This window comes from Gobius niger, assembly GCF_951799975.1.
Source record: "Gobius niger genome assembly, chromosome: 14".
NCBI classification, from domain to species: domain Eukaryota; kingdom Metazoa; phylum Chordata; class Actinopteri; order Gobiiformes; family Gobiidae; genus Gobius; species Gobius niger.
The window spans coordinates 11554164-11626252 of NC_136865.1; the positions used below are offsets into that span (position 1 = coordinate 11554164).

Consider the following 72089-nt stretch of genomic DNA (forward strand, 5'->3'; position numbering starts at 1 on the left):
ACTGCCAACCAGGTACAGGCAATAGGGTGGTCACTCAGCCCATCCCTATTTGATGGAATCGGATTCCAGAAGCTCCCCTGAAACTTTTACCAACACCATTGATGTTGAAACCTTTTTTTGTATGACCAGTTACAGCAGCTTTGTGCCCCTGCCAGATGCTACACAGCAATATAAGACAGAAAGTACACCTTAACTTTACTTTGACATTAACTTAGGGTTGGCATAATAAGTCGCAGCTTCAGCCTTCACCTTTTTGGATGCCCTCCTTGTTTGCAATGACTATGGTGCATATACATTTCGTTCCATGTTTGTAACCGAACAATTCATTCATTCAACCTAAACAAACGAACATGGGCATTATCATGAGTTAGGCTGAAACAGTTTGAAATTCGATTCCTAATGTATGTTGTTGTTTGCTTTACACTCATCGGAAAAAATCCTGCCTCGATAGTGATCTGGAGAGAAAGTTTCAAACCTGTCCAAGTGACACGTTTATTGCTTCTGACCACGGCACGCAACCATGTTTATCTTGTTCACCCAATCAGCAAAAAAGCTGTCAGCCTGCGTTCATGCTGTGCAAACAACACCGTCGCGTCGGGGCGGCAACACACAAGGACACCCGCGCGTTTATGACTTGCATTAGGCGCCTGCTTACTCCGGCACTGACAGTTAGAGTGACCGTGTTAAGGCCCCTTCAGACTCAATAACGTCCATGTCTCTCACCGCTGAAGCGCCTGTTAGGACGATTTTCTACCCGCTCACATTATCTTGGCTCACTGCCTCACATCTCTCTCTCTATCTCCGTCACTGTTTCACTTCCTGGCTTTGGCACTTCCCGCGCAAAAGGTGTGGTCTGGAATTCAGTCATCCTTGTCTTACAATGATAATTCTATCTATCTATCTATCTATCTATCTATCTATCTATCTATCTATCTATCTATCTATCTATCTATCTATCTATCTATCTATCTATCTATCTATCTATCTATCTATCTATCTATCTATCTATCTATCTATCTATCTATGGTAAATGGTAAATGGTCTCAACTTATATAGCACTTTTCCACCTACATTAGGCACTCAAGCGCTTCACAGCAAGGATCCACTCACCCATTCATACTTTCATTCATACACCAATGTACGCAGACACTGGGATGAAGTGAATGTGGGTGAAGTGGGTGAAGTGTCTTGCCCAAGGACACAACGACAGTTGACACAACGACAGTTGAACCCCCGACCTTCCGATCATTAGACAACCCGCTCTACCAGCTGCCCCACTGTCGCCCCACTATTAGGGCTGAAACAACTAATCGATTAATCGACAACTAATCGATAATTGAAATAGTCAACTATCTTAGTAATCGATTAATCGTTTTCTAGTAAACACAGACTAAAAAAGAGCAAAAATGACATGAACATTTTTTATTTTTGATGAAAACCTACTTTGTTTTTCAAGTTAGGGTCTTTTTGTACATGGACAATTTCATAAATATCGGTCTGTGTCTCATCCAGTCATAAAGCAGAATTGGCACTAAGAGCCACCAAAAACACTCACTTTAAGTTTACTCCATCAACATGTCCTCAAGTGATGCCACTTTAGCTTTATGTCATTAAAAAGATAAAAAAATATCATTTTCATACACCATTCACAGCTAAGTGATTAATCGATTAATCATAAAATAATCAGTAGATTAATCGATTACCAAAATAATTGTTAGTAATATAATCTATTCACTCACTCACTCACTCACTCACTCACTCACTCACTCACTCACTCACTCACTCACTCACTCACTCACTCACTCACTCACTCACTCACTCACTCACTCACTCACCATCCATCCATCCATCCATCCATCCATCCACCCACCCACCCAGATGTTTTGGAGGGTCAAGCATATCAAGTACTGTATCATTTTTGTACTGCTGCACTACACTGTAAAGAGTAACATAATGCTGGACCTCAGAAAACAGTTTTAAGAATAGATGAAACGCTGCTTTTATGAATGCCCTTTACCAATAGTAATGACAACATGAAAAATAAAAGAACATTTGAAAACCCTCAAACTTCCAGATGGAGCAGATGGAGCGATTTGCGAAACACTTTAATGCAGACAGATTATGGGTTGCATGATTACGAACACAATGGACTATTCTAGTTGAGAGTTAGAGTTACAGACCTTATGTAGACTAATAAAAGTGTATGCTGCTGTAAATATCTTGTTAAAAAGTCACTTGTCTTGTATTGGACATAGTTAACTCACTGGGAGCAGGTACAGACTTGAAATGTGCCAGACAGGATGAGATGGACCACAAAGCACATTTTGTCCCGTGATTTTGTGGCATTCGTCTTTGTTGGTTGCTGCAAAGTGTTGTTCGACGTGTGATATTAGCAGGAACAGTCATGACGGGCCAAGAAACAACACTACTATATGGGAAAGGTGTGGCATTAGCAATATCTAACAGCATAAATCATAGATGGGGGATTTCAGCAAGGTGAAACTATCAGTTGATGCGCTAACTTAAAGAAACTAAACTAAACTTTAGCTTCCATCTGTCCTATGGCTTGCACATTTCATTGGGACTGTGTTTATTTTTCCGCACCTTGGAGACCTCTGTGCTGTTGCTGCTTGTTTACCTCTCGCCTGCCCTCTCACCTGTGATCACCTCTTTTCTGTGCCGGCAGATTGGATCAGAAGGTGAAGCGTCATGGGGAAACACAACAGCAAACTGGCACCAGAAGTCCTGGACGATCTGACCAAAAACACAGAGTTCAATGAAGCCGAGCTGAAGCAGTGGTACAAAGGCTTCCTCAAAGACTGTCCCTCGGGTATTCTTAACCTGGAGGAGTTTCAGCAGCTTTATGTCAAGGTGAGTCACACATGGAATTACCTCAATCAAAGCCTTAATTAAAAGGATGCTCATCATTGTTTTGTACTTGTCAATTAAGTTGACCCACAGTGAAGTTGGCTCCTTATTGTTCAACTCAGGGATCTGCAATTTGCTAAAGAATTTGAAAGATGAATGGATGTTTGTCACAGTGTTTTGCTTTGATGTTTATTGTACAAACTTCTGTCCTCACGACTAAAATCACGCTTGTTCTCTTTGTGTTCAGTTTTTCCCGTATGGTGATGCCACAAAGTTTGCTCAGCATGCGTTTCGGACATTTGATAAGAATGGTGACGGGACCATTGACTTCAGGGAGTTTATCTGCGCCCTGTCCATCACCTCTAGAGGAAGCTTTGAGCAGAAGCTCAATTGGGCCTTTGACATGTACGACCTGGATGGAGACGGCAAGATCACACGCATGGAGATGCTGGAAATTATTGAGGTATCACAATCTTTACAATGTGACATGACTTCTATTCTATAATTCCAGGCCTCTATACTATACAGAGCCAGTTGTTGCATTGTTGCTGCAAAACATCCTGTTAATGTCAAAATACATAAAATATAGCAACTTGTGTGCCTTATCTTTCAGTTGTCCAGGATATCCATCATAGTAAAGTTCTGAAAGTTTTTTTTTAATGATTTGTTCTTAAAGGGACTAGATGAAAGTTGGTCATTTTATACTCACTACTGCCACCTCAGGTCTTATGTGTAACTGCAATCTCTATATTAAGCTTGTGCATGACGGCACTTCCGACCTGAAGTAAGGAAAATACTTAGTTTTACCATTTTTAAACTCCTTTAAGGAAAACTTGATGGGCAGAGAATGAACAGATTTATGGAGCATCTGGGAAGAGGTCAAACTAAAATATAAAATATATTTTAATTTTTAACATAAACACTTTTAAAGGTTTAAAAGCATGTTCCAGCAATGTCCTAATGTGTAGAATGAGTTCAGACCTATTCATCACAACTGCCTCTAAAATCCAGCACTGTCATTCAAGGTGTTAATTCACGAACAAGTTTAATATAGAACCTGCAGTCACGCTTAAGACCTGAGGTGGCAGTAGTGAGTATGAAAATTACCAACATACATCTAGTCCCTTTAAGTCAATTATTGTATCTACTGTATTTGCGGCTCAGATGATTTGTTTTATTATGTGTAGGTGTAGCAGTGCACACACATAGGACACGCGAGTGAACGTGCTATGATGGCACACTTTTAACGCTTAATTTAATTTGTCATAAACTAAAAACAGATTACATTTTTCTCTAACCTGCTACGTAAACTTTATGTCCGTGGACTTGTTTCAGAACCGAATAACTCAGAGATGTTGCAAAGTGCTCTCTTAAGTGCAGAATCATGCTCCCACATGCTCTACCTCTCCTTTGCCCTTCACCCAAATCACTCTCTGCTCATGTATGCGTCTTGCATACATTCTGCTGACATTTACAGCACATAAACACAAAGGTCAGGATGGAAGTGCCACTCTTCTCCACCTCCCAAGACATAAGTAGGAAATTGCAGAGCTCTTAAAGCTCCAAAGTTATACTTTATTCTGACAAATCAGCATCTGCATTGTTATATAACATAAAAGATAAAAGTTCATTTCAAATTGAAACTGTATTAAGATTAAGAGAAAAAAAAGTCATTTTCGTGGTGTCAATTTCTCAAACATGCAGAAAGTTACACACAATTTCAGATAACGTTTTTCATGAGCTTTTTCATGGGATGACACTACAGTGGGAACCATACGTTTACATACACTTCATAAAAAGACCCATTTGTATTTTTTTCTCACTGTCTTGCATGAAACCAGAATCAACTTTTATTTTATTTTTTTAGGTCAATTAGAATTTCAAAATGAATTTGTCAAATGCCACAAGAGGGTGAGTACATTTTCTACACACTTTTTTAATACTTTTTACAAAACCAAACGTTTACATACATTTCAGTAATGCTTCGTAACATTGCCTTTAAACTGTGTAACTTGGGTCAAATGTTTTGGATTTCCTTCCACAAGCTTCTCACAATAGTTAGCAGGAGTTTTGGTCCATTCCTCCAAACAGAACTGGTGTAACTGAGCCAAATTTGTAGGCCATCTTGCCTGCACATGCCTTTTCAGCTCTGCCCATACATTTTCAACTGAACTGAGATCAGGACTCTGTGATGACCACTTCAAAACATTGACTTGTGGACCTGTTATCCTTAAGTCACTTTGTAACCAGTATTGGCCATATGCTTTTAGAATTGTCCATTTGGGCCCATCTGCGCCCAACCTTTAACTTCCTGACTGATGTCTTGTGATGTTGCTTCAATATTCACATAGTGTTCTTTCTTCATGATGTCATATATTTTGTGCACCAGTCCCTCCCGCAGCAAAACAATCCCACAGCATGATGCTGCCACCCCCGTATTTCACAGTTGGGATGGTGTTGTCAGGCTTGCAAGATGCCCCCTTTTTGCTCCAAATGTGATAGGTCATTATGGTCAAAAAGATATTTTTTCCCCGTCAGACCACAGGATATGTCTCCAAAAAAAACTCTTTATCCTTTTTATATTTGAAAACTCCACACTTGTGTGTTTCTTTTGGAGTAAGAGCTTCTTCCTGGCAGAGTACCCTCTCAGCCCATGTCGGTACAGGATTTGTTTCACTCCGGATGATGACAAACTCTTACCAGGTTCAGCATCTTCACCAGGTCTTTTGCATTTGTTCTTGGGTTGACATTTCAGACACAGCTCGCTCATCTCTGGGATACAGAACCCGCCTTCTTTCTGATCTGTATAATGACTGGTCATTCCACATCATTGTTTTAACCAATGACTCTTCAAGAAGTGTCTTGAAATTCCACCCAAGGATGAGCCAGACTTGTGCTTCCAAGGTCATGACATCGTCATCTGGGCTTTCCCAAATTGTTTAAAGGTATAGTAATGTTAGTGTATGTAAACTTTTCGTTTTGTAGAAAGTAATAAAAAAAATGTAGAAAATTCTATCTATCATTCTTCTGGCATTTGACAAATAATATTTTTTAAAATTCTTATTGACCTAAAAAGTTAATTCCGGTTTCATGTCAGACAGTGAGAAAAAAATGCCAATGTGTCTTTTTATGAAATGTATGTAAACATTGGGTTCCCGCTGTATGTGTCCTACTATATTATTCTTTGTTCAAAAAAACACATTTTGAGCTTTTTAGCCACGAATAACACAGCAAAGCCTGGCACTTTGGGGACATTGAATGCTTATGGATTTAAGAAAAAGTGGCCTACAGAGATGCAGATTGGGGTCTTATGAGTCTGCTCAATATATGCACACAAAAGACACAAGTACAATAACTTGCATTGTGAAATTATATCTCTTGTTGTATCTGGTATGTCGTGGCATTGCCAAAGTACTCCATGCAATCAAAGCTTAAATACTTATTAACCATTGGATGTGAGATGTTATAAAATGTGGGTCCAAAACGCCCACAAACCTGCACCCTGCTGCAGCAGTGACAAAGGGAAAACTTCATAATGGAAATTTTAATCCCAAGAACCTTCTGCAAACGCTAATCTGCAAATGGAAGAAAGTTCGACCAGCGGATCAGAATAAGTTTGGTGGAAGCGTCTTGACTCTGCAACTAACTTTATGGATTACACTGTGGTGCACGTATATAAGAGGGGTTTTGGCTGAGGATATTACAGCATGGTTAAAGCCTCGAAAAGCCAGTTTTGCATATTAAATTGTCCAAATGTAACTGTCCATGTAATGCTTTGCTGACTCTCTGTGCAGGCCATTTACAAAATGGTGGGCACGGTGATCATGATGCGCATGAACGAGGACGGCCTAACCCCGCAGCAGCGCGTGGACAAGATCTTCTCCAGGATGGACGGGGACAACGACAACGAGATCACACTGGAAGAGTTCAAAGAGGCGGCCCGGGCAGACCCCTCCATCGTCCTCCTGCTGCAGTGTGAGATGCAGAAGTAGACATGAGCAGCTGGGGCGGGAAAAGACGGGGGAAAAACTGGACTGAAATAGAAACGGAAGCAGAGAAACCTTCGGCTGGGGAGGAGATGACCACTGGTGGGGATTTGTTTTGTCCATACAGGTGGCTGTTTGTCACTGTGCCGGTAATGTCTGCAGGCCAGGGTTATACTTATGCATTGTCAAGTAAAATGATTTCTTGAAAATTCCCCTGATAATGTCAACCAACAGAAGCTGACTCTAAACTTAGACAAAAATCTGTTATGTTAATGTTTACAGGTCTGTGGGGAGCCTAATTTCCAGCACCCGCAGGCCACCAAATTTACAAACAAAGCCAATGTTTGCCTGCTGTGCTCCCTGGAAGGAAGTGAAAAAGCGTGACATGCAGCCTGGCAGGAGGCAGCTGTCTGGATCACATGCGTCTCCACTGAAAGGCGCCAGAGCATCGCTGTATGCAAATGAACTCCACCGCTCACCGCGTGCATTGTGTCAGCACTGTCAGAAAACATGAATATATATGAAGATTTTAGCAAACAAAACAAACTTTGCCTCATAGCGCATGATCACAGTGTGTATTCATTAATCCATGTGTCGCCCCATGAGTTCCTTCAGCACAATATTTCCAGGGGATTACCAGGCAGCGCAGCCAGGTGAATCTCTCTGCTCTCGGAAAGCGCCAGTGGCGTTCGCAAAATTTAGGGCTGCAAGAAAAATCTAAATTACAATTTGAAAAGTTGCAAGTAAAGCTGCAAACGTTTACTGCAATCTTGTATTCATCTACCATAATGTCCTTTGCAAACGACAAAATATCCTGTGTCTATGAAACATTCTTATGTATAAAACCTCTACAAACTATAGTTCTCAAATGCAGGTGTTGTATTACTAAACTCTGATGTGTTTAAAATGTACTGATCTCCGTCTTCATTAGTTACTTACAATCCAATTACAAGTAAAACAGTTGATAATTCCTCTGTTTGCCAAGGCTTGATTCAGTGGTGTGTTGAGGAGTGACACGAGGAAATGAAGCAGCAGGTGTTCCCTGGATGGTAATCCATGGTAACACTAGCATGCAGCAGGAAGTGCCCTGCTGGCTGGTAATCACAGTTGGTACAGCAGTTATGTGAGGAAGATAGAGTTTCTATGTAATGGTTGGCTGAAGTACAAACCATATGAGTTTTCTATTTTCTATTTTCCCATACTTCCTTTTCCATTGTAGCGTCCATCATTTCAGTCATAGCCAATGATGATCCAATCATAATCTTTTATTTGCAGCGCGTCACTCAAATGCAGAAGACATTCCCCTTCAATTAAAGTGATCGTCTGTAAGTTTGCAAAGTGAGGAGAGTGAAATTTAAAACAATCAAATTCCTCCCCTCTTTAACCAGAAAGCCCTTCTTTGTTTGCAAAGTGAGGAGAACAGGAACAGAACTTTCAAACGATCAAGCTCCCCCCCCTCCCTCCTGATTGGACCTGACAGGCTGGTTCACAGAAACAGCTCGTCTCATTGGTCGACGCGGGGGGATACTATCTAGATACTAGATCTGGAAAGGAGGGACTTAACAAAAAATAAGATACAGTAGTACACATATTATTACTTACCTTACATCAAAATGCAAGATTTGGCAAATTTGTAATACATTTAGGCTTCCAGACTATCACTTTAATCCCATATCATCCAGAGCCAACTTCCTTTACCTCTAATTGACAGCTTTAGTGCTTCGCCAGTTGATTTGGCAGAAGATGGTGCTGCTTCTCACTCCTCCTTGTTATTTTATTTTGCCTGTTTTTTTTGTGTTATAGATGGGTCGTGTATGTGGTCGTGAAAAGACATGGAGATGCAGCCTTGCCCGTTTGACATATGCGATTCCGAAAAGGAAAGGGAGGGCGGGGGGAGGGGCTAATCAGAACGGTAATTACACCGAGCAAATGTTTTTTCTTTTTTTCTTTTGTGAAAGGCCAAACCTTTGCCCGTGAATCATAGCTGCCTCACAGGAGACGCTGAAATACACACCTCTCCACCCTGACGCCGTCCTGGGCTCCGCTCTTTGTCTCAAATGTCAGAAAGGAAGCGCTTTGATTTTGGCCGGTGAGGGGGGAGAAACCTTGCCGAAAAAAATCTGCAGAAAATAAAAAAAACACGGAGGTTGAAAGGGAAAGCACACAATGGTGAACGAAGGTGACAATTCCACACATTTGGGTTCAGCAACTGCCAGTCGTTTTAGCAGCAGCTTCCCCACATCCATTATGACATGATACTTAATCTCCTCCTCCTCAGCCTCTGAAAGACTCTGTGTCGCTGTAAGTCATGTACATTTATTCAGACTGTAATTGTATTTATGAAGTGAATGATGTATAAGTGCTACTAGCTTAGATCCGGGGCCCAGTACTACAAAAAGCTACATGAACATTCTGGAGAAAAGGGAAAAAAAAAAAAAATCAAACACAGTACACTCTTGGTTTGCAATATCACAAGCGGGACTGAATTATATCTTACTGGAATATTAACTGCTGAATGGGCTGTTTTAAATCCAAAAGCATTTATATCTCAGCTACTATATCTGACAATAGTGTAGTATTTGGCCCCTGGATAACGAGGTGAAGATGTGAAAGTAAAAAGTGTGAGTGTTTACGTGTTTTGTATTTGTATCATTCGTGGAACAAGAGACCTATATGTCCTGTTTGACTTTGTAAAATCTTTGTGTTAAAAGTATTACTAACCATGCTTTTGTGCTGTGGCCGCCCGTTGCAGAGTTTCATCGTGAAAATCTGAGGATGAAATGAACTATGAGTAGCGAGACTGTGCTACGGCCGTTTCTCCTTGGTACCGATCTTTTCAAATGTGATGATTGTTATTTGTTAAATGTTAGTGCAGTGATTCTCAAATTGGGGTACGTGGGCTGCTTCAGGCGGTACTCAGGGTCATCTGCAGTTTCGGACTTTATTTATTTTAATTAAAGATTATTTCCTCAATGCTTTAGCGATGCATTAAGGTTGGATTTTTTTTTTTTTAGACATGGTTTGCATCCACTTTAAAGGGACTATGCGGAGTTTAAAAATGTTAAAACTAAGTATTGTCCTCCCCCCACATGTTCCAGCCATGTCCTAATGTGTACAATAAGCTCAGACCTCTAAAATCCTGCACTGTCACTCAAAAACGTGTTAATTCGGGTCGGAAGTGCCGTCATGCACGAGCTTAGTATAGAAGGTGCAGTTACGCGTATGACCTGAGGTGGCAGTAGTGAGCATAAAATGACTAACTTGCATCTAGCCCCTTTAAACATAATGCAGTAAATCCCGATTTGTTTTGGATCTAGGCCTGGTTGTACTTTGAAGGTCAAACATTGCTGTGAAAAGTTTGAGAACCACTGCTTTAAAGTGAACATAAGGCATTTTCTAATATTTCTATTATGCTACAGGAGTGGGTCATTTCACGTGAAATAAATACCTATATTATGACATTTAGTCAATGCTCAACAAAGAATTTTCAACATTCAAATAAACTTTCAAATAATAATAATAATAATAGCAATAACAATTGAATCCAATCGTACTTTATGATTTAAAGTTTTTTGCTTTGATTAATAAATTCTCCAATGCTTTCTGCAGGCTTAAAAAAAAGAGAATAAAAATAACCAAGAATGTTAATTGTAATGAAGTCAACAGTGCTAAACACTTCTAATGGTTTAAAGTGTAGAAATTAATGAGGGACTTACACCTAATAGCGCTTTGATTAGAATGGATTGGCGCACAAAATGGCTCGGTGGCGTGTTGATGACCACTTTTATTAGATGATTAAACCGCTGTCCATCTTCGTTTGCCGCGTGCCCGTCAGAAAAGCGTCACTATTCCGCCATATTTTTAGTCACGTCTGTGATAAGTGATTCTAAGCCACTTTGAGAGTGCCAAAGACTCCAGAAGTAATGTCACACCGTTGGTAGATCATGAGAGTATTTTATGTGAATCAGTTTAAAGCAGAAATAAGTCACTTTGGCTCCGAGAGGCCACAAGCGCCACAGCAGCTGTCGAGGCATGTTGTGTTTTTTCAACTCTTTAATCGTCAGTGAGAGTATCTACAACGCTGAGAAAAGACAAAGGGAGAGACGGATTTTGTACATTGTGCCACCACCCAATTATACAAAGGATGCTGTATTTTTTTCTGCTCATACTTGGTTGTAAATACTGCTAATATTGCGAGACCCCCCAATCATACCAATAACACTTGTATTAGACTCAGACGGACTATGAAAATGATTTATTAAGGTAAAAAAAAGTTATTTAGTTCTGCTTTAACAGCTATCTTTTGAGCTGTGTGTGCTAGTCATATTTATGGCGACACACGACAAACTCCTGAGAGAAAATACATTATTGTACAGGCTAAACTACAACTTTTGTGGGAACAGACTCTGAGGTCCATATCAGGCACCTTGATACTTTTCTGTTCACAAAAGGTGCGTGTAACTAAATGACAGTTAGCTTACACACAAAGGATGTTCTGAAAAAGTTCTCCAGGGCCTTTCAATTAAAAGGCAAAACCTAAAACTTTAAAGAAAATACATAAAACAACAACATGTGTGATTGGAACTATGATGCTCCCCTCACAGGAGGAAACTCTAGATTAAAGTGTTAAGTCTGCATAGGATTCCATATTAGTTCCGCCATGAGGACCAAAGAGAAGCGCTATTATTGCCCACTGGCCTACGCCTAAGGAAGTGTTTTAACCTCCAAGAATGTCGCATGAACACTGTACAGGATGGAAATGGTGCTGAAACGTAGTAAAACACGGAAAGGGTATCTAGAAACAGAGCTCAAAAATCATTTATTTTAAGGTATAATCCTCAACTGTCAATCACGGTTGTATTTTCTTGCTAGTAACATGGAAGCAGGGCTGCAAAGTGTATGGACCCCGATTATCCCTCATGACATTTCCATCCTATTATTACTGTGCTGTAAAATAAAGTGCTACCGTTGTTTTCACTTTTGACAATGAAAAGGTGTGTACTTGCTGGTGCAGTATAATTCTGTTGCAGCATTCCTCTGTAATTTCTGTGTGTGTGTGTTCCTTGTTTATTGTTATAGGCTCCTAGAACAAATCCATTGTACCTACTTTTGTTACATAGAATAAACCGATAACACGCTCCGGCATCATGTGTTCTCCTGCTATAAAACCTCTCCACTTGTTGAATGCGAATGAGTCATTGCCCCCCCCCCCCCAATGATGTCACACCACTGCAATGATGTCTGCTTTAGCGTTGTCATGGCAACTATGCAAAGCCCTCCGGATGGGGAGTGGAGCAATACACTTAATTTTTGCACGTAAAACAACTGCTGCTGTTGCTCCTGTTTTCTTGAAAAATAATATGTGTTGAATGTAATGATTTGGCTCATTGTTGGTGCAGTGACTGAATGCCCTCTTCACTCAAACGCGTCACTCTTTTTCACTCAATGCGTCACTCTTTAGGGATTTATTTTTCTGATAACATCCCCTTTGTCTCTTTTTTTTTAATCTAATATATATACAACACAATTTATACACAGCTCATAAACAGACCCACAATTGAATAGCCAACACAGCAGCAAAGACAATAGCTTGTTCAGAGACACACATTAGTCCAAGGCCCTTTGGGAAACCCACTGTCATCAGTCCGCCGACTTGTGCAAAGTCCAGGGCAGAAAGAAAAAAGAAAGGTAGAAATACAAGTCTATTCATTCTGCAGCAACAGAGGTCAAAGTTTGGACATGCAGTTCTCAGATCTGCCACTAGATAGAGCCATAAGCTCCCTAGAAAATTGCTAGTAGGAGGTAAGTGAAGTGTTATTTCATGTAGCTAGTTTGGAAGAAGAAGAAGAAGAAGAAGAAGAAGAAGAAGAAGAAGAAGAAGAAAAAGACTTGAAGGGATATTTCAGGATTTTTGACATAGGGCCTTATTTCCTAGTTATCCAGAGTGTTGTTAGTGTTAGTGTTAGTGTTAGTGTTGTTAGATATACATATATATTTTTTTAATTCATGCAGTCCTTATATTTGAAGAGTTTAGTCGTGCTAGGCTAGTGCTAGGCTAGCGCATGTCTATGGTAACTAGTAGCTTGCATACAAACCTTCAAAATCATCGGGTAGTCCTCCAAAGACATGCACTAGCCTAGCACTAGTCCAGCACCACTAAACTCTCCAAAAATAAGGACTGCATGAATTTAAAAAATAAAATATCTGCAGAAATCAACAACACTCTGGATAACTAGGAAATGAGGCCCTATGTCAAAAATCCTGAAATATCCCTTTAAGAGTGTGGTGAGATAAAGAAGATGAACTTATTAAAAAGCTAATGACTGAATGGTATGTTATGCCTTTGGGTAATAGAGCTCAACAGTCCCTCCCACTTCCGGTCATGTGCTGGGGTCCGGAGGTAAAAATCCTATTCTTCTTTTGTATTGACTTTTCGTAAGATTATAATATTAAGAGTTTCAAAGTACGACCCAGGCATATAAGATAAGTGCTGCTAACTACCAGTCATTGCGCTGATATTTTACAAGAAAGAAAACACTACAGGAAATATTACTATAGCTGGTTAACTATTGTTCTTTGAATGGGATTTTTATTCCTGGAAAAGGGCTGGAAGTGGGTTGGACGATTGAGCTCTATCTATGAGCTATATCTGTGCTTATACTGTGCCTACTGTGCCTATCACATCACTTTAGCTGAGCTCGCATTTTAACTAATTGGACTCCAGCGACTAATTGCTCTTCACAACATTTTGCATTAGTTATACAGAACCTAAAGATTGGGGCATGCACACACACTTTTCTCTTATTAATGGTTTACTCAAGAGGAACTGTCACTAATATGTCAACACAACACTTATAGATAATTACATGTATAAAAATAGATTTAAAGCGATTCAGTGTGTGGATTGCCCTTGGAGTCCGTGTGCTGTGTCATTACTGGGGTGACACCATTAGTGCCTTTCAGCACAGTTACATCCAACCTTGGTTTTAAGTGTGACATCCATTAGCCACTACCTTTAGGCTAATTAACCCCCTGTACTCTGCTACTAAATGTTCATTGGGAGTCATACCACTTTGATGCAAATTTCACATTAAGAATTTAAAATCATTTCAAGAACGTAGCATTATGTCCCAGACATTCGGAAGGCATGATAAAGGTTTTTATCCAGGCTCTAGCTCTATTTTTATAACAGTTATAAAATAGAGGCTATATGAAAGTGGTATGAAGTTAAACTCTATATTGTTAAGTGTCTGGGGATTTGCTTTGAAGAAAGGTTGCCTTTTCGATTAAAGCAAATATGTGGCACTGGCTGAATAGTCAGCTCTCTCACCTCTTCAAGTTCAAAAAGCATCAGATAATGTAAACATTCAATGCATGACAACATAAATAGGGCTTTATTACAAAATGTCCTATTTATGCATTGTTTAATTTTCAGTTGTGTTTGATCAGAAAATGTGTCTCGAAAGGCTTTTCTGTGGAGCTGGCATGCTCTCCCCTCGTATTGTGTTTCCAATGGGTGCTCTAATTTCCCCCAATCTATACAAAAGAAGCACAATGGGCAAAATCCTCCTGAAGATGGTTTAATGGGCATTGCACTACGGTCACACACTGCTTCCAACAGTTTGAAGGTTAGCTTAGTCGGAAACAAAATGATTGGCATCTGTAGTGCATTATAGATTCAAGTTGAAAACATTAAACTCAATCCCAATTTTTCCCAATGGCAAATCTTGAATAATAATTAAACACTCGCCAACACCAGTTTGTTTTTCTCTTTCTCAGTAACCTGATCAAACTCGCTACAGCAAGGATTAAATGTCTCCCTGTGATGTCTATTTTTACAGTGTGCTGCAGCTTGTGCCTAAATGTCCCATGAGCCTCTGCACTTGCTGTGACAGAGCAGAGGAGGGGGCGTACCCGGCTGGATGAGGAAGCAGACCTCTGATTGGCTGTGGGAGAGATTGGAGGTGTGGCTTGCCGGTCCCTGGATGTGGGCCAGAGTGTTTTTCTATGGGACACTGGGTGAAAGAGGCAGCGGCAGATGGAGCCTAAACACTAAAAGGAGGAAATCTACTGATGCTACTCTGGCCAAACCGAGAGAGCGTGGAGGATAATGACAGTACTATGCAAGAGATTTCAGAATTAACCATTCTTCAAGGTTCTACTTGAAGCCTTATAGCTTTAACTTGCACATAAGACAACTCTAGACATGGGCACGTTGTGTCTCTGTAGAATTGTAACATAAAAGGACAACGTAGAGGACTTTTTTGCTGCAGATCTCTATGGTGAAGATGAGTTTGGATGCAGTTCAGGTAGCAAGTGCACAGCTCAAGGAGCTCAAAGTGGCACCACCATCCAATGGGGACAGCAGCAGGGAATCCTGGGAAGAGAGGCAAGAGCTTAACAACCAGGACTGCAGCAACAGCAAGCCCAAATCTGTAAGTAGGAATTCCAAAACTTCCAAACAGTGATGTAAAATAGGATACAGCAGGTGCACATTTTGATGAAGAGTCATATTTTATGACAAAAAACTTGATCAACATTAAGTTTCAATTCAGTCTGAACAGAAACTTGCTGCGAATAAGCACCCTATATATGTGACAATATCTGAACATGCACAAGATATTAGGAAAAATAAGTTGTCAAGCACCCATGTTGCACTGTGTCCTCATGGGCCCATTTGCTTCAGATTGTCACAGTCTTTAAGCTTAAGTCTTAAATGATCCCATGAACTCACTAGCATATCTTTAAGGCAACGATTCATCAATGAACTTCTAAATCCTCTCCTCATGTCTCCTTAATGTCTCCAACCAAAGTGCTGCCATTTGCACAAACCGACACTTCCACACTGACCACTCCATGCAAAGTAAAGTGTATTTTCTGTGACAGGAAGATCATTTGGTGTTGAATAAAACGGTCAAATCACCCCTTTCACGCGAGTGAAAATGGAGACAGCGTCAAAATATAATCTGACATCTTTTCCAGTAAAGCTGAGTAATCTGTTTCCAGCAGAGGATTACCGCGTCCACTGTCCTGGAATATACAGTGACACTTCTCTATTCATATTACATAATAATAGTCCCCCGCTGGTGCAAATATGGAACTGTAATTATTTTAATGGAGCTGTCAAGGTTGTCCACATTAACTGTTACACATTGTCTGCATGAAACAAATGCGACAGAACCATTTCTTTGTTATGGGGCTCCATGTTTAAAGACAAAGGTGAAGTTTTCAGTTGTTTCAGAGAGTCAACAGCCAAATCTGAGACCTTTCTCGGTGAGGTAATCCACTGTGCCAGATATTTTGTTTAATCTTTGCAAATATGACTGATACTTTCAAAAATAAGTGTCTTCAATTTCTAAAATGTGAGATAGGAAGGAAGGGAAGGGAAATATCTTTAGTTATTATGCAATTCACTTATTATCAAGTAATTAACAGTTTGGTAAAGTTTGCACTTTTGTTGTTGGTTTTGGATCTGTGATCAAGCCACATTACAACTTTCAATGGGACTGATCCTAGTAAAAAATGTTACATGATATATCAGCCTCCATGTTTAAATTTAATAATGTTTAGTTTTGTCAATCCACGCTGTGTTATTTGCCCCTAGACCTGCATCATCTCTGGCCTTTCACTCTTCTATAAATATCGGCCATGGCTTCTCCCCCTCCCAAGAGGTCTGCTCACTCCAGCACCGAGTCACTTTTACTGTTTATTATTGCCCTCATGATTGCTATGTCAACACGCGTTAAGCTCCGTGCATAGACTGTAGTGGATGTACAGGATACCGACACACTGACAGTGACCGTGGCAATGATTTGGCGCCGCTCCAACAAGTTTAGGATATCAAAAAGTGTCATCATTACATTGACTGACGTCTTTCATTGGTGCAAAATGGTTGGATGACGCCTGGCCAAACACTGGAAGTTGTGAAAGTGGTTAAATGTTAAGACTTTGAGCAGACTGAAAGTTAACACCAGTAGTATCAGGACTCCTGTTCCTGACTGTGTTATGCACGCAGTAAGCTGACTCCACAGAGAAACTTCACTAAAGGTCTCTTACCGCTGAAAACTACACCACAGCAGCAACCTGTCCTGAAAAAGTCATATTAGTTCGCGTCGTTTCTTGTAATAGTAATCACTGTGTAAGTGCTTGGACATCTTTATTTATTAAGTCTTTATGTTACACTCCAAAATGTGTATGATTTAACTCTACACTCAACTTCTGTATCGCGGCCAATGAATGGAAATCACTTTTATCAGTGTGTGGTGTGATCACACTGTCGGGGTTGGTCTCACTAATAAGACTCCAAACTCACAGTCCCTGAGCCAGCAAGTGGGAGCAAAACCCTGTAGGAGTAATTGATTTGTATCTGTGGTTGACATCACAATTTAGACTGTCTTTGTTTCACATTATAGTGATCTTTTTTAAACTTAAAAAGCAAAGACAAAATACGTAGCAGTGTAGTGCAACTAGTGGAGACATTTTTCAATCAATCATCCATTTTAGAACCAGGCTACTACATAATAAAATATAAATCTCTGAAAACTTTCTGAAGCCAAGATGAGAGGTCTATAAATGCAAGATCAGAATCCAAATTACTGGACCTCCAAATGGAAATTCTTAACCTTGCGCTTCAAGATGGCCTGATCTGGATTTTCAGTCTCACATACATTATGAAAGGCTTGAGTGAGTCAGACAGTCTCGAGGCAGTACTGCATTTACTCACAACAACAAGCACTTTTATAAAGACTACAAACTTGGTGATGCAGAAAAAAACACAAGGTGTACTTAAACAGATTCACAAAACACATATGACATGTATTAAAAGTGGATATTTTGTTGCTTAGGTCCATCTTGTCTCTAAAACGAACTATTTCAGACTGATATTGCTTCACTTTGCTATTTGCAATGTAATATTGTATCAATCTGGCCTATGACAGGTTAGGAACCTCTTCTCGAAGAACCGAAGAATGTCTGAATGAAACACGTAGCTTTGCAATTCATAGTATTTAACATCTAAGGGGAATGATATGAGATGATTAAAACCACTGTTGTTCTGCTAAGGTGGCAGGCAGACGAGCGAGGAAGGTGGAGGGAGCCATGTTTTTTGTAAGTATGTCCTGTCATCATGTCAGGTCCACTGAGCTGTGTCTGTGCCCAATCACTTCCCCTGGTGGCTGCACATTCACCTGCATGATCACGGACATGCCCTCCGTACTAACAACCCCGCCTCCTTTCCATTGTGATGTGTGCTTGTCTATTGTACATACATTATACAATAAAAGGTAATACCCAATTTGAAAAAATCACTTTACCTGAGACCAAACACTGGGTCAATGAACAAATACTGATCCACTATGGACAGTCATAGTGGATCAGGTGAAGGGAAAGTGCTTTTATTAGCTGGCAATCCATGGTCATCCTTTTGACAAAATACACCAGAAAGGAAGGATAAAAAAAAAGAATTGATAAAGTGACCTTTTCGTTAAGCTTGAACTGATGAACAACAACAATGTAAGAAGCGTCCATGGCGCTGGCCTCAGCTCGCTGGTCGGGCGCTGGCTTGTTTTGGTCGGTGTCCAGACACAGCTAACTGCATAAAGAGTGGTCTGGAGGAGGGTTGCTTTGACTGTGCACCTGTAGCGTGAGGCTTGCTGTAACAGTATACAACAATGCTCCCCAGTTGGTTGAAAAAACTAGGCCAGCTGACACACTGTCCCACTTCTTATAAAACAACTGTTGGAAATGACCAGTGTTTGTTCGCTTTTGCATGACCATGAAGCCATTGTGTTTTCAACTACACTCAGAACTTGCATTTAGGTGTTATGAACCAAGAGAGGCTTTGGATTTGGAGATTGTACATCACCAGCCTCACATTAACAGATTAGTAGATTTTTTTAATTTTTTAAATCATATCCAGATAATCCCAGATGGGCCGTGTAAGTGGAATGTAGTGCAATAACTTTCATAACACTTTGCATGTGTGTGTGTGTGTGTGTGTGTGTGTGTGTGTGTGTGTAAACTCATATTGGAGTTTTCTGAGAAAGGCCTTTAAGTAGTCATCTGCTCTGGGTTGTATGCTGCTCTTTTGTCAAAAGGCAGAATTTGTCCTGCTGCTCTAGCGACGGCTTCTTTACCCTGGACTGGTATCGACTTGGCACGGTGGCGCAGCGGTTAGTGCTTGTGCCTCACAGCTCGAAGGTCCCGGGTTCGATTCCCCCCTGGACGGGGCCTTTCTGTGTGGAGTTCGCATGTTCTCCTCGTGTCTGCGTAGGTTATAAAAATGTTCTCCTCCAGCCAGGTGTTTCTGACCACCAGCCTGGCTCCGCATCATGGAGATGGGTCCCCGAGCGCCGGCCCATGCTGGCAGCTCACTGCTCCTACAGTTCGCCCCATGCGACACTGAGGATGGGTCAAATGCAGAGAACTCATTTCTCTACAGAGATTTCTCTACAGAGATTAATACAGTATAACTTAACTTGACTCGTGGAGCCGAACTCATTCCTACTGGATGGGGTTAAATGTGGAGGAGGCACCCAGAAGATCAGTTGAACAGAAGACATTTCTTCAGTTCAAATACAACCCAGTGCAGATGCCACTTCAAAATCGGTGTGTTTATGTGTTTGCATGGGTTCAATAAACAGTGGTATATATTTTTTTTAACTTATCCGGATAATATGAAATTGCAGCCTCCTATGGTAAATGTTTGTGTTTGCTAATATATACATGCAACTACAGCGAGTGAGACAAAATGCCATTGATCAGGTGGAGGGTGATCAGGTGGCGACTGTGCGCCGCCACTCTGAGTCAACTTGACCTTCATATTTTTGAGAAACTGGAGCACAAGGGGGAAGCCTATAGACGTAAGGACAAAATGCAGACTCAACACAGGCCGAAATAGAACCCAATGCCTCCTGACTGTGAGGTACTGGGTAACCACTGTTCCAAAGTGAATGACTATGAGTAATAACTGCAAGTAATACCTGTGACATCTACCACCGCTTTATGCCAGGCTGTGTGTATTCATACCTTCTTACGAGCATGGTATTGTATTTTATACCAGTCCATCCATTCCGTCTGGGGCCCTCAGAGGCACTGCCAGGGTTCAACCGCGGGCAATAACGGAGACTGCCTCTGGTGCCCCGCTTGGAATGCCCCCCTCCCCCAGGAACACCACATCAGTGTAAATGCACTCCAAAGGACACAACACGAGGCCACCGGGGCAGCACCGTGCAGTATGACACGGAGAGGAGGCTGCTAAAGTCGTCACTATGTCGGCAAGGCATTTCAGCGAGTCGCTACCTACTACCCCAGAGGAGAGGTATACTTTACTGAAAAGAGTTGATTACTTTCTAGACTTAATTAGAGCCACAACCTTTTAGCGTGAGACGTGCACTGTACAACATTAAAAGTGCTTAGATTAGATCATCGGCTCTCAATTTATTATTTATTTGATTGGGACAACACACATTAATGAACAATCATATACGAGTTGTACAAAAAGTGTAAATGTGCCGGCTGCTAACTTACTGTACATCTTTAGTCCCGGGGCAGGTCACACAAGTAAAACAATGTATGAATGCAAAACACAATATAAAAACTATAGCGCTTACCTTTTAGTTAAAGGGGCTAGATGCAAGTTGGTCATTTTATACTCACTACTGCCACCTCAGGTCTTATGAGTAACTGCAGTCTCTACATTAAAGTCGTGCATGACGGCACTTCGGACCTGAAGTAACAACTTGTAGGGGGGAGGAAAATACTTCATTTCAACATTTTTAAACTCTGTATAGTCCCTTTGAAATGAGTGCAAGACTGATTCATTGTAAGATAATGTTTAAGCTGTTTTTTAGGGACGTATAGGTTGGTAAATTCTGATTATTATTCTTTTATCACAACTTAATACGAAGCTAAAACAACTGTTGAGAATCCTTGGATTAGATTTTATAGGTTTTCCCGGGGTGCTAGTTTTTACCCCCAATAAAAACGTTGACAGTGGGGTGTGTTTGTGAGTGCGAGACACCAGATGGAAACTCGCCCAGGGCTACTGAACACATGGGTTTTTACACATGGAGTCCATCCAAATAAACAAATACATGAATGTGGTATATTTATGTTATAAAAGCTTCATTCACGGGCAAAATGGTGAGCGTTTCGCAGTGATCAGCATGATTTGGACTTAAAATCATGACATGACTACATAATCGTAGAAGCTAAACTGTTCCGTCACAGTTTGGTACCGGAAAGCACAGGAAATCCCTAAAGGTTCTATTTCCTATATCTGTCTGTGTTGATGACTTTATCCTGTAATGTGTGTCCCTGCAGCCCAGACCGGAGCACGCAGTGACCATCGCTGTTTCAACGCGAGTCTTGTTCCGCACCGAAAAGGAAGAGAAGATTTTCGAGCAGCAGGGAATAGAGGAGTATCTGAGGTACCAAATCGAACATGAGAATGAGCCGTTTGCCCCGGGGCCGGCCTTTCCTTTCGTTAAGGTTAATATAAATGGCAGATTCCCGTTTGTCCGCGGCGTGTCTTTGCCGTCGGCTGATTGTGCGTTTGTGTTGGGAGCAGGCTCTGGAGACGGTGAATGCCCGACTGAGAGAGCTCTACCCACAGAGCGAAGAACTGTTTGACATTGTTCTGGTGACGTACAACCATGCCCACGTGGGAGTGCGCTTCATCAACACCATCAACCACCACAGTGAGTATCCGAGAACAGTTGATCACAGTGTGTTCTGCTGACAACTGCAATGGAAAGGCCTTCATCTGTACCGGGTTGTTTTACTCCAGTGCAGATGCCAACTTGAAAAGCCCTACCTGTGTCACCAAACGCACGCTTTTAGGGAGAACATCCAGCTCTGGAGACAAACACGTGCATGTATGAACAGCTGAGTGAAACGATGCTCGCAGGAAAATCTCAGCCTCTGTGATGTCACCGCACCACAGACCACTTCCTCCTCTCTGCTCCCGCGGGATCTAGACGGGATCCACGGGCCCCAAACAAAACAGGTCCGTGCGGGGCCCATCAGCACAGGACTTTGCAGAAAAAAGACATTTCATTCACTGTCTAATCCAGGCATGGGATATGGGACTAGTTGTGAAAAAGAAAGATGTCAAATTCTAAGCTCTTCAATTTGGGAAACAACACAAGGCGGAAGTTCACATTTCATTTTAATGTTCTACGTCGATAAGAATCGTAATCATACATTTACAGTTTGTATAATGTGAAATCAATGTTGACACACATGACTTTATCACACGATCTCATGTGAACCGGTTTACATCTTGATATCCAGCAGTCTCTCCCCCCGTTACTTCCTGCTTTCATTAGCATCTTTCAGATCTCCAAAAAGCAAATAAATCCTCGTCACAGATTGAAAGACAACACTGATGCGCTGACAAAAACAAAACAAAAAACTTTGAAACTACAAAGACGGGAACAGTACAGCGGCTGTTCCCAAAGCAACTCCCACGCCCCATTGAGAAGAGAGTTCCTGGATGTTTAGCTGAAGTGGTGCGGTGGAGTGCAGGGATCACACTGACCAGGCCCCCACTGCAAAGTGAAATAAATTAAAACTTGCCTTGATAGATGTGGTCTCCAGGGGCTCAAGGGGACAGTTTGTCTTTCCGTCTGTCGTCAGTCAATGAGTTATGTGCTTCTGGTCAGCTACAATTGACGTCTAAACCAGTGGTTCTCAGCTGGTACAGCATCAAAATACATCAAATACGAATTCAATGTGTTACATATATTGTAAAATACTGTATTATCCACACACACTATTGATGAATACGCATTAGAAAAGCCTATAAAAATGAGATCATGATAAAACAACCCGATAACAGCCATTTTAGTGTTTCTATACTGATGGAGAATTATAGAGTTTATTCGGCCTTTACATATGGTTCACAAATATTTTCTGACATTTATGTGATGTCAAATAGGAACATTAGGCCACGACTTGTGGCCTAGTCATAACATTGTCTGTGCGTAGACTGCGCTTATGTGTGACCGAGGTTATTTAACTGAAGGGGAAGTATCGCTAGACTCTGAATGATCAATGCTCTGAATACGGTATTGACTGTTCAAATGTCTCCAGGCCTGTATTAACGGTAATAAACGTCTTCCACTTAAGACATCCAGACTGTCCCCCACCTCTCCATTCACATTTCCCCAGACTACTTTAGTATTTCCCTAACATATACTTTTTTTCAGTTAGCCTAATAAATATTGAATGAAAGGCTTGTGTCGCTCACGACCAACAAAAATGCTTCCATGACCCACCAGTTGATTGTAGAAGCAAGATGTGAATTTACTTCAAAAATACAGTACTGCACATTGGATACAGAATAACTGCTGAACTCGCAACATTTTGTTCATGTTATCCTCATATAACATCACACTGATGTGTCTTCATGTTGCATGGTGCAACTCTTCTTGGATCCGTCAGAGTAGCAATAAAATCCTCTTGGACATATCAGCTTGCAAAGGTCGTCACAGTAAGTGAGAGTTACATGAAATATGATGATGGAAAAGACACAAGTAATAATTTATTGAATTGTCTCTGAAGTCGCATACTGCATACATATTCATCATCTGTTTTAGCTTCTCATAATATCTCGTGATATTAAAAATGTTGTTTGTAAATTATCACCCTCTTTTCACCTTAGGGGAAATTATCCTATAGCTACAGTTATAGGACAAGTAGGACAATCGAGAGCCAAAGCGTAAACAGACACTTTCCCATCTTTGCCCTCTCCTGTGTGCACAGCTTGTTCTCACACACTATTTCTGTCACTTCACTAATTGAATATACTTTACTTATCCTCTTGCTTTCCAAACGTTCATCATCATACAGTACATCATACATCATATGATGCACTTTTAACATATTACGTCAAGCAACAGCCCCAAAAAAAACATCAATTTAAAATCATTAAACTATTTTGGCATTTAGTTTTGATGTACAGTATCTGATGTCAAAATGTAATCTTATTTTTTCCAAATAAATCTGTCGATTGAAGCTTCTGACTATCAAGAAGTCACATTAAAACATGTAATCTAAAAAATGTCCCATGACCCACTCAACTGTAAAAAATGTCAATGTCTGGTTGTTTGCAAACATTGGAATTAGAGACCATGGCAACACAATATGGAGCATGTTTGGGATAGTTTAATTTTATTTAGTATTCAAATACATATTTTTAAAGATTTAAATGACTGTTGCTGTTTCCTCAGATCTGTTCATTGAGAGGTTTTGCATGACGGGAGGAGGCAGTCCCATTGGATACCTGAAGGCCTGGCAAACAAATCTCTACCTGTCCGCTGATGCCGACAAGGTCAGGGAAGCTCTGGCTGAAGGTGAGTGCAGACAATTCTCACTGGGAAGGCTACATCATAAGAACACTGTGTATACACGGTGTTCTTATTGTGCAACAAAATGTATTGTTATTGAAGGCAAGGTTAAACCCTGGGGCAAATTCCATCAATGAGAATGTGAAGAAAGTTATCATCTGTCAGCACATAGCCTCTCTTCAAAATATCATAGCTTTCAGTGTGTCTGTATTTTTATGGAAACTGTAAGGATTGTAGTGTATCAGTCTTGTTAGAGATAACCTCAGCGATATGTTTGCTTTCAAAAATATGCACCGCCTATCTAAACATACTGCGGATCTGCTCGATAACGGGGGGAAATGGCAGCATTACGTATTTGAAATCACATTTTACAAACACACAGACTCTCGAGTTCTCTGATGCCTAAGGAGAGGCTCACATTATAAAAGTAAGATCTCACTTTTTTCTTCTTTTTTGCTGGTCCATAGTGTACAGAAAGGAAATCGATGGGGAAAAAAATATCTTGCAGTATGCTGCCCTCTGCTGGGCCCAGTCGAGTGTGTTTCTCTGTTATTTGCATGCCTCTATGATTGTTCTTATCGCAATAGCATATCAGCCACACAAGAAAACTTCCTTTTTACTTTTCTAATTTCTGATATATTTCTCTACCGCCTATGTGAAGCAATAACATGCTAGACCAGATCCCAAATGTCACACTTTGCATAACGTTACATATAAGCGCCCTTATGCCTCATGATTGAAAATGCACTCCATGAGCTTTAGTGCTTTCTGTGTGGCGTATTTACAGTAGGCCACCAAGCTGCCAACCTAATTTCCAAAACACTTCCATCCGGTGCATAATGGAGTGCCAGGACTGACAGGTTCTTCATCTGCACGTGGCATTAGCATAAATCAGCATATTGATTATTTCACTGTCTTTGTGTTTGCTCGATGGATCTAACACTTGCAGGTCTATCAAAGGCATTTGAATGGGATGCCAGTCAGCTGTGACATCCAATTTGTTTTGGGCGGATTCTCACCATGTGTAATAATAGACCCATTTGGAGGAAATCTGAGAAGGCTTTTTTTTTTGTGTGTGGAAGGAAATTACCATTTGTAGGCTACCTGTTGTGTGTGGGCACAAACAAAAAAATTGGGGGAAAAGAAAAACACAAACATTTTTTGGTGACAAAAATGATTCACAAAGCAATTTGATCTGAAGTGGCTGTTGAAAAATGTAATTTCAGAGTTTGAGAAGTATTTTGACGACATTTGGAAGTGGAGTTTTCAAAGCCTGCATCTGTATATGTACACCGGGGGTATCGAGCTTGTTTGGGTCGTGGGCCGAAATTCAGCCCCCAAGGCGGGTCGCGGGCCGCATTTATTGTAAAGGACAGTGGCCTCATAAATAACACTTATTGTGCTTCATCAGCCTGTGTCACATATTTCTCAAAGTCCTACATAAAGTCATTATTCATTCACTCCACTGTTTATATCTTGATCTCTTATTATGTTTGTGCCCTCTGCTGGACACATGTGGAATTCTTTCCATTTTTTATTTAAGCTGCCCCCTAGTGGCTGCAGTGAGCATTCTGGCTATTTCTTTTAAAAATCCATAACTCTGCACTGGAATGGGAGAGAGAGACTCACTTTTCTTTCATGACATGCTCAGAAATTCATGCTCTACAAAGGACCACATTAAATCCACGGGCCTGGTGTTTGACACATGTGATGTACACTGTTAACTTAGGTTTATGTGTGGAGCTCAACAGCAAACCGCAAAACCCACTCTGGATCCAAAAGTAAATTTGCCAATGATTTTTCTTCTTATTATTACTATTCTTTTTTATGTGAGAAATATAATGGATTTGGTCAAAGCCATGTGTGCCAGATAATAAAATAAAAAAAACACTATCAGTTTTTTATGAATCATTTTCATACTTACCACGTGCACCAAATTGACTAGAGGCGAGTGTATCGCTGAGAATCTAGATACGCCAAACTATAGACCCCTAAACAAGGTGCATAGGTTTATTCACTACAGGATTACTGCACCTGCTGCTTTGGCCTCATTTATATCTAAATATCACTCTCCCCTGTCCGTGCTGTTACATGCATCAACATATCAGTTAACATCATCGTGTGATTTACTGCAGCTTTACTGTTTTGAGGACGGCTAAATTTAGACACACCAAATAAATTCTGTATCATTTGGTGCCACCGCATTGCCCTTCACGCTGACCCCACTCACAGACACATTAGAGCGAGTTGCGAGCTTAACATAGTGACGCAGTGGGAAACACAAAGCCCACACAAAACCACAGGCTCTCTTTAGACAAGGCAGCCAGAGGAAGTGCCCTTGACATTTTACATGAAAGGCACTAATTATCCGTGTAGCCGTTGGTTAATTTCCCCTTCCTGCCATTTCAAGTACCTGCAGCTCGCCCCCCTCCTAAATTCCCTCTTTGCGTCAATTCATTCATGCACAGTGGTCTGGACATTTAACCACAATGTCAAAATTTCATTTGTGATATAGTATGTATCCATCTTTTTGTCTGTTCAGGCATTGCAGCAGCCACCATGTTTCTGCCAGAGAAGCAGACAGAGGTGTCCGAGTCTCAGCTCAGGGTGGCGTTTGACGGAGACGCGGTCCTCTTCTCAGACGAGTCCGAGCGGATCTTCAAAGCCCACGGTCTCGACAAGTTTTTCGAGCACGAGAGGGACAACGAAGACACACTTCTGGATCACGTAGGTCTAACAAAGGAACAATAATGAAACAACTTTACAACTAAAAGCCACAACTAATCTATCTGTGACATGTTTATTCAGTACAGTTGGCATGTCTTCATTGTCTTCACTGTTAATAAATGCAGTATGGTGAACCCTGTGTATTTTCAGGGTCCTCTGAAAGGCTTTCTGGAGGCTCTGGGGAAGCTCCAGAAGAAGTTCTATGCAAAAGGCCACCGTCTGGACTGTCCTATCCGCACCTTCCTGGTTACCGCACGCAGCGCAGCCAGCTCCGGGATCAGGGCGCTAAAGACCCTCCGAGCTTGGGGCCTGGAGATTGACGAGGCCCTTTTCTTGGCCGGGGCTCCCAAGGGTCCAATGCTCGAGAAAATCCGACCGCACATTTATTTTGATGATCAGATGTTTCACATCGAGGGAGCAGCTGAGATGGGCACCATCGCTGCCCATGTGCCCTACGGAATCGCACAGCATCACAACTCCAGGAAGAAGCCCGCTGCAGGCACATAGACTTCACTAAGGGTGAATCCTTTCCAAAGGGATACTGTTGAGTCTTTGAAATAATTTAAAAAGAACTGAATGTGTCACTGATCTGGAACCTGAGAACACATGAGACTACCCTCTCAACAAACACTAAGAGACTTGTAAATGCTATTGTTTAAGTGAAGAATGTTGTCTAGTGAAGCAATACAGTAACGCCTTAGGGTTGCATTTTCCTTTAGAGCGCAGTAATATCATGGATATAGGATGGATGTAGGGTTATAATTGGATTACAAGGGATTATGCATTGGCAGCACTGTTTCCATATTATACCCAAGAAAATACTAACCACGTTTACTGGTAATTTACAGTCTGTATTCTGTCTTAATTTCCATGTTTTTACGCTTTTAGACGCCATGCTGCTACGTAGGTCCCTTCACCATGCTATAATTATGCTGTAAAGTGCTACCAAATTTAGAACAAGGAGTGTAAAACAATGACTTGAATGATTGTATATTACTGTTAAAATAAAACATTTATATTATACCGTATAGTATATTCTAGAGCTTTACAAAAGCTTTTATCTTAAGGTTCAAAGACAGCCATGTACTCTGGACAGTGTATTTAAGAGTTGAATAGAGATTGTTGTAAATATACTGTATAAAGCAGAAAGTTCCTCACCAGCATTTTAAAGAGAGATTTACAGTAAAGTCGCCTCACAAAAGATCTATTTGTCAAAGCCATACCTTGGTGCCTTGACTGGATGTGTTGCCAAAGTTTTTTTTTCTTCTTCTTCCCTATGTATACAGTCAGAAATCTACTTTACATTGACAATTTGCAAAATAAAACAGCACAAAGCATGTTTTTGTAAGAAAATTGTTGGTATTTTCCTTAACCTCGGCCTGGGATTCTATAGTTCAGGGGTTAATGCCATGTGTGTTACTGTGCCTTTATAACTTCCAGACACTCTCACTCACTTCCGATATAACAACTGATAATACGTATTATTTGTGAGCAAAAACAACTTATTTCCTCAGCACTTTGTCCCTGTTAAACAAGCAGATGTTTTTTTTTTTTTTTTCTGTGGCAAAGCTCATCTGCTTTTGTCAGACAGGCCCAATCAAACGTTATTAGCCTGACTTACCTTTAGACTAGACTCTCATTGATGAAATGCTCTGCGTAACCTTTGGAAAATGTCAAAACACTCTTTCTTCACTTTCCCCATGTCCGGCAGCGACTTCCATTGTGTGATTTGTAAGAGCTAATCAGACGGCCCCGGGACATGACGGACCAGGGACGCTGGTCATTATGTTCAGCTTTACCAGCTTTAGTGTGCATTTAGTACAGTGACATTTAGACCTTAGTGACTGAATACTCTGAAAGGTGGAAGTGAATCTAGTCTTCAGAGTGTCAAAGGGTTTTATAGAGGCTGGAATTCAAGGAAACGTTTCAGTGTCTTCACAGATCATATAAATGTGTTTTACAAGAGGTTTTGGTGTTTTAAGTCACACCAAGCACATGTTCAGTGACTACAATTGCGTGTTCCTTTAATAAACCATGTGGGGGCAGCACTAGAATATAAAAAGAACCGCTGCCTGTAAGTAACTCCACATAAATGCTTGACTAACTGAATCAACCACAGTGAATGCATTTTTCTCTCTGTGATAAAAGTTCTCCTTCCTTTCTCTCTTTAAAAAAAAATCTCCTTTCTAAAAATGGCGACATGTACATTGGACTCTTCAGTTGGTGCTCAGGGTCATCTGCAATTTTAGATTTCATCCATTTTAATTGGAGACAATTACATTTCTGCTTTAGAAACACATGCAGGTAAAGTAGTCTGCACTCTTTTTCTGTTTTTGTTTACACACAGTTTATCAATACTTTAGGTTAATTTTGGACCTTTTTATGAACCTTGTTTCATCCTAGTTTGATCTTAATCTAGGCCTGTTGATAATTGGAGGGTCAAACCACAAAAGAAAACTCTTCCTGCATCAGAATTCTCTCTTGACATTTTCTGCAAAGCACCGGTGGGGTGTCAAATATTGTATGAGGTGGTACACCGTATCTGTCTTATGCCCCTCAGAAGTGAACACTACCAAAGTTGTTTCCTGTCTGACTATTTCAAATCAGAATGATCTCTGATAGTCACACTCTGTCGGAATAAATTTGGACTTTAGGAGGGATGAACACATTTATGGTGGATTACCCAGAATTTGTATTCTGCTCGGAACATACTTATTTTGAGCACTGAAAGATTGAAAAAAGATATATATATATATATATATCTTTTTCAATCTTTCATGGCTTGAAGGGTGAACTTTCTTCATGTAAATCAACCCCACAGCAGGCATATTATCATCAGGTCCTGCACTGCGAACAAAGCAATAATAATAATGATAATAATAATGCATTGGTTTTACATAGCACTTTTCTGGACACTCAAAGATGCTTTACATTGCATTATTCATTCACTCCATACTTGGTGGTGGTAAGCTACGATTGCCACATCTGCCCTGGGGTAGACTGACGGCAGCAAGGGAACCAGTCTGCGCCATCGGCCCCTCCAACCACCACCAACCACTCGCTACATTCGCCAGGCTGCCTGGTGTTCCCACACTGTCTCCCATCCAAGAACTAACCAGGCCCTACTTGCCACAATCTTGAAATAAGTGAAATGATCTTCATATAAGTGAAATCATCTCGACATTTGTGAAATCATCTTGAAATAACTAGTTTTGTCCTTGATTTGAACATCCAATTTCAAAAAATCTGTCTATGGGCCAAGATATTTACACTTAAAGCCACACCGTGTAGACTTTTACACAATACACACAATTGAAATTAAGCATTTATTTCATGACAGATGTTTTCATCATTGAAAAATACCTCATAAATATTTAAACAAATTTGAGTATTTGCTGTGAGCGGCTCAGCTCTCCTAAGACTTTACCAAGAGTGGGTACGTCTCTAGCTCGTCTCCATGGAGATGTGACTAAAATCAGCAGTATTTGAGATTCATCCAAATCCATTCTTTGATTACCCACTGCAGTAATAGCTTTTTCTGTGTTGAGCTGCTCATTAGGAGCATGTTTTGTATTGATGGCAACAGACCAAAGACCATGTTACACAGTGTGCCTTTTTTTGAGTGCAGTGATTTCTTTAATCATAATTTAGAGTTAGATAGAAATTAGATTCTCAAACAAAAGCACTAATTTCAATTCTTTTTTTTTTTTTTTTTAACTTATTTCAAGATGACTTTTTGCAGTGTAAAACCGTTAATAACAAGGTTGTACCATAGACTGTAGTACCAGAGATCCACATGGATAATAAGTGTACAAATAAATACATTACAAACATAACCAGTGACTTCCTATTTATTTCAGTATACCTGGGTGTTGAGAACAAAGTATTTGTAGCATTAAGACAATGAATTTGAATTCCACACGATCATTTGTAATCAGTCAATGACTGGATGTATCCGTCTTGTGCCGCTGCAGTGGGAAGATAACTCAAAATGAAAACTTATAGAGCCACATAAGTCCGTTGGGTCAATAAGTACAACACCACGTTGCCTACAGATTTCATCAGTAGTGCCAATATGAATGAAGGGCTTGCCTGAAAGTTGAAATACCTGATTTTGCAACTTTTCAAACTTGAAAGGAGTTAAGCTGTTCCCCTCCCATTCTTCTACACATGTTGTTCATGTTCATAATTTATATGGATGTTTCTGTCGATAAAAACAATACACATTTGAATGCAGACATGTGTGATGGTCTGATTTTTCCCAAATACAGTAGCTGCCTTTACAATATGGAAACCAAAATACAATATTATTTCCACCACAATAAATAAAAGCTAAGTATTGGAGGAGCATTTCTTTGCCGTTGCCTTTGCCATTTAGATGATTATGATTTATGAGATAATAATGACACTATTCTGCATAAAGTTGGGATCTTCCCGGCCGTGTGTTTATAATAAAACCTCATAAGTGCCAACGTACAATGCTCATCTTTGTTGCCACTTTGCTAACTGCACTCATGAGACCCCTTTCAAAGTGTTGCGCTGATAGCCTCGCGCTCATATACATTTTATAAGCTCCCTTATGTCGTGCTAATGGCGCACTGGCACTGCCGCATAGATACAAATGTGAGCAGCTGAAGCATTGTGCCAAGCTTTCCAGAGGCGCACATGGTAACAGCGCAGGCAAGCATCCACAAACACAACACAGACAAGGGCAGGAAAAGGGCTGCCAGATTGACATCGCCAAGAGACTGGGATGATCATAACCTCGCGCCATGTTGCATCTTCCACAACTGAAATACAATAAACCGACTGAGAATTGTTGTTTTAAAGGCATTTTAAAGATTATATTGGCAGTAACTGATGAGTGAAGCTGAGAGATATACATAAGCTATTTTCCAGTGCCAGATGTGACCTACAGAGGAGCCTGCTCCGGCGGTGGGGGTTGGATGTTCGCCTTTATCAGCTCACAATAACCCCACAATATGCTGCACTAGAGACAGAAAAAACACATCGAGAGGGAAGGAGGAGGAGATGAACAGAGAAATGGCCTCGAAGATACATATTTTGAAGTGTTATTTTATGTCTGGGACATCAAGAGGCACCAGTGAAGAGCGAATACAGAGAAAGATATAGACTAAAATAAGAGGTTCTGTGTGTGGTTTATGTCTCAATACTCAGCAGTTATAAAGCTCTCACAAATCATCTAGTTTGTACTGTGTTGATCTGTATAAGGTTTTCTTGAAAGCAGTACTAAGTAACTTGTTTACCTTGATAAATCCTTTTCGTAGTCCCTCTGGAGGTAATACAAGTTTTAATGGGATGATTGGGGGGGGGTCTCTGGCCAGAAAACCATAATTGCAACTTCCCTGCACCGGGTCGGAGGCCCCAATACACACCAATGGAATCCCGAAGAAGAAGCTAGCAGGCTAACGGGCAAAGCTACCTGCAGTACAATATTATTTAACGGCAAGTTTGAGTGAAAAAAAATATCTCCATTGTGTAATTGGGCGTACAATATCCCTCTCTCCCTTTGTCATTTCTGTCAGTGTAGTATTTACTAGACAATTAATGAGTAAAAAAACGTCACATGCTATGACACCTGCAGTGGCCCTTATGGCCTCTAGGGGCATGGGGTACTACTTTAAAGGCCTTTTAAGTCACTTTTCTTCAACAATAATGTAGAACTGTTCATGGAAAATTAAATACTATAACGTACAGGTGAGACTGTTGGATGAATGTCGAAATCTATTTCATTGCACTGTACGCACTTGGATCTATTTTTTTAAGGTCTTGGCAAGAGGGAAACAGGTGTGAGAATCATATGTGAGTGCATCAAGTGTAGGCTAATGCCTGGATGGCTTTACAAAATCTGTTTGGTCACACTTGTGTGCCGTTTCCATGGTTACCCTCTTCATGATGTGAAGGGGGAAAAGATACAAATGATGGATGATGTTGTGCGCAAGAACCCAGAGCCAGACACAAGTGGGAGGCAGCGATACAAATAACACATGAGCTCCACTTCAGAACATGAATAAAGCTAATAACAAGCTATAAATCAGGTGATTGTCCAGTGCAGTGTGTGCCATTAAGATAATTCTGCATGAATGAACTCTAGCTATAGCCTTGAGGTAAGTGAGTTTAAAATAAAGTAAAAAAAAAAAAGACCAAAAAAAGAAATGAAAAATAAGAAAAACGCCAAAAACGTGATAGACAACAGACGACATATAAACAAAGTTACAATCACTTTTTGTAAGCCTTAGCTTTCAAATGAGGCATTACACTGTTGCTCTCCAGCCAAGAAGCTTTTAGATTTGGGTCATGCTGAATTGGAGAAAGGTTCAGAGGCTAAGCGGTTAAATCCTGGCACTAATTGTTTGCTACTTGTCCCTCTCCTATAGTATAACGGTCCTATCTCTATCCAAAGTGATGTAAGTTACCCTTCCCTGTCTTCCAGTTGTAAAGAATGTGTATGCTTAAAACATGTCTTCCTCGTGGGTGCTGCTGACAGGCACAGATAATGAATTTATTATGCCACTTGTCGGGAACGAAGCATGGCTGAATTTGGCAAACTGGCTAAGAAATACGCTCCACTGAAAAGGCATGAGGAAGATGTCTTTATATGTGTTTATGTGGCACTGGGGCAATTTTCAGCACTCAAAAAAAACAAAAAAAACACTCTTATCATCAAAGATTAGTCAAACACCAATTACATAACCAGATACCATAAGGGTCAGAAATGTCAATTTTCAACCCAGCAGCGAGTGGTCCACATTGCATGGAGTGAGTGCGCACGCAGAGCCAATGGCAGAAAGCAGTTGGTGAAGGGGCACTGATGCATGTTGCTAAGCATGGCAGCTGATGAAAGGTACAGAAATGTGCCAAAATGAGGAGAGGGACTGGAGGGCTGTTGCGAAAAGGCAGCTGGAGGGACCATCGGAAGCTGTATTCCAGATCCTAGGGCTCCAAACCTACTGATGGATTTTGAGTTACAGGGATATTTCAGGATTTTTTATTTCGGGAGATATAATGTTTTTTTTTTTTATTCATGCAGTCCTTATATTTGAAGAGTTTAGTGGTGCTAAGCTAGTGCTCGGCTAGCGCATTTCTATGGTAACTAGTAGCCTGCATTAAAAACCTCTACAAAATCATTGGGTCGTCCTCCAAACGTTGCAATATCTGATTCGTAGAAAGCTCCTTTGTGAATTCCATGTGTAGTAAAGCCGGCCGCAGGTAAACAAACTACTGTAGATCCGGTAACCTAACAGATCACTCCGCCGCTGCGTAGCTACAACCAGGAAGCTGATGCTGCTCAAATATAAGTTATTTTAAATGCAAAATTGTTATATTTCTAAAGTTATTCAGTCAACACAGACATTTATATGGGTAGTCTAGTGTTATGAGTGATTTGCCTCAGGCGCACTGTGCTTGGGTCAGACTGTTATTGATGCAGGCTACTAGGTACCATAGACATGCACTAGCCTAGCACTAGCCTAGCACCACTAAACTCTTCAAAAATAAGGACTGCATAAATAAGAAATAAATAAAAAAAAGTCCAGAAATCAACAACACACTGGATAAATAGGAAATGAGGCCCTATGTCAAAAATCCTGAAATATCCCTTTAAGTCACTCAGCTTTAACTACACATATTGGGACTCTTTGGGGACAAGTGCTTGGAGTTTGGAAGTAGGAGAAAAGAGTTTATTGTACAAGTCCCGTGCCCTCTCCCCCCCTCTGCATTATTTTTCCCGTCCTGAAGCTCCATCAAGGACTGGACGATGATTTGAAGTTTATAAAATGTAATGGCCCAAAAGGTACAATCAAACAGAATAATCAAATCTCTTAATTATGTGTTGAAACAGATGTCCTGAAAACAAACACCGATTACCTTCACTGCCATGCCCTCGCAAATGAAAAGGATCATTTGTATGCTAATGCTAATCAGGGCTTTCAGTTATGCGGAACAGAAGACCTGTCCTGTAATTAGGTGAAGCAGAATCAAAGCCATGAGGGCGAGCAGAAAGACTGCTCATTAATTACACCCTTTTGTTCATTTGAGTGGATAAATTACTGCAACCACTGTTCACGACGATAACAAACAATGAAGACATACTGTATGTACACTTGCTATGCTCAAAACAAGACAGCCCCCACGCCATGAAGTAAACAATAACAAAACAAAACAGGATACATTTATGTAAGACCTGAGATATCTGGTGTAGCAGAGCGGAGGTTAAAAGGACGTTGCATACAAAGTTGTTGATGTTAAAGGAGCTATACCTGATTCTTTTTTTCTAGTAATGGAGTGAAATTTGTTTTGTCTTCCTTAAGCATATTGTAAACACATTTGTGGGGAAAACCCTGCAGATGTAATTATGAAGCATTTGTATCAATTTCATGAACTTGCAGGCTAGTTGTGTAGCATTTTTGTGTCAGTGACCTTAAAAAGTGACCTGCAAGTTGTGACATGTGCCTATAAACATGTTCCTGTGAAGAACTGGGATGCTACAAATATGTTACAAAGACTGGGGATGAGTTTGTTCCTCAACTAACATTGTATTTTAGTGGTTGCCTCTTTCGTTATTTGAAATGAAAGAATAGGGCCTTTAAGCCTCACGTCGCCGGCCAGACAACCCCAGACCAGCCCAGAGAGGTGAGAGTGCAGGTGATGTGGAAAAGGCCCTTTTTTATAGCGCACCCCCTCCATTCCATTGGCTGAATGCAGGGACACCTACCCCACTGCACAAGTATAGTTATCCCCTCTCTCTCTTTCCCCCACATGCAAAAAAATAATAATCATAACTCCGCACAGGAATGGGCTAGAGACTGGTCATACTTATGAATTTATGCTCTACAAGTTGTGGGCCGGACTGAATCCTCTTGCGGGCCGGATGTGGCCCGTGGGCCGTATTTGCCCATGTCTGCTCTACAGGGAATACCATTAGAAAGCAGGGGGCCAAGTAGTAACACCCACGAGCTGAATGGCAATTGGCGTAAAAAGGTAGACTTAGCTGTTAGACGGACAGCTTAGTTTAGTCCTAGTTTGAACCAGGTTTTCTTCTTTCTTCTTCTAGTCCAAGTTTTGTATTGTTCCAGTTTGAACCCTGTTAACGTTGTAGCTACTGTTTGACTTGGTATAAATGCTGATACTACATCTTCCCCTAAATATTTGGCCTGGTTAAATTGTTGAATTTCAACATTTTGATTTTAACTACGAGTAACTAAAGTTTGAATGAATGCTGTTTATATACACCAAATGCTGTGTGAAAATGCAGCAGGGCATAGTGTTGGTAAAGGTTTTTGATAATGAATAAAAAATATCACAAGCTTCCCCTGTTTGAAAGACCACCAGCACCCACTGGCTTGATTGTAATTGTAATTTGGATTCTCTGCGTGCATCCACAACACAAGCACAACATCTCCTTCTTGTTTCCGGTTCAGTCTATGACATCAAACTAATTTGGCAACATTTGAAAATCCTGTGTAAAAAATATGTAGGATACTGTCGTATGGAGACAATTAACACTTTCTCGGAGTGTGACAAAAAAAAAAAAAAGTAATATACCATCTGGTGTTGTGCACTGCGAGTCAGGCTAATTAGGCATAAACGGGTATAGCGGCACTTTTCCTCAGTCCGCAGTGAGTTTTCTCTCTTCAGTCGCTCGTCAATTAAATTCAGAGTTTTTGTGCTAATGGCGTGGGAAGGGGTCGGGCCGCTCGGGAACCTCATCATAACACGGTATATGGACGCTGTAATGACCCATAAGGGATAATGTTTCCTCTAATGGCGTTAATGTGCCCAGATTGGCCGCCGCCATCCTCGCCGCCGTGGATTCGTGCACAGGACAGCGGCACATGAGACGGAGCGTGTTTGTTTATGTGGCGTAATGAGGGCTCTGTGTGAGGGTGTGTGCTGCTGTTGTTGATGACTCGTTTGAAAGGAGTGTGGCTTATTACACCGCCATTGATGTACACTGCAGCGACATGTTTAAAATGGTCAATATTCTCAGTTCATATCGGGCTTTGTTTGCTTCCAATAGGGTGAATTCAACACATTCCATTCAGACAAAAGATCACAACAGATTCTTCAAGAACGCCATCTGTTGTTTCTTCTGATGTCTTTGATGAGAAGACAATGAAAAACCTGTTTGTAAGTTCAAAACATACATATTGCATGATACTTCCATTCAACTGGCAGCTGGGAGCGTCACCATTACACACATGCCTGTTAGTGTAAAGTGGCTAATGTGCTGCTCTGATGTCTCCGCCATCACCATTAACTGCTCTGTTCAACAGCATTTTCGACATAATTCAAACGACCCAGTTTATCATCAAGACATTGGACGGTATATGGACTCAGATGTTGGGTGGATTAAAGTTGAAAACAGGCCGGCAGCTTTGTTCAGTATTATCCAATTATCCAAATCTGCAAATACATTTCCACAGAACCCAATCTTGCAACGTTCACAGTGGGCATGGGCAAAAGCACACAAGATACTGGGAATTTCTCTCTGATAAACAGATTTATTCTTCTGTCTGGAACAACCTATAAGTGCGTATCGGAAAATCGTCCTTTTTGTGGAGGAAATGGCTTGAGCAAGCGGCGGGAAAAATGTAGCATCTGTATGGAGATGATAACTTCATGTCGTTCAATATCCTAAAAGAAACATTTAATTTGACCGACGATGGGGATTTCTGGAAATACTTGGAGATTAGGAGTAGTGTGGGTTCAGTATTTAGCCTAAATCAGATACAGACGAACAACACACTGAAGGATTGGCTGGATAAACCAAGTAATCTGCAGTCAACATCATGGGTTTACAAGAAGCTGTTGACTTAAGGTAGCATATGTGAAGGTTTGAGCTTGATCTGGCGAAGGGATTTAGAATCTGAAATTGATGAAGGGGTGTGGGGGAAATATCATTTCAAATGTAGGTTGGGCAACAAGAGATGCAATGAGGAAATGTTTTCATTCAAAACTGTACATGATTGGAGCTGATACTGGTGTGTACCTTCATTATTTCTACTGAGCACACGACACAAACGGCACAACTAAACGCAAATACATGAACACAATAATAACCCGGACACAAATGGTTATAAGTATTACAAGGAGAAAAAAAAGAAGTCTAGTGTCTTTGGGATTCAAAAGTTAGTGGCCTGACAATTAGGGAGGAGGAAACTGACAGAAAGCATTTCTTGTTTTAATATTAAGAGGAGCAGTGTGGCCTCTAGAGACACACCATGTGACAACACCATGTTCCAGTGGGCGATTTCCTCTGACAACCACTGACAGGTATATCATACCTGACAACCCATACGCCACAAATTAGGAATATAGAGGCATTTTATCATCGGCCATTACAGACAAAACAGCATTCGTTCTTTGACCAAATAGTACAGTGTCACCCTCATTAGTTGCTTTCATTTTGGTCTTTATAACTTGTAAGAGCCAGGGTTGTTAAGCTGCTTTGGTACATTTCTTCTCCGTGGTAGGTGAAATACAAAAAGTAGGGTCTAAAAATAATTGTAAAAACTGCTTCTCCGTCAAGTAATCCAGGGACCAAGGGCCAAGCGTTTCCTAGTGTTTGCTAATTAGCAAATAGTGAATGTGAAAGTATTGGACCTTGAAAATGTGATGTAAAGCATTGATCATAATATAGTCAAAGTGGTTTTGTCCTTTTAATTTGTAAAAGAAAGAAGAAAACAAGGAACGAGCCAAGTGTTTGAGGAAATTTCCTTTGCTGTGCTCGAGTTAAGTCAAAAGTAAAAAAGAAGCACAGAAAGCTTTTTTTAATCTCTTCTACTTCTCTTTGAGGTTGCCTTACTGAACCAGATGTGGTGCATGCACACACCCCCACAAAAAAACTGTTTCAACCATCCTTATTTGATTTGTTTGTAAAATAATAAGTAGATATGAGCAGTTAAGGATCATGTGGTCTGATGATGAGCCCCCCAAAACACCAATTGGCCCTCTGCAAAGCTAGAACGGCCCTGGAATACTGACTGGAACAGGCAGTATGAGAGACGTGTCTTGACAGTATGAGGTCTGAATTGCTGACCCTCTTGTGCGTGACATATTTTCTCCTCTTTCTGTCCTCCTGCTCTTTACCAGCGCCTACAGTAAACATTCCAGATGGAGTTGCGCCGTGAGTGCTCGCTCTCTCCTCGGGGGCCAGCTGGCAGCGGCCCCTCCACATCCCATCATGACTGATGTCCTGTCGTACATGACAAGAGCAGCGCCAGGCGGGAGATGCCCGCCTCTGCTGTACACACCCCGCACCCCACCGTGTTATTGAGGTCAGAGGGCTCTCACTGAATTGGTTAGCCGCACTGGAAGGGGACTGATGAGATGAACCCGCGCAGGTTCCGACGCACATGCGAACGATGACTTCCCACAAACATTCCGGCATTTCCACCACATAAAAGCAGAGTGACGCAAATGATTGCCAGTTGTCATAAAAGCGTTGGTGGCTGATGTTTTGTTAATGTGTTGAACTTGAACCTTTAATTCCATCAAATGATTCTGCAAGCAATTTGCTAAGAATCGATTTAAAGGAATACCAGGAACATGGCACAATGGATAAAACAGTACTTGGCTTAAGCTACCCCATTTGTCTGGCAAGCCTGTACATGAAAAAAAACAAGAGAGAGGGAGGGTGGACAAAACAGACACACTCACCACTTCATTTGATTTTCTTTCGACGTTGCCATAGCAATAAAGGTAGTGAAATGAAAGTTCTGATACACCTGTATACATGTATTTGAGGCAAATGTGTCATGCATCAGTGTGAGCCTGAGTACAAGGACTCCCCCTCACTTCCAGCATCCCTGTACCTGCCAATCATGTCCTAATGAGTGCTAGTGTAGTGTAGTAAAGTTCTGGAGGTTCTTAGCTTTTAGTGAAGCTTGATCTTGTGTCCTTAAAGGAACATGCCACCGTTTTTTCTATACTGAGATATGTTCTTACCTGAGCTTAGACGAGTTGATATGTACCTGTCTGGTCTTTGTGAGTGCCCATGGAAGAGCTTGGTCGCTTCTAAATTCACCCCGTTTGGAGCCATAGGAATATACTGGGAGAGGCCAAATGCTAACAACATCTTTGGTCGTTTTGTGTGACTGAGGGCACACACAAAGACCAGACAGGTACGTATCAACTCGTCTAAGCTCGGGCAAGAACATATCTCGGTACGGAAAAATGGTGGCCTGTTCCTTTAAGACAAGAGTGCATCCTGCAATTATTACCACAGTCACGAACTCGCTCTAGTAAATAAACAGTTTTTCAAGCTAGTTGCAAAAAATATGGAGTTCATTATAACCCTTCTCTCAAACAGTGCTCAGCGCTCTTTGGCTGATACCGTTTGGGGGCCACTGCTCTAAGATGTCCTCAAGCAGTGTCGCTGTAGCTTCGTGTGATGAAAAGTTTAGCAACAGCCTCATCACTCGCTTCATTTTGGATCGGTAGGAGGCACTTACAACAGGGATTTTGAAAAACGCTTGCAGCACAAGATTAAATAAACACAATCACAAACATCTGCGCTGTCACAGATTAAGGTAGCCAGAAAGATCAGAGTCAGATGACGAACGCAAAATGAAATCCTTTCAGACAATCTGAAATGAAAACCAGCTCCCTGCCAACTAATGCAACAAACACACACGAGCTCCTCTTTCAGTGTTTCCCCACACTGTGACTCACAGCTAGTAACAGCACGTTATGTAAAAAATCATAGCGTTACGTCAATCTTCATAATGACTTTTAAATAATTGTGTAATCAACTTAGTCATACATCTGCTTCTGTAATTCATGTAACAGCTTGGTATTATTTGAATGGTAGCCTAGTTTGACAAAAAGAAACAATCAGAAATAGATTTGGAAAGCTTCATCTAATGCATCATGCAGGGAGAGGGTTTGAAGGAGGGTCATCTTTAAAAAATTAATCCTTTCTTTCAACAATGCTAAAACAAGAGCAGCCCACTTTTGGGGGATATTCGGATGATCTAATGGGCACACGTGTAGCAGACCGAGGCAGTAGCCCACTTGTTTACTGCATTGCTTTACAGTGATCACAACGCCACTCTGAATTGTGGGTCAGAGAACCCAGTATTGACTTTACCCCACGCTAAGGTCACACAGGTTCGTTGGACTAGGTAGGACAGAGACAGGTTTATAAAAAAATATATTGTTTTTATTACTTTGGATTTAAATATATTTTTAGTTCATTTGAGTTGAGAGCAGGTTACATGAGCGGTGCAAATACAAAACTTGCAGATTGAAATTAAAGAAAACAAAAACAGCAGAGAAAACCCATTGCTAGTCAAGTCCTTGCGGAACGGCTGGCGGCCCAGATTCAGCAGCCCCACGTGTCCATCACACCTTTTACCTGGAGTGACGGTCCAGCAATGGATGAGGGGACTGACGAGGGGCGGTGTGAGTCCGAAGCCCTCTGCCCTAACAGACCGCTGCTATCAAGGAGGTCTCTGAATTTGGGCTGTGCAGGGTTGCGATGAGGGATCAACATAGCGACGAACAGACTTGCATTTTCTCAGAAGGAAGGAAGGACCCTGTTTGACAAGGTTAAGTTTTAGTTTAACATAGATTCGAAGCTACATAAAGTTTGTGAAGCGTCTGCAACAACGTACCGTGGGATAAAAGCGAAGCGCTCACATTACGCACACCTGCGCGACACAGGGCTGCGACCCTCCCCCATGGTGACAGCACCCGGAGAGCAGGACGCGCACTGGACCCCGCGCTAAAAACAACAGCCAGGTTTTAAACTAACATACGAATAAAAGTTCAGGATGTTGTCACTTAACTCACCGAAAGCGCTATTGAATTGCTGGCTTTCCGCGCACAAATTCGGCCACTGAAGCGCATGTTTGGCCCAAGGTAGCCGGCCTAAACAGTGGAAGCCCTCGCTTCCTGTGTTCGGCCACGCAGCGGGTGACGTCAGAGGTGAGAGGTCGGGCTGCGTAACAAACCCTCCTTTTTATAGTGCGCCCTCTCACCTCGTCAGGCACTACGTGCAGGAGCGCAAAGGGCTACCCTGTCACATCTACCCCTCCCATTTGAATCGTCGTCCCGACGATTAACTGACGACCCGGCGACCAATTCAGCTCAAGGCCCGCCTATACACAAACACCACAAACGGAAGGGCGCTGTGAAAGCTCTCCACCCCCTTAATTTAAAATAAATGTCCGTGACTGGGACTATCCCGGTGCCCAACCACCGCACCGACATAAGCTACCGAAATGGAGTACAATACACGGGCGGAAGGGCGCGCTGAAGCCTTCCACTCCCTATTAAGGTTAAACTGACAGAGCTAGTCACCACGGATTCAATGGCCGCTGCAGTAACCCGGCAATACCCCAGAAACTCGTACCGCCGACAGCACACTACACGGGCGGAAGGGCGCGTAAAGCTCTCCACTCCCAAGGGTATTAACCGACTATGGCTCCACCCCACCATATTGCCAGCAACTGGACCCCGGCCGCTTATGGCCACCCTGCACTGCATATAAAAGTACGAACACTGAGGGGATCATGCCACCCATAAATGCACCCCACCCGGAGGCCCTTACATACACACAGACTGCCATACCAATGACAGCCTCACCTCCCAATCTCAGCTGGCTCACCCCTGACGTCCACCCACGTCGCAATAGCAGAACGCACCCAAGGTTCCCGACGGGTCCTTCCAACCTCCCCTTCTGAGTTACAAAAGAACAAAAATAATTTAGGTTAAATAGCATGTGCAGTATTCTTCATCAGGCTGTTAACAGAGGCAACTATGACAGACCAAAACTAGTTCAGTGCCAACTTGAGAGGTACCATAATGTACAATAGCAGACTGCGTACATAAGCCTTTGTTTACAAAACAAAATGGCAACGAAAGCACTACAAAAGCAATCCACACAATGAAAATCATGCAATACACAAAAAGCTTAACATACAGAGGCTAAACCACACTTTTAGGTAAACCTCTATAAAAATTTGACACAGGCCAATGTTTACAAGTCCACATGAACCTCTTAAATGTTCTGATTAGAATAAAACAAACCAATGTCTCTGTCCAATTTAAGTCCGTCCAGCCAGACAACGCCAATTTGTAGCAGACCGAGGCAGTAGCCCACTTGTTTACTGCATTGCTTTACAGTGATCACAACGCCACTCTGAATTGTGGGTCAGAGAACCCAGTATTGACTTTACCCCACGCTAAGGTCACACAGGTTCGTTGGACTAGGTAGGACAGAGACAGGTTTATAAAAAAATATATTGTTTTTATTACTTTGGATTTAAATATATTTTTAGTTCATTTGAGTTGAGAGCAGGTTACATGAGCGGTGCAAATACAAAACTTGCAGATTGAAATTAAAGAAAACAAAAACAGCAGAGAAAACCCATTGCTAGTCAAGTCCTTGCGGAACGGCTGGCGGCCCAGATTCAGCAGCCCCACGTGTCCATCACACCTTTTACCTGGAGTGACGGTCCAGCAATGGATGAGGGGACTGACGAGGGGCGGTGTGAGTCCGAAGCCCTCTGCCCTAACAGACCACTGCTATCAAAGAGGTCTCTGAATTTGGGCTGTGCAGGGTTGCGATGAGGGATCAACATAGCGACGAACAGACTTGCATTTTCTCAGAAGGAAGGAAGGACCCTGTTTGACAAGGTTAAGTTTTAGTTTAACATAGATTCGAAGCTACATAAAGTTTGTGAAGCGTCTGCAACAACGTACCGTGGGATAAAAGCGAAGCGCTCACATTACGCACACCTGCGCGACACAGGGCTGCGACCCTCCCCCATGGTGACAGCACCCGGAGAGCAGGACGCGCACTGGACCCCGCGCTAAAAACAACAGCCAGGTTTTAAACTAACATACGAATAAAAGTTCAGGATGTTGTCACTTAACTCACCGAAAGCGCTATTGAATTGCTGGCTTTCCGCGCACAAATTCGGCCACTGAAGCGCATGTTTGGCCCAAGGTAGCCGGCCTAAACAGTGGAAGCCCTCGCTTCCTGTGTTCGGCCACGCAGCGGGTGACGTCAGAGGTGAGAGGTCGGGCTGCGTAACAAACCCTCCTTTTTATAGTGCGCCCTCTCACCTCGTCAGGCACTACGTGCAGGAGCGCAAAGGGCTACCCTGTCACACACGCAATTGCATAGATACAAGCTTAACAAAGCAAGTCCACAAATGGAATTTAACTGTGCACTTCTGTACTAGGAGCAGGTTTGTATCAGAGAGATTTAATTTGAATGTATTTACTGGATTTGCCCCATTCTTCAGTGCCAAAAAGTTGTGTGTGCTTCTCTTTTGTGGGAGATCACGAAGCAGCCTCGTGACTTTGGCTTTAGCTTTCTTGAAAACATTCTTGAAGCATTTGAGATCATCCTTTCACAAACCAGTGCAGCCTGCCCAGTCGTGAGCCTTTATTTGGAGCGCAAATCAAGCATTCACCTCTCCTACTCCCGTTGATGCAACTCTCCTGTCAATCTCCAGGCACTAGATGGAAAAAAAAACAGGTTGGCCATGGTAACCAACAATGGTTTTTAATGGTTTTCACAATGCTTCCCACTGGGAGGAGCTCAGAAATCAATCGCATTATCATCAATATTGGACCCAGGCTTTGTCCACACGGTCAGGTCCCATCTGGCAGTGTCTCTGTATTTACCTTTGCAAACAAATTACAAAGATGACTCTGAGTTCACCATTCACCAAGTATATAGTAGCTGCATACGTACATTTTTCTCCACATATTGCAGAGCCTATACGAACCGTCCATGCATCACTACACTGTTAATCAGGCTTCAACAATGGCCAGATGTTACGGATAAGAAAAGCAATATGTCACATGTGTAACGTCACATACGTAATATAGCAAGACAGAAACCTTCATGTAGCAGTTGTGACTTCTGAAGGAAACTCTTCAAAACGCTAATGATTTCATGTTCATCTATAATGAGACGAATGGAGACGAAGTGCTTTTGATCCGAAGTGCCCAAAGTTCAACTGGTTCTTTCACCCTGCCACTTCCTCCCACAAAACGTCTGTGGTTCTGCTAATCTTTCCAGCTCTTTCCAAAATAGCATTTGCACACGATTAGATTCAGTGGATACGGATTTCAGCACACATGTATCCTCCATGTATACTTCTTGTGTTTGTGATGCCTCTGGTTGGGTTATTGATGCAGAAATCACCCAATTACTTTCAGTTTTCAAAGAGGGCCACAGGGTGGACTCTCAATGCGGAGCCTTAGTGCTTGGATATGTAGACAACAACAAGCAGTTTGATATGATCCGAACCATATTGCATGTGTTGTATTGACCCTCTCTTCAATTTGTGGCACACCCGCCTTCAGCACTGTGACAAATGGCTTCATAACTGTTCAGTGTTGTCCATGAGAGAGACTAAATGTAATTTTTAATCTGCCATCACTGTTGGACCTAAATTGATTTGGTGAGAAAGGTGCACTAAAGCCCTGGAAGCGTTTCATGAAATGCATTTGTCAAAGAACCGCTAACTGTCTCAGAGCCATACGTAACATGTTAGATTTTTGCAGTCATTTGTGAGATTTACCTCAGAGGACGGACTCAGACCCGCAGGAGCACATTGCAGACGTGTTGTTCAAAGCCTACCTGGCAACAGCATTGCATCACACTCGGATGCAGCTTGGGCAACGTGATTATCGGCAGAGTAGAAACCTCCCTCAGCCCACAGGGAGCCATTCTGCTGATGGCTCTTCCAACAGACAAAAGCACTGCAGTTAAGTGCAGGGTGGAGCTAGAGTGTTAGCATTGTTACCATATGAGACTTTTTAAAGCTGATTCTCTAACCAAATTGCTGCAAGAATACAAAGCTGAAGAACCTTCGTCCTTAGTAAAGGTACATTCTGGACTGCTGAAATAGTACATGGTGTAATACTTTGTGAATGTCTGAGAAGATCAGCAGGGATGGGCCAGTGATTGGAGGGTCTGTTGGCGTTACTGTAACAGGTCATAATGTATTGCCCTATACTGCCACATTACGTTGGGAGTGGTTTTCTTCCTTATTTAGAGTGGGCCAATGGCCATGTCATTTTAAGTGGGCATTTATTAGGGGGCGGAACTTCAATTTTGTTCTCCCTCTCATACACTCTATCTCCCTTGGTGTTCAGATCAGTCTCTAGCAGCAGCTACACACATGCACATTTAAAGGCACAAATAAGAGTAAAGAAACAGGATTGCTAGTATGTAAGCATTTGTTTTATTATTATTATTTGGCTCTCATACACTCTGTCTCCCTTGGTATTCAGGGTTGTCAAGGCTGTCTGAAAACAAGTCAGCTCCTCGGACAATCTGGGGCACACAGGGGACCCAGCACCAAATCAGCTGTGCCAGCCTTTAAACTGTAGAGCCCCACCATGCCGACCAAAGCCTGGACCCCCAGACCAACTGGCCTGCCATTCCCCTAAGCTCCTCCTACTCCCCCAAACCAACAACAGCTGGACCCCCACCCTTTCTCATACGAGCAATCGCGATGTCGTCACATCCGGGGGCCGGGGTAGGCATTATACGTTTTAAACAAATGATAAGAATTCTATGATCGGCAAAAAACAATGTTCATAAACAGGGCATTGCTTCCCTTGCGCTGTAGCAGATCGATCATTTTATAAAACCGTGTTAGAGACCTGGATGCATCAGCTGTTGCCTACCATTCACCAAAACATCCGGTGAAAATTGCGGATCGCTCGTATTGTCTTGGTCTCCTTGTACCCTGGTGATCGGAATATAGGGGGCGATACATTACCCCAATGTGGGGAAGACTGCATGGAAATGGTCCCTTATGAAGCACTTTGTGACCATGTCTGTGAAAGTTGCACTACAAATGTATTCCCACATTCTCCAAAGGAAATTTAGCCTTGAATGAGCCCAGTAAAGAGAACCTTTTTTGAAGCCCGGTAAGGACTTTACAAACACAAAGGAGCACTCGTCACGTGAGCACTTTCAGCACTCTGGGAGACGTCCTCATCATCCAGGATTGCGCGGAAAAAGCATTAAGGCAACTAATATGACTGTTGACAAATTGACAAATCGAACATTACAAATCTACGCATGTTTTATATCGGAACTTGAACTGCAGCTTTTTTCAGAATCATGCCACTACTGCATATTTACCATTGCATATAAACTTCACTGATCAATATTCAGTAACTGAGAGATTCTTACTCTTTTGTGGCCTTCCATAATAAACACCACCTCTGCACAGCTCAAGGATGCGTAATGCGGAATCGATGTCAAATTCCCAACAGCGAGGTGGTGCTCAGGCTGACCTTTGCTTACGCGAGTGATTAGAGTGATCCCACAAGACCGTAGATGCTCGTCAATTAGAATACAGTTACTTAAAATTCTGCAGTTCTTTCGTTCTGCCAGGCGATGTATTCCTTAAAGGATTTACAAATACGTACTGCTTACCTATCTACCTTCAAAGCAATGTTACAGCAATCTTGGCAGTTCGATTTCTATCAAACACAGCTCGGTGATGTCTTCAAATCAAAGCAGAAGCGAGGCGGGGGTACAAAAACAGAAAAATAAAAGTTAAATTAGTAATGTGGCCTAAGCCTGCGGAGACGGGCTCCTGTAAAATGGATGAGAATGAGTCATCCAGAGATAAGAAGTGCACGGAATTGTCAGCAAAAGATTTGTTTTTCAACCCGTACTCTGCACGTCAAAACTGTACAGGAAAAGGATTTGACACATCATTTCCTTTGTAGCGTTTTGTAAAATCTGTATGTCAATTCATGAAACTGGTTGCTTTTTCAGATTTTCTTATGCATTGGCATGCATTTTAAAGAGCAATGGGCTTTTTATTGTCCAGCATAAAGTGCAAGGGGGTGAAATGAGGATCAGAGTGTTACATTTACATGGAAAGGCAGGGGTTTCTTTATTTCAGACTAGGGATGTCAAGATTAACTGATTCTACAATGACCGTGGTTATACTGTAAAAGCTCAAGGCAGGTTAATCGTAAGAAATTTAGGGCCCAAGGTAAATCGTCTCATGAGTTATTTGTTTGCACGCAAAGGTAGTGTTAAAGCCGCTCCAAAACACATGGTGTCAACGGTACGTTCAGTAGGCAAATATGCAAATCATATCTACTTTCATAACTGCCTAATGCCGCCAAAGAAAGAGTCCCAAAAGAACCATGAGCAGTCATGTTTATGTCACGTAAAAATGGACATGAACAAAGAAATAGATCTTTCGAAAATGTCCACATGAATTTGCTTTCTTTATGTATAGCCAATAAAAATCTACTATTTTACTTTTTTCTATAATGTTCAATAGTTTTTTGATTAAAACAACCCTTAAAGGGGGGTATTATGCAAAATCGACTTTTTCAAGCTTTACATCATGTTATTATGTCACTCCCTCATTAAAAACATGCCTGAAGTGTTGCCTTGGCACATTCACGTATTTTTGAGTAATCTGTAAAAACTCTGATGGCAGCCATTTTAGGGATTGGTTTGCCCCCACCTCCTGGAGACGCCTCCGAGCTTTCGTCACCAGCCGAGTAACCAGTCACTGCTCCTCAGCAGAACCCCCTCCCCACTGATGCCACAGACAGCGTGTGGAGGGGGCGTGTCTGAAAGGGTCAGAGGTTCTTAAAGAGACAGAAGCCTATTTCAAGACATTTGCTACAGCCATTTTGAGAGAGCAATTTTATACAAGGCAGTTATTCTAATTTACTGCATTTACAGACCAACAGAAAGTTTCGTCATCATTGTAGTGTGCTATAGACTGGTGCTATGTGATTGAAACAAAGCATAATACCCCTCTTTAAATAAATATATGATCATCAGTGAACAAGACTGCCAGATAGAAGGTTAATGCACAACTGCAGCCTCTGGAGGGTCCTACACCTTGATGTGCGGGAGACTCCAGAGGCACCAGCAGCTTCCAATACCTGTTTGCTGCTTTGTAGCAGCTGTTCTCTCTTTATTTGTCTGGCAGAAACTGTCCTTACTATGCCTTTATCAAACCCGTGCACAAACCCGTGTTCTCTAAATCAGCCACAAATCTTTAACAGCACGATGATTACGCTTCATCTTTCGTGAACTATTGAAGGTTTTCATATCTAGTCCAAGGCATTCAACTGTTTCACGCTTTTCATCAGCAGAGAGTTCCTTTTCTTTTCAATATTGCTTGAAAATGGTGGTCTGCTTAATAAATGTGAAATGTTCTTTTTTTGTAGTTTTTCCCTTAACTGGGCTTAACCTGACAACTAATCATTACAGGTGTCTGAGATTGATGTCAGTGATTCAAAAAGCCCTGGCTTTCATGCTTTCTATACAAAATTAGAACATGGCGGCCATTTTGAATATCGCCCCCCGGACACCAAGTGCATCCCACAACCCACTAGGAAGTGACAGAGGACAGATGGATGTTGACATGGTTCACGTCCAGTCACATTCATTCCAGTATTTTCACCCTAAAGCTATTGGGCTATTTCTTATTTACCACTGGTTGCCCAATGTAACAACCGAGTCCCCCCCTAACTCGACAATCCTGCCAAAATTTAAACACAGTGAGCAACAGATTATTCTGTATTTAGTATGCGCTAGTTATGTGTTTTGTTCAAAATATAGCTAAAATATTCTCAAAATCAAACATTTACTGATAAACATTGTAAGAAGAAGAAGAAGAAGAAGAAGAAGAAGAAGAAGAACTTTATTTATATAGAGCCTTTCACAGACATGGTTACAAAGCGCTTTACAAGAGACAATTTTGCATTCACTCCATCTACCTTGTTTACCTCTTAACCCCCACCTGAACAAAGCACATTTTCCCCAATTTGGCATTTGGCACTGGAAAAAAAGCGTCAATGTAGCAACGAAAACAAGGATGAAAACGCAACAAAAATGTGACAAAAAAGCAAAAAGAAAAGAGAAGCACTAAAAGAGCGACAAAAATGTGCCAGAGAAGCAACAATAATACAACAAAAAAAGTGTCTAAAAAGAAACAAAAACACTACAAATAAAACCCAACAAAAACGCTTCAACAATGTGACAAAAACGCGGTGACAAAATAGGTTAGTCAGTTTTGTCGGCCATAGCTTTACAAAGGAGGTGTTCCACTGTTGCTCTCCAGTCGAGAAGCTTTTAGATTTGGGTAAAGCCGAACGGTAGATAATTTACTCGTTTAAGGTGGGGAGTAAGAGGTTTTAAAACAAACCTTTTTTTCCATGTAATATTGAAATTCTGTTCAGTTTCACAAGTAGCGCCCCGTTGAGAAACACTGCCCCATGGAAATAAGAGGCCCACATAGGCACCCGCACATGCACTGAAACCGTTCAAGCTCACTGAGGTAGATGATCTTCAAGGCTACAGAACAGAAAACTCTTACTCTCAGTGACCCCTCACACAGCTGGGGGCATAATTTACTAGCAATGTTAACTTAAGTGATACAGAATTTCTTGAATGAACGCTTTTAGAGTAACTTTTGCCATGGTTCTTTCCTATGAAAATAAGGAACAACAACATCCTTAAAAGCTCTAAAAAGTCGACTTTATGACCCCCCCTCCCTTTAAAAAGAAAACTACAGCAATTTCCATTCCACCTTCGCCTCAAACCAATTTCTTATCTTTATGACCACGGAACGCAAACAACCCTGCGTGTGTAATATTTTTTTTCCTCATATCAGCTCTTTCGTTTTTTTTTCTTCCAAATTTAAGGCCATCCCCGCTTTAATAAAACAGGAGTTATATCAGCTACAGGCAGTGAGGAGTTTGCGCCCATGAATCGAGATAAAACACCAAGAGTATCAGCGCCACAACAGCAGTAACTTTCAGAAGTGATAAATGAGGACAATAACGCACTTAGTTTATTGCGATAATATTTCTTGGGCCATTGTTTAAAAAACCCCCCGCTGCATTAGCATATTATGTTGAATGTTGGGGGAGTCGTCCGGACAGATGAGGCGTCACCATGTCAGCATGAATGCAGAAAACACCCTTTTTTTCACCCGCAACCCAAGCCTTAACCGAGTGCATTTTCTCCAGTTGAGCATTACAGTATAAAGTCTCATTTGAAAGCTAAGACCTACAAAACGAAGCTTCTTCCTCGTTATGATTGTCATGGTTTCGTCCTTTTTTCTTAAGTTTTCCACATGTTTCTGCTACTTTTTTTTTTTTTTTATGTTTTTTTATGTTACATTACACTCAAGAAACAAAACGGGACAAAAAGTGCAACAAAAAAGTGACAAAAAATATGACGAAAAGTGACAAAAAATGCAACAAAAAAGTCACAAAAAAGTGACAAAAATGCAATTAAAATGTGACAGAAATGTGGCAAAAAGTGCAACAAAAAATGAACAAAATGTGATAAAAACGTGACAAAAAAGTGACAGAAATTTGGCCAATGATGCAAGGCGGGTGTTAAAGCAGTTCCAAGTCTAAGTCTAGCTCATGCCCCTAGAGGCCATAAGCACCACTGCAGGTGTCGTAGCATGTTGCGATTTTTTACTCATTAATTGTCCGTGATAGTATATACTCTGCTGACAGAAAAGACAAAGGGAGAGAGGGATATTGTACATTCAATTACACAATGGAGATAATTTTTTTCACTCAAACTTGGCTGTAAATACTGTTTAAGTGGCGCTAGCCCACAGTTAGCTTTGCCCGCTAGTCTGTTAGCATCTTCTTCGAGATTCTATTAGTGTGTGTTGGTGACTCATACCCGTTGGCAGGAAAGCTGCAATTGTGGTTTTCTGGCCAGAGACACCAGGGGGAGATGAAAGACCCCCCAACCATCCCATTAACAAATTACTTAGTATTGCTTTAATGTGTTAAATAATGAGTAAAACAAAGAGCAGACCTTTACTTTTATGCAAGAGTCTGATTTTGAAATTGAGGCTCAAAATTGCGAAATGTGCAATGGTGCTTTGAGAAACCTATGTCCTGCTCCTAATATTTCCATTTTCAAACCAGAAAAAGAATTGTTTTAACAAATTTAAACTTCTAACGACCCGACTCTTTGCGGAGATGAGTTGCGAAGCACTTTTTGAACCTCCTCCAGGCGTATATGTAGGGGCTAATTATTTTTGATCCGCTTTCGACTTGACTATGACTATGCGATTTCAGCAATTTAACAGAGAGGGAAAAAATCCACATCCATATTATTCAATAGATCTGTCAGCATCTGTATTTTCCCTTCAATGGTCCATTACGCTTTGATCGTAAACAGCTTCACATTGTGCTTTTTGCAGAGTCAAGTGTGAGTGGGGTCCCGACAGCGCTCCCGGGGTGAAGTTGCACTTTAATTTCAGTTTGCCGACCATGGCATATCCTTTTACACAGCGTTGCAAAGCCAGGCTCTGTGTGCGGAACGTAACGCATGAATTATTAATAAGCAGTAAGGCACACTTTGCCTGAGAGGGGCATTACATACGGCAAAAAAAAAATATTCAAGGCTGCTTAATGAATTACTGTAGCAGATCACCGGATATCCTATGTGTCACACTGGTCAGGCTTTGATAGGCTTTGACTGAGAAGGTTCAGAATGCTTAAGAGGTGATAGATGTAGATGATTTATGAAGTAGGTGCGTATCAGTAGTATGCTTATTTTGATTGGTGAGGACAAATGAACAGAACTACCTGGAAACTTTTCACACACTTGCCACTAGGTGAAACTGTTTTTGTTTTGATTGTATTTGTAAAGGTAATAAGGGATTACATAAACTTGTTGTTTATCTAAAATTAACCGAATTTGGGAATGGTTTAACCTCTTAACACCCACCTGAACCAAGCACATTTCCCCCCATTTGGCTTTACACAAAATCTATCAATCAAACTTTATTTATAAAGTGCTTTTCATACAGAAGTGCATCACAAAGTGCTTTACAGATTACAGCACTTAAAGCAGTACTATGTAACTCATGCCCCTAGAGGCCATGCTCACCATTGCAGGTGTCGTAGCATGTTGTGTTTTTTTTTTCACTCATTAATTGTCCGTGAGAGTAAATACTACGCTGACAGAAAAGACACATGGAGAGAGGGATATTGTACATCCAATTACACAATGGAGATCATTTTTTTCACTCAAACGTGGCTGTAAATACCGTTTAAGTGGCGCTAGCCCGCAGTTAGCTTTGCGTGTTAGCCCGTTAGCTTCTTCTTCGTGATTCTATTATCAGTTCAGTTTATTTGGTCAAAATTATGCACAAAAGATTTACATTCAGTTGAGTATACTTCTTCATAACATACAAAATGACCGAAAAGGTATATAGGCTGAAGCTAATGTTAGTGTGTACTGGTGGCTCCGACCCGGAGGCATCAAAGTTGCAATTGTGGTTTTCTTGCTAGAGACACCATGGGAGAGATGAAAGACCCCCCCCCCCCCCCCCCCCCCCCATCATCCCATTAACACGTGTATTACCCCCAGAGGGACTACGAAAAGGCTTTATTAAGATAAACAAGTTACTCATACTGCTTTAAAACAATACGCTTGGCACACCCTCCCATGCCTCCAAATATATACACACACATGTACTCACAACTTTTAACTTTTAAGCAATGAAAATATGGCTACAGTGTGACGGATCCCAATAAAAAAGCAATAGAAAAAAATGTAAACAAAAGTGATGACAACGCGGCAACAACGTGAGGAAAAAGCTATATAGCTATATATAATTTTATGATGATACCTAGTTCACTTTTCATCCAAGTATATTCTATTTATTATTTACTATATTACTCATTTAACTCGTTCATAATAATGTTATAATTACAGTAATATGTCATTATATGCATGTATTATATGTAGTATGTCCCCTTACTTCAGTTTTATCCACTGGGTGTTTGATACACTGTACGGACTTGGTCTTTTATTTCTTCTTCGTGTGATCTTTGACATGCCCCTCATATAAACTTAGGGTTTCTGATATTGGGAAGTGGTCATTCATATATTGTGTTTGTAGTCTTTTTATTAATATTTTGCATTTATTTTCTTCTGTTAACATATTTGACTTGTATTTAAGTTGACAATGAGCTCCTACCTTGTCCTTATGTTCTAATTCATTCATGTTAAGAAATGTGGGGAGATACTAACATTGTCCATCGTCTTCTCCCCTTTAGTTTGGGCTGGATCTTGATGTAGCGGCACTTGTTGATCGTATTTTTTTTATTACTGTCTGCCAGATTAAACGAAGACCACCTCCAAAAGTTTCCACTGTGTCCCGTGGCTCCTTAATGCATCACAAACCGCACAAACAACACAACGCAGAAGTCCTCTGGTCACACTTAATCAATTGTTTTTGTATAGCCCAATATCACAACAGGGCTGCACCAAACATTAGTGATGAAACAAAACAATAAACAAGACAATTTAAAGTTCAGGCAAAAGAAGTATACAGGCAAACATACGAGTTTATGTTATGTTCATGAATCTATCTGTACTTCAAATATTACATTTCCTGATTTGCCACAAAGCCATGAAAATATCTGCTTTGTTTGACCAAGTGGCAATGATTTTGGCACTGGCTATATTTATATTTTACAAACTGAATGTGTTGACACCTGAATGTGGAGGATATTGCCTCAGACAGCGTCACGTCTTTGATCTTCTCATGCACAACACGATCAAATAAAATGCACATCGTAGACGGTCTTGACTTTTGTTAGCATCGCTTGCTTTGTTGTCAGAAAAAAATACTGTCATTTCCAACTCATTTCGCTATAGTTTTAGAGGAACTAGGCTGAAAGTATTATGCTTCCTTGTTCTCCCTCACACAGAAAAAGCAGCTCTAGTAACGTTTGGTTTGGGGATTCAAATTAAGGACACCTATTTTTGGGGAGCTAAAATAATGTATGTTTGTACAACTTCACATGGAAGTATCGAATCCTTTTTTTTTTTTTACCGGTGGCAGCATGCACAAAGCAGGCATCCATGTGTAGTGGGATGCCTTCACGCACCTGCAGAGGCTTTCCCTTTGCCGTCTGCCGTCGCCCCTCGGTCCGTAAGCTGAGCTGAACCTGCGAGTGCTGGTTAGAGCCGTACTGTCACTAACACGGGGAAATCACTCGGAAAGCGCCAAGCTCGGTTGGTGAGCATGTTTTTATCTGACTTTAACGGAGTAATGTCAGGAGGGAATTACGATCGCAGAGATTACTTTTTTGACATCTTATTCCACATAAATGAAATTTAGGAAAACAACCCAAAACAACAAAACCTGGCTAGAATTACAGACATTATTTTGAGTTTATTTTGAGAGTCCGTTGTTGGCTCTTTTGGAAACAAGTAAGTAATCAAAGAGCAATCAAAAAAGTAACGAAAATCCCTTCAGAAGTAATCAGCAGTTGGATTGCTTTTATGGAGTACACTGCTGTATATAGGACACCACATGTGCATGCATGGGGGTGCGTGCAGTCTACGGCCATGGCAACGCCAGACCATTCCCCCTGGTTCCCCTTCTTTCTGGGTTCTGTTTATGTCCTCATGTCATGACGCATCTCTGGGGGACAGATCTGTTCCATTCTACGCCTGGGATGGACTCTTAAATGGACTGATCATTTTTTCCCACCAATTATTGAAATGAATAGCACATTTTCCTTTTCTCTTCACGTCGGTCTTCACATACAACACGGACAGCTTTCATCTGCAGAAGTTCTCCACCATCGTGTGTCTGAGGGGAACGAACGGGAGTACCGGTCGGTTATCATGGACTTTGTGGACTGGTGTGAGCGCAACCACCTGTGTTTGAAAACCAGCAAGACGAAGGAGATGGTGATCGACTTCAGGAGGAAGACACGACCACACACACCGCTGAACATGAAGGGGGAGGACATTGAGGAGGTGGACAGTTTCAAGTACCTGGGTGTTCACCTCAACAATAAACTAGACTGGTCCCACAACACCAACGCCCTGTACAAGAAGGGCCAAAGTCGCCTCCACCTTCTGAGGAGACTGAGGTTCTTTCAGAGTGAGCAGACCTCAGCTCAAGACTTTTTATGACTCTGTGGTAGCCTCTGCTATCCACTATGCTGCCGTGTGCTGGGCCCCCCGGGCAGCACAGAGCGGGACAAGAACAGACTGAACAGATGACAGGAGAGTATTAGCCAAGCTCACCTCCATCATGGACAGCACCTACCACCCACTGCACAGGACTGTAGAGGAGCTGAGCAATTCTTTCAGTGGCAGACTGAGACACCCTCAGTGCAAGAAGGAGCGCTACCGCAAGGCCTTCATTTCCACTGCTGTACAACAAGACTGTAAAGTAACATGTGCAATAACCCCTTTGCAAAACTACGTGCAATAATCTCTGTATCAGCGCCACTTTATTCCCTGTACCAGCGTCATTTATTGACAACCTGCCCTAGGACTGTAGACTTTGCTCCTCGATATTCTACTTTATATAGTCTGTTCTAATTGTTATCCCATTTGTATTTCTTCTTATTTCCCTTATGTTATAATTCCACCCCTTAAGATTTTTGCTTTTACTTTTTCTACTATTTAACTGTTTGCACATTCCCTGTCTGTTTTGCACACCCTGAGTGATCTTATTGAATGCCGATGGAAACAAGTGCATTTCTCTGTTGTGAGATCAATAAATCTCATCTTATCTTTTCCTGTTGCACATGGGCCTTACACAATGCTAAATAACATTCTTTAAAAAAAAAAAAAAAAAGACACACACATACAGTACATGGGCTGCACTGACTGATAATAAAGCATGTTTACAGCATACTATAATTTGCGTGTAAATGTGGGGGTAATTATGTGGGATAATCTATTCTAATCTTCGGTTCAAACTGGGCAAGATTCTGTCTGTCCCTTCTTCCAGTGGCTTGAATATCTTTTATTCTTTTATTCACTGCAATCCACCCAGTTGGCCTGACATTCTCCTATTTACACAGTCACGACACTCAGTCACGACGCTCTGTCCCTCTGCCCTCGCTCTTCCCCCTTTTCTTTCTTTGCAGCTCCTTTTGAAATATATCGATCACTCATGATTTGAACTTTCTTCCTTTTCCCTATGTTGGGTATTTTTCAATAAGAGATGCTAGAAAGCCGATGGTGGTTAAACGGATCTTTAACCTGTAGATTTCAAAGATTACTCAAAGATGTGCTTCTGGCTCTAAACACAACTCCCGGCATGTGTGTCCCAGAAAAGCCGAAGCGAAACAGGAAATGAAGATAATAAATGGTGCAATCATCATGACCGATTCGGAAATAGGACGGCACAGTTCTATTCAGAGCGTACATTAACAGGCAGGAGTTCAGCTGAGCGAACGCTTCGGATGTCTGTGATGTGACCACCAAAGATTTACAGGACGTCCAATTCCTCCCAGGGACCTTTTCTCATGGAAGCCCCAGTTTGGGAGAAGAGACCAGAGGGGAGGCTTTTTTTAATGGATTCATATGCACTGGCCCAATTAGTCTGAAGTAATTATCCTCGCCCCGCACACACGCATACGGAGCCGAAAGCGGGACATCCCATTATGCACGAGGCCCAGCGCTGTGCATTGTGGCACTTATTTTTAAGCTGAGGGAGGTCAAACGTTTCTGATTTGCTCTCTGCGTGCATTAATTAGCCGCGGTGTAATGTGCGGCGTGGTCTGATATCGAATTCCTTGGATCTCACCTCCAGGGACCAGGGGGATGGGCCGGCGCGTTGTTGGAGAGCAAAAAGCCAGTTTGCTTCGAACGTGTGATTACCATAATCAGCTTAGATGCGCATGTCAATTAACGGGGTCTTCCTCCAGAGTTTGCTGTCTCATTATTGAAGCTCTGAATTTATGCAAACACTTGTGAGTGACATGGAAGGACTGTAAAGTAAAACTGATGGATTCTTTCAAGTTTGTGATTGATAAGTGGTTAATAATACAATGATTATATTGTTTTTTTCAGTACAGGCTGTTTGTGTAAGCTACCGTACCAGAGACAAAAGTTCTTAGTTCTGCCTGTTTCTCTCCTATCTCAAACAAAAACCGTTGTCAGTGTTAAAAGATTCTTGGATGAGAGGCCAAACATATACACCATTAAAGTACTAACTACAGATTACGGTTTTGGAGCATACCAACTTTATTCATATCGCACTTTTCATAGATTCACAATGCAGTGCAAAGTGCTTCACAACAAACCAATTTAAAAAAACAACAACCCCAACAAGGTTCTTCCCTGATGATCTGAGGGTCCGTGAGGGCTCATAAGCCAATCAGATTAATAAATAGGACTAAGACCATTAAGGGCTTTGTAAACCAATAAAACAATCTTAAAATCTATCCTGAAGTTCACCAGGAGCCAGTGTAGAGACCTGAGCACTGGTGTAATATGCTCTCTCTTTCTGGTCCTTATTAGTAGGCAGGCTGCAGAGTTTTAGAGCAGCTGCAAAGGTACTATAGCTTTCTTCGGAAGACCAGAAAGGAGAGCATTAATCAATACGGTTAGTGATAAACGCATGTATCAAAATCTCTGCACTGGGTAGAGAGAGAAATGGTCTGACTCTGGGTATATGTTTTAGGTGTTTTTTTTGTATCAAACACAACACCAAGACTCTTTACTTTTTCAGAGGGATTTAGCGAATATGTTTGGATCTGAGCCTCAGGACCGAGACTCAGGACTCTCTGACTCTGATTGAGTGCCATCCAGGACTTAATATCTAAAATGCAGTTAAAAAGATTGTCGAGTGGGCTTAGGTCATCAGGAGACACAGCAATAAACAATTGGGTATCAGCATAACTGTGAAAGTTAACACCGTGTCTCCTGATGACCTGGCCAAAAGGCAGCATGCAATGATTAAAAAGGGTCGGACCTAAAATAGACCCTTGGGGAACACCACAATCCATTTTGTATCTCATAGATGAGTGTTCCCCTACACTAACATGAAACTCCCTATTTGTTAAAAATGATTTAACCTACAGATGTTCAATGCTCGTGCCTCTACTATCTGCAGACAACCATCTGAGACAATTGCGAAACAAATCTGAGCAACATTATGCGTTGAAGTCAATGAAACACGGAACACAGACCAATGACAGTTACCATAATCGACTCTTACGCTCAAACTAGAATTCATTATAGTCCGATTCAATGAGCATTTCGGTTTCTGTCTACTGCCTTCGCCGGGTTATTTTTAGTTGGTTGAGTTTTCGTTTTTTTGCCATCCAAGGCCACATCTGCCAGACTGCTATATTTCTGCTCAGACTGATAAACTGTTTAGTCCTTGTTTTCTGACACTTGCTCACTTTCTGTCACACTCCTGCCTCCAATTTATCACCATCGCTTTGACTCCTTCACCTCGCCATCAGCTGCACCTGCCACAAACTTACTGGCAAGACCGGGCTACTTAGTGCCTTCAGCTTTTAGATTGGTCCTTAGAGTTTGTGATTGGCCGTGACCACTGATTGGATGAGCCCCTTTCAAGCTAACAGATACAGACGGCATCTTTGGAATTGCCCATGTATGGTCATATTCAAAGCAGCCAGAGGAGAGAAACAAAAAAGGGGGGAAAAATGAACTTTCTACCATTTCCACCATTACTTTAACAAATGCTGATTATGAATGTACTTTTGTACTGAATAAAGATACAGAGTCACAAAGAGGAGCAAACTGGTTTAACTGCCCATAAACCTGCCACCCTGCTATATGCCATCCCATCACCCTATAAATAGTGCGTTGTTTATTCTACTCACTCTCTGACCTCTCACTTCTGCCTCCCTGGTCTCTGTGCCATCCGGTTCGAGCGCTCCGTCATTGCTGCGCAGGTAACATTGGTCCACAAACTAAATTGCTTTATGCAAAAGTGATTCTAATATGAAGTTTTTCCACCACATCACCTCATACCTGGTAACATTGTCCCTCAGGAAGTTTAAAGCTTGTGTGGGAGGTGAGAGCGGTCACTGTTGAGTGTTAGAACAACCTTTCAAAGCAAACTTTTACACCGCATTCTTACTAGAGCGCCGCAGTTCACAGTGTGCGCTGCAAGCTCAGTCAAAAGCCTGGACTCAATTGTTTTGCAGGTAACTTTACTATTAAAATGTACTAAGTAACCTTCAATAAGTTCAGTGTCTAAAATGTAACTTTTTGTGTAGCTCTTCCTATCTGCACTGCTGCAGAGGAGCAAGTGGAGCAAGTGAGATGGATTGTGACTAGGAATTAACCTGTGTACTGATAATGGACTGAACCTGTGCCCACAGGTACAGTTAACTTAAATTGATATATTTTTTTTCCCTTACGTATAGCAAAATAAAATATTTTGTAATATGAACATTGCCTGATTTCCTCAGGGTACTCCGGTTTCTCCTACTGCTAAAAACATGTACAATAGATTCCCCTATGGGTCCAGGACTGAAAAAGAGATTCTTAATTCCAGTGGGACTTTCCTGGTTAAATAAAGGCCAAATAAATACCATAAATACAAAACGAACCTTTTATTTGGACATTTTGTATGAGCCTAATCTCCAGGTGAAACTCCTGGGGTGGTGTGTTGTTTGAAGCTACTGTAAAAACACAATTAATCCTCACATTGCCACAAATACATTAAAAACAGACAATGCAAACCAAAAAGCTAAGGTTAGCTCATGCCATATATGCTAACGTTAGCAACGTTTGCTTCTACTACCCAAACTATTTGCTCTGAAAAAGCATCCACATGGACACGTTGAGTTTACTGGTGTGTGATGTCTGTCAGAAAACAGCTGTATCTGAGCGTGGCTTACCCCTCTGAACAACTTGGTTGAAATTGTAAATTCAAATTTAAAAGTTTTTAAAAAACACATCGTATAGCGCCGCGACACTGGGGACCTTCATTCATAATTCCGATATTGCTCATTGAGGAACCAAACTCATAGTTGAGGGCAAGGGACTGGAGTGGAATGATGGAGGGCAAATATGAGGCTGACTCAAACCAAACATGACAGGCCACAGCCAGGGAGCATACAACGCGACCGGCTCACTGGCCTTTGGCATCTCTCACGCTTTAATTAAAATAGATTGGAGAAGGCGAGGGAGGAGGGGAGGGTTGCTATGGAGACAGAGTTTGGTCCATTATGATCTTGAGTCATCATAAGGGATAAGAGGGGCTACTGTACGTGACATTCCTGTATCCCAGCAATTCTTCCGGTACTGATGGGCAGCTCAATACCAGAATATTGGTGTTTTCAGATTTGAACAATAAATCTTAAAGTAGACAGGGGAACACAAACCTCTGCTACCCGTAAGCCGTGAATGAAGATTTTCTGAAATCCCTCAAGGAAACGGCAATCCTCCAGTTGCATCATCATTGACTGTAGCAGACATTAGAAGGAGGTTGTGCCAAACAGAGCGATCCATGCCACAGCGGGGCTCGGGAGAGGTCTCAGGGCCCCCCCACAGTGACCTGGGGGGAGGCGGGTGCTCTTCATCATTCACCTCGGTTGGGGGGTGATTACTCTGCAGCTATATTTGACGCTGTACTGTAAAACAAAAAGGGGAAACACAGCACTGAATAGTGTATGAATATTCTTCCTTCCATTCTCACTACTCGATACTGTTGAAATAAGGTGGTTAAATTTCTCGTAAAGCAAGTTCTTCCTCTTCCTCCTACGACAACTACAACTACAGTATTACTGAAAATGTAATTGCCATTTTATATTTTTATAAGTTTGATTTTTTTAATTTAATTACTTGTCTAGAAATGTTGGCAATAATCTAAAACAAATCATCAGGTACACTTTGCTGATTAGGCGGCTTTTTGGCAGAGACGATTCTAAGAATACTCTAAGATGCGAGAGCAGGTGGAAACACACCTCCAGTATGTTTTTGTTTAGAGAACAACATTGTAACATGGTAAAAATGCTCTCAGAATATGATTTTGCACAATACCCCCACTCCCCTTTAAAGAAGAACTTGTTTACCATAATAAATCCTTTTCGTAGTCCCCCTACGGATAGTATAAGTGCTGATGGGATGATTGGGTGGTCTTTCATCTCCCCTGGTGTCTCTGGCCAGAAAACCAGACTTGAAACTTTCCCTGCACCGGGTCGGAGGTGCAGTACACACTAATAGAATCACGAAGAAACAGGCTAACAGGCAAAGCTAACTGCAGGCTAGTGCCACTTTAGCAGTATTTACAGCCAAGTTTGGGTGAAAGAATGATCTCCATTGTGTAATTGGGTGTACAATTTCCCTCTCCCCTCTGTCAGCGTAGTATTTACTCTCACGGACAATTAATGAGGCATGAGTTATGTAGCTCTGCTTTAAAATGAAGCTTAGAACAATATAATAATGTCATAAATAACGTGCTACAACTGTGGTTCTCAAATGCTGAATCTGGGAAGAGGATCATGGGACCACTTTCCCAAAGGACTGCAGACAATTCTTTTGGTAGTTTTTGTTAGTCAACCCGAATGACAAACGCCTATATCGACAAAACGGTGTGAGCAAATGTAGGGAATCTGGAAAACACATACTACTACAGGGTCAATTGCAGTTTGTCTTTTTAGGTTGAACGTGGGTCCCGAAGTTGTACACTAGTGTGAGCATGTAAAAGAAAGGAAGAAGTTTGGTGAAGAATATAAAACGTGGAGAAGTTTGTCTTCTGTGACATAAGTCTGACAAGCCAGAGTGAAAGGCAAGTAAAACACTTCAAAGTCGTTTTTTTTCCAGTCTTGTAGTCTTTTCTTGTCTCATGCACCGCCCGGACTTTGTTCTAATTGTGTCCTCATGAATCCATAAATATCCTCTGTACTGCTGGTCAGTGATTTCTCATTGAATTACTAATACTGCCGTGCCAGTACAACAGCATTAATCTGGTCCGGAATGAAATGCGCAAAAAAATAAATTATTGATGCCTCTTTGGGCGGCGTGCCAACATCGGGAGCATTCTGTCCAATCACTTTAACTTGAGCCTGTCCCGCATTGTATAAATTTACATCCACAAGGGCTATAAAAATGCATGACATCCACCATTGATTTTACATGCGTGCAGCATCTACATTATTCAAGGATCACAACGGCAGACGGTAGTAACCCCATCTGCATTGACGTCCAACATGGTGCCTCAAACATCATTATTTTATTTCAGCAGATTGATTTTATGCCAGCCTGCAATGTCATTTGAACTGAATAACATCTGAATACTACTAATGTATACCTATTAGGTAGATACGTTCATATTGTGCATTATTCAGTGACTAAAGTGGAATAGTTTGTAGCCACAGGTGCCTTGGGGTAGACTGATGAAAAGGAGACTGCAATTGTTGTTGATTTCTCTCTTCTGCGTCATTGCACGGCATCAATTGAGAGCAGACAAGCCTGTTCAAATGCACTGAGTTAAAAATAAGAACACCGTCAGCATCAGTGTCCTACTATACTATTCGTATAGGCTAATGAAACACAGTAAGATTGAAAAGACAAGTAGACAAAACATGTTTTGTCTATTTGTTATTATAGTAGACAAAACATGTTTTGTCTACTATAATAACAAATAAATGAGTATGATAGACACTTATGAGCTTGACTAGAAAAATGAGTGTGGTCTCCATATTTAGTCTGTTTAGACTCTCAAATGACCATGGGGCTCATGCTGACCGCCTATGACGACAAAAATGTTATAGCAAAAGGTCCTTTGTTTTGCCAATGGGTTGACTCTCCTTTTTACCGCAAGTCCCGCAAATGTTACCAGTGCAGCAAAGGAAAAAAGATAAAAATCAATGAGTGCAGTGATCCATGGATGTACGTCAACACTCGTATGTTGGTGAATGTTTTTTTCTTTTCCGGTTTTAGTTTGACTCAACAAAAGCACTTTTGGCATCTGAAGGTTCCGGGGTATCAATATAGTGCACTATGGCCATGTCTCTGGAAAAGACATGACATGACGTGTCATATAATTTGGAATAATCCCTCTGAATCAGGTGACAGAGACATCGTTGCTGGTCCGTGTTAAAGGTTATGATCTTGCAATAAAACATCTCTCTGTTTCCTTATTTTTTTTATTGTTTTTCATTCAGGCACTTTGTTGTTGAACAGTTGAACAACTATGAAATGGAAAACAGAGTTCTGGGGAGACACAGAAATTGGCTTCACAATATACAGTATATTGAATAAATAGTTGCTTTTGGGGATTTGTTCAGAAAAGTAATTTCAAATCCATCACCCAAACCCTTTTGATTATTACAAACAATATAGAAAACAAAACAAAATATGTAAACAACTTTAGGTAGTTTCAGACGCACTATGTGTCAAGGCCTCTTTACTGGATAAATGAACTCTCCCTGGGCATGTGGCCAAGTATAACGCTCACTTACAAAGGTTGCCTCAGACATGGTCTGCCAGTGAGCTGCAGCTGTATCAAATGAATGCTACGTTACATCACAGCTCTGTGTAATGCATTATGTATCATCTCGTCTCGTTGTGTTCTGCGCCTTCATCTGCGCTCTCTGATTTTGACAAGGTGGAATGAGGCTGCAGCGAGCGTTTCAATTGTGTACAACTTTTTTTCTTATTTATTTATTTATTTTTACCTGCAATTAAAGTGGAACTCGGAGGGAAAAAGCAACTAATAAAAGGGTAATTATTGAAAACAACTTATGGCATTTAGTGTAATTTGTCTGGAGAAGCACTTGGCATTTAAATGTTTTTGTGCGTCACAAAATATATATGTAATTGTATGCCCAGACTTTTCAACAATGTCCCAAATTTAAAGAGCAGGTGGAATAATAATGCCCAGTCAGAAACCAAAACACCTTTTGGGAGTTTATTTGTATGGTGCTTTTCACTGCCAGGTCACGTGCTTCCCAAGGGGGTTTTATTCATTTGTTCCCCACATACACACATAGTACAAGTGTCCACAGCTGCCCTGGGGTAAGGAGGATGAAATGTTTGGCCCAAGGACACAGCAACAGTAAGCAGCGATTGAAGCTGAATTGGAATCACAAATCTTTGGAGGAATGTTGCCCCAAGTTAATTTCCCTTCTGGAGGCCACTTCACATGAACATTATGTCTCAGCGAAATGAGTTCTAGCATTGTCATTTTGGAATCTGCCCGTGCAATAATAATAATCAAGAAGCAACCAGGTCCATCAGTTCATTAGTACAAGGATTCAACCTGCTACTGAGTCATTTGTGAATTTACCTTGAGATCAGGCAAGATAAATCACCAAACGAGGCATTCATTTCCACATAATATTATTTGGGCAGGCTGATATGAATGGATGCATAATATAAAACATAGCCTGACCGGAACAATAAGCTCAGGGTACAAAACAAGAGATAGAAGTTTTCACCCAAAAGCCTTGACACTTGTTGTTGTGGTGGTGAAAAAGGAAAGAAATGGGAGAAAATGGATGATGCCAGACTGGAGAACGGCTACATGTGCTGAAGAGCTGACAGATGAAGCTAAGATGTCTGTTCAAACAGGCGGTGGGGTGAGCAAGAGCAGAAGTGAAGCATTAGAGAGGAGTTCAGAGGGGTCTTTCAGTCAAGGGGTACAGATGAAATCTTCGTGGTAGAATTTCTGCTGTACGTTCATGTGAGTTCATGTATGACTTTGAATGGTTAAAGTCAACTAAAAGAGAAGTGTGTTGTAAATAACACTGCAGTAAAAATGTATCTGAGTTACTATCAAAGGCGGAAAAATCTTCAAACAGGACTCTTCGCGTAAGATTGCAACACTTCTCCATCTCCAGCGCTGTCGCTTTGATCGCTTTCTCTATGAAGCCAAATACAGAAGCTTATCACTTTGGTCCAGAAGATCCGAGATGATCTGCCAATTTTATAATGAGGGTTTGATGCACAGTCTATCGACCAGGAGGAAAAGCACCCCTGTTCTCCCCAGGAAACATAGAGGACTGTGATTATTTTCAAGTCGTTTCATGACTATCTAAAGCAAAACTACATCTCAATTTTGTTGCAGCTGTAATCATTTGGGACCAAGGTCGTCTGCAGATAACAAAGTCCCAAGCATTCAGTCAGTGACATACATACATACATACATACATACATACATACATACATACATACATACATACATACATACAAGCATACAAGCATACAAACATACAAACATACATACATACATACATACATACATACATACATACATACATACATACAAGCATACAAGCATACAAGAATACAAACATACAAACATACATACATACATACATACATACATACATACATACATACATACATACATACAAGCATACAAGCATACAAACATACATACATACATACATACATACATACATACATACAAGCATACAAGCATACAAACATACAAACATACATACATACATACATACACACACGCATGCATACATACATACATACATACATACATACACACACGCATGCATACATACATACATACATACATACATACATACATACATACATACAAACATACAAGCATACAAACATACAAACATACATACATACATACACACACGCATGCATACATACAGACATACATACATACATACATACATACATACACACACGCATGCATACATACATACATACATACATACATACATACATACATACATACATACAACATACATACAAACACACATACATACATACATATATACATAGCTTGGCAAATAGCGCGGTGCTACAATGGTTTGCATCGAACAAAAAATCAATCAAACAACTTCATTTATCTCAAAGAGCAATTGTACTTTCTGGTCATAGAAACAATAAAATAAGACACATACAACCACATTCAATACATCATGAACTGTAAGTGCATTGAGACACAAGCGAGTCTATAAAAATTAAAATAATAAGCACAGCTTTTCTAGCTAGTGTCTGACAGCAGAAGGGAGAAAATAATATGAGCTGTATATTTTCTGCATGTTTACAAGAGTTGTAAAGAGCAATAAAAAAATAAATAAAAAACATTTTTGAGCAGTATCTGTTGGCAAATTTACTCCATATTACCTACCATTTAAAAATGTAAGATTGTTGTATTAGTTTTGTCAACATTCTATCACTGAAGTTTTTTTTAAGTGTCAATGCTTCTGGATCTCTTCAGAAAATGTTCAAGGAGAACTTAGGAAACTAATGAGAAATATTCAAAATGCATTCTTAAAAATCAAAATTAAAAAAGTCATATTCATATATCAGAATGCGTTTTATTTATTTTTTGCTTGAAATGTGTTGCATTTCACTCCATGTACTGGTTAGCAATGATTGATTCTCAGCTCATTCCCTGCACCTCATTCTCCGGGATCAAGCTGATCTCACAGGTGAGAACACTCACTGCTCTCAGCCAAAGCAGATAGAGTGGAGATATTACACTACAGTCAAAGCCTTGGAGCAGGAACAGGGAAACTATAGCTTCATCAGCCGGCACACGAGTGGACTACAGCCCCATGGTTATTTCTTCAACCATATGTGGCTATAATGTTTTTGGTTTTTACTCCAATACATTTTCTATGCTACCTTTATGTCTGTCCCTCCATGTGAAAAGAAAATATGATGACATCGCCATCAGCCTCCACCATCTACCCTTCCCCAACCTCACTTAGCCATTTCTATTTGAAATCTATTGTGATTTATAATGAAGCACAGTGATCCTATGTGCAAATTTAATAGTACAAAGCTGTCTTGGGCTGGTGCAGATTTTTTTAAATTTTGGAATTACAGTGGTCGTTCTGTCAGTCTGCCACCTCCCTATTGCACATCCACCTACACCCACCCACATTCTCACTCCAGTGCTAGATTTATTCATGCAGCAAGCCACAAGCTTTGCACGCTAACAGGTCAGTTTCCCGGTAGAGCTTCCATCCAAGGTCTGAGCGTGCCGAATAATGACAGCAGTTTCTCCAAACTGTCATGCGATTTTTCATCCCGCTTCCTCCGATCCTTGCCGGGAAAACATAGAAATACAAACGTGCACACGCCGGGTAAATCCACCCCTGGAACGGTTGAAGGAAGTCAAATGCAAGGAGTAATCCCCCCCAAAAAAACAATAGACAATCAAATCCAAACACAAAACTTAGAGTGGGACATAATGTACAATTCATATTTCATCATTTACAAAAAAGTACTATATCAGGTTAATTGCAAATAGGCCCCTGCAGTGCTACTATAAAAGCTAATGCTGAAGGTGAGGTCCAGGGCACAGCCACAGCCTTTGTATTTCCTGAAAAGCCACATCTCCCATTACATGTCCGGCTCTATAAGTGGATTTTCCATATGACATTAAGCAGGGGTCAAATGAAGCGGTGGAAACTACCAGACAGATTCCCTCAATGACCCTGTTACTATCAGTCTGCCAGTTTATACTTTTCAATGGGTATTATGTAATGTACTGTGCATGTGGGGCTATTGCTACAGTATTAGCTTCGGCAATGTACACATTATAAATAACTGTGATATTAATATATTTCTTTTCAATAGTGTACTTTTTATCTTCTGTATTTAAAGTAGTACTAGGTAACTTGTTTACTTTTCATAGTCCCTCAGGGGGTAATACAAGTGTTGATGGATGATTGGGGGTCTGGCCAGAAAACCCATAATTGTAGTTTTCCTGCCTCCGGGTCGGAGGCCCCAATACACTCTAATGGAATCACGAAGAAAAAGCTAACACGCTAACGGGCAAAGCTAGCTGTAGGTTAGCGCAGCTTATACAGTATTTACGGCCAAGTGTGAGTAAAAAAATGATCTCCATTGTGTAATTGAATGTACAATATCCCTCTCTCTCTTTGTCTTTTCTGTCAGCGTAGTATTTACTCTCAAGGACAATGAATGAGTACAAAAAACACAAGGGCATTTCTTACTTCGTACTGCTTTAAAGGGGCGAGATACAAGTTGGTAATTTCATACTCACATTGTGCAGGAGCCTCAAGGTCTTTACTGTGAGAACAATGAATGGGTGTTTTTCGTATACATTTGCAGTTGAAGAGTCATTTCTAATCTAACAATGCACATTTGCATATGCTTTATTGCTTCCTAACGTTCCATTTTCCTCTAAAGAAATTTCTACAAAGAGTCTCTGAGAAGTCAAAGTTAACCTTTTCCAGCCACGAATGCCTTTTTGAAAGGCATATGCACTAGATGTGAACAATGGGGACATCACCAGTCATCAAAAAGCCATGCCACAAGTACTTTTTGAGCAGCGTGTAATAGTTAGGTCAATGTGGCACAGCAGTTCTGAAACACTTAGTACCACAGCGGTCATTTTGGGCATATTACTTGGTTAAGTAAGTGGTGAGTACACTCCTGAGCCATGAAACACACATGGTGGTAATGTCAGCCGCACATGACTCATGGTGTCTGAGTGGTTTGCAACTCAGCCTCACAAACAAGAACATCCTGAGTTCAATTCTAGGATTGTGGGGCCTTTATAAGGAGTTTCCCTAGTGGTGGATTTAGTCTGAGAGCTCCGGTTTCCCCACCATCAACTTAAGACACGCACAATAAGCCTTCATCTAGGTACTCCAGGCCATTGAGCAAAGGACAAATTACTTGACGGGCACAACAAAGCAACCCACATTCCTAAATCTCAATCTTTGCTATATTTGCCAACAATTCAAAAGATCCTAATGTTTCATAGCTTGGTTGCGCACAAGATGGAGAAATGTGATCATCCCAACAACCAAACAGGCGCGACAGATTGTGCGCACAAATGAAAACAACAGCCTTTATCAACAATTCCCATCTGCCTCCCGCAAGCAATTTTATGGTAATTTAATACAATGTAATTTTCAATTTGAGTCCCCTCCGGTCGCGCCAGTCGCATCAATGGTCCTATGTGTTTGGCCCATTTGAATAATTTATAACAAGACGCACATGATTGGGTCTTGTGTAAAACTTCCTGTGTGCTGCCGCTCCTATAGAACTCCATCCGACTCGTAACTAATACATGTGCGGGCCCATGGAGAGTGACCGTCAACCGATAATCACATACTATACCCAAGTGGGAGGACATAAAAGCATGGCAGAGCACGTCGCCAGAAGTCAAGAGGTGCAACTCAATCAATCCTACCTTAGATGATCCAGGACTGTTGTTTTGGTAGAATCTTCTGTCAAGCCAATTGAAAGCTGAGGCGCAATATAAGTAAAATAACACATGCTTTTTTTTCTACAGTTTGGAAATATCATACTATAATGGACCTGAACATGCTTTCATAAACTACCCAAACCCTAATCCTAACCCTAATCCTAACCTCTAAGCCCACCACATAAAGCGATACCTACACTTTTACCTTCAAAGCAGTACTAAGTACCTTGTTTACCGTAACAAATTATTTTCGTAGTCCCTCTGGGGGTAATTCAAGTGTTGATGGGATGATTTGGGGGTCCTTCCTCTCCCCCTGGTGTCTCTGACCAGAAAACCACAATTGCAAATTGCTGCCTCCGGGTAGGAGCCACCAATATACACGGAAGGAATCACGAAGAAGAAGCTAACAGGCTAACAGGCAAAGCTAGCTGCGGGTTAGCGCCACTTAAACAGTATTTACAACCAGGTTTGAGTAAAAAAAAATATCTCCATTGTATAATTGGATGTACAATGTCCCTCTCTATCTTTGTCTTTTCTGTCTGCATAGTATTTACTCTCACGGACAATTAATGAGTTAAAAAAAATGCTTATGGCCTCTGGGGAATGAGTTACTTAGTGCTGCATTGACCAAGTCTTTTCATTGCTCATGTATCTGCACTTTTACTCCATAAACAACTTGCACCACAGGTCTATTTTCATTCAAAATCACTCCTCCAGATCTGAAACCCTCTCTACTTTATCCTACTTCTGTGGAGGTTATAAAGGTCCATTATTACTGTCCTGTGGGAAGCAGCACCTCCACGTGTAGATTTGGAAGTCTTTTCCCTTCACCGTACCGAATGAAGGTTACTTTTCTGGGCCGATCTTTTCCCACAGTGACTAGGGCGCCCGGGGAGGTGCTGAAGATGCGGATGCAACACAACACCACGGGGTTACGCAAGTGCATGCAGAGAAAGTGCAGCAACAGCACTGGAGTGTGCACGGACGAGGGAAAGCACCACTGGTACGCAACAAAGGCAGACGGCGGGGAGGCAAAGGGGTATCGGAGCAATGTCATCCCGCAGATAGACTTGCATGCATGCACTGTTATGACGGGCTAATCAAATGAGCGCAGGCTGACTCAGGTGTTGTTTCACCGTCAACAACAGAACAGAAGGTGAGGCAAGGTGGAGAGGTACAAAGGTGGTGGCAGATGAACAGGAAAAAAACGTTCTGTGTTTTACTCATTTTCTCTGGAAGTGCGTCAGAGTTCGCTCTAGGTGGACCAAGTGTGTATGTGTCCCTACGATTTAGAATATAACAACATAACAGTGCAACAACTTTTTTGCCCTTATAATGTCCTTTTGCCACCACCTTTGTACCACACCACCATCTCTCAATGTCTCAGTACGTTTAAATTCATCCAAGACAGCCTCTTGTGGACGGCCCTTTCTACCTTTTTGTCCTCTGCCTGTTGCTACTTTTGTCTCTCAACATATCACCTCAGTCAGATTCAGATTCAGTTTTTCATTTTATTGGCCATTTGCAGTTTGAAAAACCACATTGGAAAAAAAAAATGTGCAAAGAGCTCAAAGTGCAATATGTAAAACACGTAAAAAGACACAATATAAAAAACAGAACAAACAAACAATGCCACATTAAAAAACCTATGGGTAAAATACTGTACAATAAAAGTCCATACAGATAAATACATAGAAGTGCCTTGTTTAAAGTGCCTTGTTTAAAGTGATCACAGCTTGAGGAAAGAAACTGTTAATATGGCGATCAGTAGAACATATGATGGCGCAATACCTTCTCCCTGAAGGACGCATCTCAAAAAAGGCCATAGCAGGGTGGCCTGAGGCATCATTTGCAAGTTGCAAAGCTCGATTCAGTAGTCGAGCTTTATATGTGGCCTCCAGGAGCGGCAAAGTGCAGCCAGTGGTCCTGCTGGCTGAGCGAACCACTTTGTTCAAAGACTTTTTCTCTTTCAGAGTGAGATTACCAAACCACACAGGAATACAACTGTTTAGGACACTCTCAATTACACAATAGTAAAAGTTCAAAAGAATCCTAGCATTTTGGGTAAACTCTCGAAGCCTGTGTAAAAAGAATTCAACAGTAAAGAGTCATTTACACAAGTCCAATGAATAACCCTCCTCCATCATCTCCAACATAGCAGTAGAACCACCCTCCTCTACATCTCCTTCTCCTGGCCAACCCGT

The 72089-nt window shown here is 41.3% G+C and overlaps 2 protein-coding genes across 3 annotated transcripts; both read left to right on the forward strand.

Annotated features, from left to right (window-relative positions):
- Positions 1-2699: 2699 nt before the first annotated feature.
- Positions 2700-8239, forward strand: LOC306974176 (hippocalcin-like protein 4). The gene is made up of 3 exons (XM_079571347.1): positions 2700-2871; positions 3116-3331; positions 6663-8239. The coding sequence occupies exons 1-3, from the start codon at positions 2710-2712 to the stop codon at positions 6858-6860; spliced, it is 576 nt and encodes a 191-aa protein (XP_079427473.1). The 5' UTR covers positions 2700-2709; the 3' UTR covers positions 6861-8239.
- A 6733-nt stretch (positions 8240-14972) lies between these two features.
- Positions 14973-28383, forward strand: nt5c1aa (5'-nucleotidase, cytosolic IAa). 2 transcript variants are annotated; one of them, XM_079571529.1, is made up of 7 exons: positions 14973-15289; positions 17916-17960; positions 21177-21344; positions 21424-21553; positions 24089-24211; positions 26748-26932; positions 27083-28383. In XM_079571529.1, exons 1-7 carry the CDS (start codon positions 15134-15136, stop codon positions 27437-27439), a joined length of 1164 nt encoding a protein of 387 aa, XP_079427655.1. In that variant the 5' UTR covers positions 14973-15133; the 3' UTR covers positions 27440-28383. The 2 variants fall into 2 exon arrangements, with proteins under 2 accessions (XP_079427655.1, XP_079427656.1); XM_079571530.1 differs by lacking the exon at positions 17916-17960.
- Positions 28384-72089: the final 43706 nt, after the last annotated feature.

Excerpts from the sequence above, each read along its gene's own strand:
- LOC306974176 (XM_079571347.1), top strand. The coding sequence starts at position 2,710 with ATGGGGAAACACAACAGCAAACTGGCACCAGAAGTCCTGGACGATCTG. Across the intron at positions 2,872-3,115 it reads TTCAGCAGCTTTATGTCAAG|TTTTTCCCGTATGGTGATGC; the intron begins GTGAGTCACACA and ends CTTTGTGTTCAG. Across the intron at positions 3,332-6,662 it reads AGATGCTGGAAATTATTGAG|GCCATTTACAAAATGGTGGG; the intron begins GTATCACAATCT and ends CTCTCTGTGCAG.
- nt5c1aa (XM_079571529.1), top strand. The coding sequence starts at position 15,134 with ATGGTGAAGATGAGTTTGGATGCAGTTCAGGTAGCAAGTGCACAGCTC. Across the intron at positions 21,345-21,423 it reads CGGCCTTTCCTTTCGTTAAG|GCTCTGGAGACGGTGAATGC; the intron begins GTTAATATAAAT and ends TGTTGGGAGCAG. Across the intron at positions 26,933-27,082 it reads AAGACACACTTCTGGATCAC|GGTCCTCTGAAAGGCTTTCT; the intron begins GTAGGTCTAACA and ends GTGTATTTTCAG.